This window comes from Nothoprocta perdicaria, unplaced genomic scaffold, assembly GCF_003342845.1.
Source record: "Nothoprocta perdicaria isolate Ctin4 unplaced genomic scaffold, notPer1 scaffold_14, whole genome shotgun sequence".
Classification (NCBI taxonomy): Eukaryota; Metazoa; Chordata; class Aves; order Tinamiformes; family Tinamidae; genus Nothoprocta; species Nothoprocta perdicaria.
The window spans coordinates 4801301-4873389 of record NW_020454538.1 but is presented as its reverse complement, the minus strand read 5'-3'; the positions used below and the strand labels follow the sequence as shown (position 1 = coordinate 4873389).

Here is a 72089-nt window from a genome sequence, read left to right as displayed (position 1 = left end):
AACCCAAGAAACTTTCTTGCTAAGCAAAGCACTAAATCTATAGCCACGGATGGAGCCTRAGCTGCTATCAAAGTTCTTCTTAGCCCCATGCAAAAGACTGAGGTGCTTTTCATTTTTGTCTGGGAACTTACCCCTCATTACCCTTGTGATGGGATGGCTGCAGACAGCATTAGGGACGCTGGGCTACACAGCAGCCCCCGAGGAATGCTCTCTGCAGCAGCACCTCGCTTCAGGAAGAGGCACACGAACCCTTCCAGCCAAACATCCTCCCAGGTGGATTTTTCTTCTTTTTTTTTTTTTTTTTTTGTGGTCCAATGTGGTATAGAACTTCCATCCCCATCTCACTGTTGCGACTTCATTGGGTTTGGTGGATCTCTTTTCTCAGGAATAAAGAGGATTGGTGATTAAAGGGGCATTCTGACCAGCTTTCCCCTAAAAGGAGCTTACCAAGTCCGTTTGTTTAACCTTTTCACAGCAGCTTGACCCTGTCATAAAGAACAAATCACTTCGAAACAATGTCAAAGTGTGGGACTGGTAGAGTGGCTCCRAGCCTCTTCCTTCATTTTTATTGCACATTCAGGCTTGGACTTGGCACTGGCGAGGAAGGAGGGACCCTTCGATCCCACCGATCACTGATGTTTCAGCACTATGAAGCAGCCTGCAGGTTTTTACCCTCATGCAACAAAGACCATGTCTGTGCAACTGCGTGTTTGATATAGACTCAAACCCACAGGAAAGCTGAGCTTGCTATAAATCCATGGACTTAAATGGAGTTATAGTGAGCCTGAATCTGCATTCTGTTAAAGAAACTATGGCTCTTACCTCCAATATTTAGCAAATATTGGATGCATTTATGTGGTTCTTCAGGTTTTCTGATGCTAACTTCTTTAGGCAACTTTTGGCTTTCTATGATTAATTTTATATCTCTCCTGAGTTGCTTAATAGTGAATTAAATGGGCAAAGGACAGAGGACATACAGGCTCCTTACTGAAGTTTAGAACTATATGATACCAGATTATTTAAATCTTGCTGCACTCTCTACATTATTGATGGGCAACTGAACCACTCAATTAGAAGCAACCAATAAATGCTCCTCAAGACCCTCAGATTTGAAACAATGGGTGTCTTTTCCCAGAATAGCTGGTATTGTAAAGGACCTCTGGAGTTCATCTGCTCCAACGCCTTGGTCAAGCAAGGTCAACTAGAGCAGCTTTCCAAGACCACATCCAGTCGGGTTTTGAACATCTCCAAAGGCACCACTGAGAAGTCTGGCCCCACTTTACACACTCCCATCAGATATTTATAAACATTTCACCGAATACAAATGATTAAAGCAAAAATGCAGAAAGAATTGGACACAAGCTTTTACATTCCAGTGTTTTCATGAGGTGATATGCTACATGATCAGGAAAATGAATCTCAATTGCYTACCACAAAAATATCCTCAGGCTGCAGTAGTACAATTAAGATTTTTTTCTTTAAATAGCATGCAAGATAATGCAGTACATGTGTTCTGCTTAGAAGCTTCAAACTAGTATTTGGATATTTATATAATTAAAAACAGTGTACGTTAACACAAAACTTAACAGTAATAGTAAACATGAACTTGGGTAAGAAAACAAATAAGGAAATATTTAAGACATTATCTGGAATCAACAGAACTTGGTTTTGTTACCAGGTATAAGCACTACATTTTTTTTTCTTTTGTAATAGCTAATTTGTTTCATTTCATTTTAAAAGTAATTTAAAATGTCATGTTTAGAATAGTCATATTTATWCTGCTTGTTTTTGTACTCAGTGATTTTCCTTATTATTAACTTTGTTTGTAAATACTGGAAAAAGATCAATTCACAAAGTAATGAACACCAGCAGGACACACTCTGCACTAAATGAAGAGACAGATTCTCTCATTGAAATTTCGTCTTCAAATTTAAGTGTATAAGTGTATAAATTACCCAGAGATTTTTTTTTCAAGCTATGCTGCCTATTCTGTAGCATTAGCTGAAGAATAGTAGGATGAGATGCTGGTGAAGGTAGCAGTCAAATGAAAATCCAAATGGAAAAGCAGTTATTGTGTAGCCAGTTTCTTTAAAATCTTCTCTGCAATGGGGACCTGATTACTTGATAACTTCTAAAGCGTGTCAAGAGCCAGTGAAATTAATGTTGTTGAAGTGTTGAGGGTAATGTGGTCCAGGCATTCACATCTTCACAAAGAAAATATTAGCTCTCATTCTCAATTCTTTTAAAATTATGCAGTTAGGTGATAAAAAAAAAGTAGTAACACTAACAGTTAGCAAGTAAAGTAAAAAATCCATATGTAAGTGCTTAGGAAGAATCAAGAAGTTGAGATCATTTTAAGGGCTTTTTTGTTGTGCTGTAAGTTTTCTCTATTTTCACCGCTACTCTGTTGCTGCAGTAGTTCCCAAGAACAACACGGATCAGGTGCTTGTGCTAAATCCCCATGGAAACTTGGGTTTCCTGCTGCCTCTTGGAGTCCTCACCCCCACTTAGCTGCCTGGGCTCCCTCATAGACAACGAAGAGGAGAACTGACAGAAGCCAGCAAGTTAAGTGGGCAGCCAGCTTAGTAAAAGCCTAATCCTTGACCCTCCTCAGTAATGAGTTACCTACTGGAGCGCTGGGGCAATGTGCCCATCTCTGTCAGGCTCCTCGGCCACGGGTCCTGCTGTGGAGCAAGGCAGCAGAGTTAGCCCTCACTCAGGGAGCGAGAAGGAGAAGTTAACACACCAAAACGCACTCAGGAATTATTTACTTGGAAGGGAGGAAAGCTGCATCAAATCACCCTGCTGGCTGAAAGAGAAGGGTTTTTCTGCAGTGCTCAACCACAAGGCCATCAGGCTTTCTGGCACGTACATCCTTCTTGCTGAAGCTGTTCCATTTTGTATAAATAATTAAATCATCTTTGGAGCAAAGACTTGACCCTGCATCTCTCGCATCCCAGATGAGCACCCTAACAACTGGGCAATAGAATCAATCTCTTGCTTTTCTCCCTCTCTGACCCAATTAATATTTAATAGTCTATACAAAGTGAAGCAGCTCCAATGGGAGGGAGTGAAAGCCAGACACCTCTTGAAGGCTCCGAAGCTCAATTCACCATCTATTTTTCTACAAGCATTCAAGTCCCCATGGTCAAAAGCCCTTGATAAGTGAGAAAGGAGGTTGTGCTGGTTGGTTGTTCGGCTTTGGCAGAGTCCAGAGATGAGGGAGGAAGTTTCTGCCTTCTCACTTTTTCTGTCTCTAGCAGAATAGACCTACAAAGGATGCAAACCTCATTTCAAGATGAGACTCACCTCTGGACAAGTGATGTGTGGAAGAAGAAGTTACTGGTGGTGTTTGTGCAGAGGAAGTAGGAGGCTGGGGACTCCAGTTGCAGGAGAGGACTGTAGCCATCTACACTTTTTCTCTTATTGCTCACATTGATGATGTGAATGGCAACCTTTATCTACCTGACAATTACAAATAGAGATCGAGGCAGTAGGAAACCCGGACAGAACCAAATCTCCATGAGACTCTGCAGCTGCCAGGCTGTGTGTTACTCCTGAAGACTGCCTTGCATGCACACTCTTCCATAGGTGTTCAATTTGGTGAGGAAACATGAAAGATAAAGATGGGTAAGTGGGAATCACTACATACCCAGTGATCAGGGTTTATGTTTTGTCTCTTGCATGACCCGTGCTTCCACACTCGACTCCTTACATTATCCACCAAATGATGCAAAACACAATCTAGTACATCACAGCAATAAAAAGCATAAAGAAGAGCTGAAGGGAATAAGAATGCAAAGAATAAGGTCATTCTGCCTAAGGCACATTTTGTTTTTTATTATTCCACAGGAAACTAGGCCATCCAGTAAGATTTTTAAAGCTAATGCAGATTTTTAAAAGAAAGCACAATGCCGGATTCTGTTTTAAAAAAATGTGCTGAGCCAGAAAAGATGCTAGTCAGGTGTTTCTGTAGCCTACCAAGGTCCAAGTGAAATGGCAATTGCCCTCTGGGAAGAATCACTCCTTGTCTCACAGGACTGTGAAGTGTCTCAAAAAACATTTTCTTGGCATATTTTTGCTTACAGCAGCCACAAAGAGGTAAAAGATAACTACTATTTGAAACTGCACCAGAAATTTAATAACGTAACTGTGCAGGAAAGACAGTGAGGAAGATATTTAACCTATTGAACACAGATGATTGACTACACATCCTTCGTCCTGTTGGTTGTCAGCATGTAGGTGCATTTTTCTCTTTATAAATCTGTACCTTCCGTGTAATCTCAAAACTAGGCAAAGCAGAACACTGCCTCTACAGAATGAAAAAAAAAAAGTAAAAACTTTCCATTCTCGTAATCTCAAAATGAAACATTTTGTTCAATCTCAAAATGAAACATTTGCCTGTTTTGGAAAAAAACAGGTATTTTTTTCACTTCAGAATATCACTGCATAGCCATGTACTTTATTTTTAAATATTTTTAGAAGATCTTTTAATTAAAAAAACCTCAAGAAGTTTTTTTGATCAGAAGTCAGCATTTCAGCCAAATCCAAATCCTTGGTGATAAGAAGGGTATTCACAGGCTTAACTCTGGACTTTAAATTTAAGGACCAAGATCGGAAATTAGTCTCTCCTGTGTAACAGTGAAGAGATCTAGGATCCTTCAGGTAGCAGATCATAGACACCTGCCCTCCTGACTTAACCCACGTAGGTTGTGAGAAAGTTGCTTTCAAGAGCTGTCTCCACTTCCTAGTCCTGGTCATACATCACAGGTACTAAGAAACATATCCACTCCCAGTCCCGCATTCCCATCTCAAATACTAGAAAATAGGTGAAATTTCACTCTCCATCCTGCCTTCTTCCTCCTGCCTTAGCAGGAAGGCATGGGCTACTTAATCTAATAAATACTTCATGTCACCTTTCTTGAGAGATTTAAAGGCAGCATTTGTGCAAACTCAACATATATCTGTTCGGTAGGTTTGGAAGAAAATCAAGTATCAGTATAAYAAATGCCTCCAAAAAGGTCCCAAAGACCTCATAACTTCTTTACTGAAGTGGTATTGCATTTTAACCAGAGCATCAGAATAAGCTAATGCTTATGTTTTGTAGGCTAGTCTTAAATACACACTGAAAAAACATTTAGCATCTATTATGAATGTCCAGGTAAGGGATGTACTTTCATAAAAAAAAAAGAGTTTTCAACTCCTTGTCCTTTCATTCCTGCATCCTTTGCAGGTTTAAATAATAACTTTTCAGAAGTGAAAACTTTTCTAAAGTTCTTGTTGAATAAAGGACTGGCCTTAGCTCTGGCATTAGATTTAACCACACATTATCTACATGCCCTTTTTTGTCTCCAAAGGCTGAACAAGTGCTTTAAACTGCCCCTCAGATTCTCACTGATACCATTTCAGCTCAGTTAACACTGCAGGAAGTTCAGTCATGTTCTTCCACCATTCAAAATTTCCATACCAATGTAAGTTTTGTGCTGCATTGTCAGAGAAAACACCACTTCCCAAATGTTAGATATTCCAGGAAGATTTCAGGGAAGAAAATTACCCTGAAGAATCAGCAGKCAGGTCGTGCCTGAGCTCAGAAAAGCTCAACTTCCCATGGAGGTGAACCTCAACATTCAGTGGTGTGAAGCAGGCACGTCAGAAGATGATCAGCACATTACACACATTCRCTTTTCAGCTACAATAGGCATCACGATGTGTGCAGAGCTGCCTCGACAGCATAGCAGGAAAGCCTAGGAAATACAAGAATGTCAAGTGCCAGGTAGACTGAGAAGTGCCATCCGTTATCCTGACTTCCAATACCCATGGAGTGACAGACCTATCCAGGACACAGAGAAAATAATAGTGTGTATGCATAAGTGAAAGGTACAAACAACCCAATCGTCTCTGCTAAATTTCTTCATTAAGAAAAAGATTTAAAAGAACTGACATGTGTTGATAACATAAAAATGTGTAAATGCATGGTGCTTTATGTGCATATATGTGCCTATGTGCACAAGCTGACCTAAAACAAGATGTCGTGCATCCTTTGCTTTCCTAACCTGGTTAAGAGCACTGGTATAGTTTTGCTTATAATACAGRTTTTGGTCCCTTCGTATGGGAAAATCTATTGAAATTTATGAATCATTTTCGTTGTTGTCAGTGACAAAAGTCTGGCTGACTCAGCACAGCAGGGTAGGGCATCATGCCTTTGCTTTAAGGACGATTCACATAGCTAACACATTCACTGCGAGCTAAGCCCCAGCTCTAACACGCCCGCAGCGTGCAAAAAATAACACTTCAAGTGAGCACAGTTCTAGAAAATGAAAGAACTAATTGCTGGGGTTAGAAGAATTCAGGCAGTCTCAAGACATTAGGATCACTGCCGAGCCGAGAATGTCATTGAGCCAATTGGAGCAAAGCTGCGAGGGCTTAACCACACTTAAGACCTAACCTTAGGTTACTTTGCAATCACACGACTGCAGCTTTCATATTCACTGGCATTCTCCCCTTGCCACGGCARTATTTTCCTCCATGGATGTAGTGGCGAGTGGAATGAGGAAAGCAGCTTCCACAGCACTTTTGGTCACCTCTGAAATAGGGACGGATAAGGCTTGTGGTTTAATTTGCTTTTTTAGGGGAGTAAAAACAACAAAAAGACAACCCRGTCTCTCGGGGGATTTCTGACTGATTGCAGAGTAATTTGGGCAGAGTGGAATAGAGCCTGCTCAGTGGTTCATGAACGGTACTTATCCATACTCCATTATTTTCCTGTTAGTTTGCTTTACAAATTAGAAAAGGGCACCAGTGTCAAATTCTTGATGCAAGCCTCTGTGTGAAATGATAAGCTAAATCCTAAATTGAGGTCAAAGCTGTTCATGTGGTTCCTGCTGCTAATAAAAACGCTTTTCTTTGTTCCTCTTTGCTAAGAATGCCTGCCCCATTTATAAACAAGATCTTATCACAAAAGAGACACCTCTGTGCAGATGTTCAGGAAAAATACCCTGGTTAAACTATAACTGATCCTTAAAAATATTACATTTTTTGGGGGGGAGGAGAAAATAAAGTAGCATAATTCCATTAAGAGTAATGCATTACCACTAGCATAWTGTTACTAGACTTCTAATTTTGTCTGAGTGTAGCATTTCAGGCAATTTTTTGGAGTGGTTCACAATGCAAACGAATAATTGGCAACATCATGGCAGCATGTTTCAGTCATCTGCCRCTTGCAAAGACTATCTTTATTTTCAGTTTGAGGAGGAGTTGAGGAGTTTTCCCTTTTGCCTTTTGGACACTCTCCTCTCAGTACAAATGGAAAGAAATTGCAGTGATTTTGAACCAGCTCTTTCTGCTGGCCAGACATGGAATATGAGCAGATGTTCTCATGCCGTGCAGAGGGATAAGTGGGACCTCAGRAAGCTGGGTCTATTCAGACATCAGATTTTCTGTGCTAAAATCTGGGTTGGAAAAGATTTTGGGGAGATCAGATGACCCTACCTGAGGAACAATAGTATCTGTYAGAGGGATAAGATGGATTGGTTTATATAATTTTATCTTAAAAGTCATTACTTTAGAATTATTTGATGTTAACATTTCTGCRTGTCTTTCAAAACCCTGGCACCTGACTCTGGCACCTCATGTGAACCTCTAATGTTGTTTTAACTACTTTCACAGTAAAGTAGTACTTTGTGTCAGAGAGACAGCTGATTCTTGTGGTGATATATTCTGATTTTAGTGATCACAAGGACTGTATCTTCCTCTGTTTAATTCCTTCTGCTATCAGTATAAGTCACTTGGATTCTGGTTCATTGTAATCAAATATATTTTTACATATTTTTCAGATTCATTTTCTCTCAAATTCCGTGAGAAATGAAGTCAATTTACTTGTAAATACAATAAATACTACCAATACATGTCTTAGATATACACAGAATGAACACAGGAGCCTGTGACCCTGTTTTTCTTCCTTTTTTCTTTCTATCTCTAATAAGCCTTTGGTAACTACAGTGAGATGAATTAAAACTGTCAGTTTTAAATGTTTGGAAACGGGTTTAAATTGGAACTGTCTTTGCTGAGAAGTACTGTGAGACAGGATCATGGCTGGCGGCAAGAGAGCTGTTCAAAGGACATTGCAAAATGTAGCACACTGGATACACGCTTAAATGTGTGTGCTTAAAACTATGGCTAATAAAGCAGGAGCACAACTGAAAACATGTAGTCAAAGCTTAGCTTCTTTTTGTTCTATTCCTGTAAAATAATTTTCCAAATAGAATTACAATGACAATAATCTCCTTGTAATGCAGAGCAGAGAATAAGTTACATATTTACAATGATTTATGAAAATGCATAAATGTGAAGCAGTGCTGTGTATGTGAYAGGCATTGTTCAACCTCTGAGAGCAACCAGCCCACCAGTGGTCAAATGGAGACTTGGTTGCAGATAGCTCAGAAGRGAAAGATGAGGCCAAAAGATAGAACCAGGGGACTGCACAGCTCTGCCCTTCTCCTTGTGGGTGACAAGATATCCAGAGACAAGGCACTCCACCGACATATCCGCCAGCACAAAGCCATTCAGAAGCAACATATTCTAAAAAGATCTTGGATTTTACTCAGGTCAGACTTGTAAAACATTTGCCCAGCAAAACAAACTTGTGGTGCAAATGGAGCTCAAAGGCTACATATTTCTGYGTGATCTGTCCAAGGACAGATAATGCTTGTTGCTGTCTCTGAGATGACAGGAGCTCATAGGTCTAGAGGTGACAGGCGCCTCAAAAGGGTCTATTTTACTAATTTTTCTTCAAGGATGTCCTAGATCAATTCAGTTCAGGGAATTTCTCACCTTGTCATTGCATGTGTTATTCTCTGAAATGGTCGTAAAATGGTAAAGTTGAGTAAATAGTCCACTTATTTTCTACTTTCCTTGTGCAATGTCTCCCATCTGAGCAGATACGGAGAAGTCATGAAGAGAAACAGTGGAAGRAAAAGCCCAACAGAGCAAGAACAGCCAGTCCTCTCCCAAACAGCTTGAGTTTCTTCACAAGTAAGACTTCCTCCTCCTCTAGAGACTGAAAATGCCTTGCGGCAGTATTGCCTACTGTGCTGCAGTTCTCCCTGGGGACACACAGCTTGTGGAAGATGAGGTTCAGCTGTGCTTTTAGCGAGGTCTCCTGGGCATGGCCATTCTGATGCTCTGCCCTGCCCGCTCACCTCGGCTGTGCTGATGCCTACACTAAATGTGGCCGACTTCAAAGACAGTTTTAATGATTTTTAATACCACTTAAGCGGACAGGTTGAGATGAGAGTGCTGAGCTGTCCTGACGAAGTGAAGAATTCTGTGTTTCCTGTTATTTTTCTTGCTTCCCAGAATGTCTTTTTTTTTTTGGTGAACAGATGGAACATTTTTGGTTTGTTGAACATTTTGTCATCACTACTCAGCACCAGCAAACCTGCCAAATGATTTTGAAAAATACACAGTTATTGCAGTCTCTATAGTCCTCAGTTTTACAAGAGCAACTTTCCTACTTGTATTTCCCTCGTGAATCCAAAGAACCAACTACTGGGAACTTATCCCAGCCCTAAGACCCAAAGACTTTTCACTATTTAGCTTCCCCAAGATATACTGGTTTTTGTGGAAAGAAAAAAAACATCAAAGAAAGATAGTAAGAAAACTCTTGGATGAAATGAGCATGGACTGACTTTTGTTCAGGAAGATCTACCCACTCTTTGCTGGAAACAATCAAGAAAGGATAACTTCTAAGGGCTCAGAGTGTAAAGAGGTTTAGATCAGCACAGGTCCAGTGAATCTATGTTGCTTCTCATCACTACCTTTAGTAGCACATTCCCCTGCTGAATCATCATTGTGATCAAAACCTGTGTTTTCCTAACATTTCGAGCTCGTCTGGCTTCATTTTCATTCACCAGGCATTGTTTTTTGTTATTCTTTTCATGTTCTTTTTCCCTTATCCTCTTTTCTACCCTTCCCAACTTTTTAAAATACTGTGTAACCTGGAAATAGTATTTCTGTATAGATTTCACCACCCTCCATAYAGATACCAAATCACATCACTATTTTTTTTCTCACTACTCTTTGGCCAAAAGAAGATAATATCTCACATACTTAGTTATGGTTTATGTTAGAATATTACCATGTACTTTGGAAGATAAAATTATGCTTTACTACCAGCCCTCAGTTGATCTCTTATACTGAAATGAAAGCTTAAATTTTTATCTCTGCTCTAATCTTCACAATGGTCATCTATGTTTTTTTYACCTCTAAGTTGGACTGCACTTGCCTAAATTTGAAATTACAAAACTTGCACAGAATTGCAGAGTTGAGGTTGGTTTGTTTTGTACATGTTGCCTATTGAATCTGCCTGTTCCTGAGATTATAGGACAAAAAAGARCAAGAACAAACTAGTAAAAAAATCATAAAATATCTGAACAGTTCCACTGGAGAAAGAATGGTCTAGTGAACCATGTGAAAATAGTATTTCTACTATTGTCATTGTGTGAGGTCAAGAACATTTTGTACTTCTACACCAGTTTACTAGCACAATTTACTCAAAATATGATCAACTCCATGTTTTCACTCCTTTTCCCAGACACTCTCTCATAAATCAATAAATATTGCTCCCATTTTATGGAAGGTTGCAAACATTTTTGAGCAAGGAATGTATCTTCAATGGAAAATATTTTTGTGGCTTTTTCTACACTGGAATAAAACCTTAATGCAAGAAATTGTTTAGGAAGCATAATAGATCTTAGAGGTCAGAAAAAGCTTAAAGTAAACAGAATGTTTACGGGAAATGACAAGGAGTGGGATTTTTATTTTTTGTTTTCTCCTCATATTCAGTTAGAAAATATTCTTATGGTTGTTAGAGTGTAAGTGGAAGAAAAACTTCAATGGGAACACTGAAGTTATTGTGACTGCATTCTTGCCCTATTTTCTCAGCGCTAGAAGGGGAAGCTGTCTAAAGAGGACAGGTTAAACGTATACTTTACCCTTTGCTATGACTGGGGTGCTGAATCATGTTCTACTTGGAAGAGTATCTTGGAAGAGAGATGATTAATATGAGGTTTCATCATCTTGGAGAACATCAGGAACGATTTATRCCCTTCTGGTAATTCTGGAAAGTCTGATTTTCTCCATGATATGCATCCAAGACAAATATTTATATCTACTGCTCCACAAATAAGAAAATTGATATAACAATTTAAATAATCTGCCTATATCTGAACTGTGAAATCTGACTAATGCAACCGTTTGCTTTATTATTGATATACATCTGAGATCCAGGAAGTGATAACAGGACATGAGATCCAAACTGGGAACAGCAGGAGGTTGCTAAACCTTGATTTATTTCATTCAGGGAGCAGCACCGAGGGACCACAGTGCTGCTCATGAGAAAAAGTCAGGTTTGTTGGAAGGGGCTACAGAGCAACACCACGAAAACATAGGCAAACGCCAAGAGTTTTAGAGGAAGGACATGCATAGAAAGAAAAAATCAGGCAAGAAAATGAAAGATAAAGGGGAAGCTACTTTCATGGAAGATACTATTTCTGACTGCAGGTCTAGCCAAGGTGAGCAKAAGACAATGTTTGATCCCCTGAAAACTGTTTTAAGTCCTGAAAAATCTACAGACAGTGAGCAAATTGAGGAAGTAAAATATTCTTTTCTCCTTTGTGGRTGAGCTTAATGTATTTGCCTTCTTTACTCTCCAAACAAAAGAGTTATTGAGTTCACAAACTCTGTCAAACCCAAATGTGTTTGCCTGAGCTGTATGTCTCTAAAGACAAAAAAGCTAAACTAGAAATTCTGAGAAGTCTGAGGCTTTAGGAATGAGTGGCAGAAAGAAAGTYCAGGCGAAAACAAGAAAGTAACTCAGCAGGGATACAGAGAAAAGTTACATGGGGAGTTTAAAATGCACTGACTTCAATGTGCATAACCTGGCACATCAGGGTGCCAAACGTACTAAGCTTGAGTGTATTATCCTTATGGACAGATAATCCACTGAAAATCTGCAGAGTCAGATTTTTCGATGCACTTAGCCTCCTTCAACGTCTTCTTTAAGTTTTTTTAGAAATCTTGATTGCACAGTGCTCCCACTGAGAATAAATAAAAAATGTCTGAGTACTTTTAGGTGTTTGTTCAAGTATTTGATTTGAAGCTGGAGTATTATACTATTTGCAATTCAAGATAAAAAGTACCAGATGATTTTATATGAAGTGATACATTCAATTGATTTTAAAGCCAAAYGGGCCATTATGGTAATCCTATCTATGTTCTGCACATCACAGACCAAAGGACTTTCAGTAACTGAGGATCCTYGTACCTGAACACATCTTAATAAACTCTTCTTTCCCAAAAAAAAACAAGAGTTAAATTTTGAGTGTGTATCTAAATGTGATTATCGCCCAATCAAAAGTTGAACAAGGTTTACTTAATGAAATATTTCATCAGTCAAAAACACCAATGCATCAAAATCAAAACATTCTTCAGGAAAATTTCCAGTGTCCAGATATATACAAAATTGATTTTTTTTTAATATATGCAATACAAATAATATTTTAGTATCTCAAGTAATATGGGTTTCACATTTAAAAACTGTAAAGAGAGACATTATTCTAAATTATTGAAACTTGAAATTATTGAAATTATTGAAATTATTGAAAGGTTTTTGTTCACTTTGGACTGTTTTGGGGAGTTTCTGTAAAAAAAAAAAAAAAGGATTTTGACATATTCTGATTTAGGTCAAAACCACTTTGCAAATCCTCGAGTATCCTCATGAGAGGGAATCCTATCACGTATTTTCCAATGAAGACAAGATAAGAGAGAGTTGTGGTTTTAAAATCATATTTCTGCTTCTAAGCTCTCTTTCAAAGAAGCATTTGTACAGTATCTGTCATAAAAAAGCCCTGGGTGTTTTGTATGTTTCTTTTTATTGCTATTATTGCAGCATTGATTGCAGATGCATTAACGGGATGTTCTCAGAGTCCAGATTTAATCGCACTTTTCCCGCTGCAAATACCCTGACAAGACATTAGAAATCAGTATGCTCATACTGATGACAAGACATACAAATCAGTATGCTCATAGATGGCACCGATGATAAGTGATACACTTTTTAGCTTCAAACAAAGAGAAATCGTGTGTGTTTGGTTATGAGGATCATATTCCTTGGGTAGATGAATGTCTTTCAACTCAGCAAGCGGAAACAACGATCCCAAGGATGGATTGGATTTTACTGCTCCTTTGCTTCTTCTGTAGGGCTGCGCAACAGAGACTTCCTGAGAGTGATAAGCTAATCGGCAGCAATGAACTGCACGGCCTGATGTCATTTCCAAACACGGCCCTGGAAAAATCAGTCAGATACTGCACATATCCCAGTGCAGAGAGGGGAAAACCACATTCTTTCTGAAACCACTCTTTGATTACCCTCACTAAAGTGAAGGTGAATTATGTATCTCCCTGATATAATTTCTGTATGTGATTTATCAGGCTGCCTGAATAAGAGGAAAGAATGGTTTTGTTTTTACATCTCTGAGTGTCATCTATTTTCCTTTTTAATTGTCTTCTTAATGTCTTCTATTTGCATTGCTTTATGTGATTTGATTTATATATCCAGATAGAAATTACAGGTAGAATTATAAATTATATAAGTGTACAGCAATGCATTTACAAAGGATATTATAACAAACTGTGTTTAACTCATGTTACTAAGCTTATTAATTAATTATTTTTTAAGTATAACAAACTGTGTTTAACTCATGTTACTAAGCTTATTAATTAATTATTTTTTAAGTATTGGGAAAGATACAACTGTATAAATATCACTGTGATAACATTAAGTAAGGAAGTGTGAGCTGGGGCTTCTTGATCAAAAGAGATAAATCACAGTAAGCGTCCTGTTAACAGCCCTTTTCCCTTTGGTCCTGTTTGAAAGATTGCTGTGGTCCTATTACAGATATTCACTCTCATTTGTGGCCAGGCAGGGGAAATYTGTGGCTGGGATCTTATACTGCTACTTAAGCCACGTTTTCTGTTTCCCATAGAACAAGCAAACACAGACACCARGGTTGGAGGAGGGGAGGAAAAGGAGAAATTTTAGCTTATCCTTCTATATTTTATGCATCAGCTGCTAAGGGAGACTTCGGTCCAGCCTATAACCCAGCCTCTTCCTCCAGACTTGTCAAACTTGTACTGGAGCTGGACACAGATATGAGTTGTTAGAGTTGCTCTGCACCTTCAGCACTGCTGAAGGATGCCAACCASCAACAGCCACCTGGAAAATTAAGATGTAATGTAGCAGGAAGAATAATTATGTGAGAAATGAAAAATAGAATAACAGGAAAAATCTAATCATCATGGCTGTTGTCGGGATATAGCCGAAGCTAGAGATGAAGGGCCATCTCCTTCCTCATTGCCCACTCTGGCATAGCTGCCTTCAGAAGTAGGATCAGATYGGAGACAAGTGGGAGTCAGAAAGCAGAGGGGGATCAGGAGCCATGATATGAGGGTCTGCATTTAATCCTCCCAACCTCATTTGGTAAATCACGGGCTTTAAATGAACCAACTAAGTGAATGAGGCCCAAAATTGTGCCTGAAAGCACACAGTGGTAGACTCTATGGAAAATTATTCATGCAGTTTCCTCTGCTCTATTTCTTTATAAAGCTTTTGAGCATGCAAAGCCACCCAAATAACTGAAGAGTGTTATTGTCTCTGACTTTCAGGAGTTACTCAAAGGACTCTAACAGTCCTAGAGGCAACCAGGAGAATAGCTTTCCAGTTGCTAACACATTATCTCTTGTCTTTTTCCTGGAGAGAGATGCTTAAAGCTCAYTCTCCTGCCCTTCTCCTGCTATATCTGTGTCCGTAGCACTGCATGGTTTTCAAAACAGAATCTTAAATTTAGCTTACAGCTGTCAAGGGATTTAATAACCTTTTAAAGGAATCAAAAAACRACAAAACATGGACAAACAACACAATGTTTTCACTAGGTATACAGTTTGTTTGATTACTAGGAGCTGATATCTGGTAGAGGGATGGCAGGCAGGGAAGATCCACAGAGCAGCTATTTTCTGTGCTGCTTCCCACTTTATTCCAGAGAAAATCACTTTTCTCCATCTGCAAGGTATCAAAAGGCCTCACTTTCCCTCACTGCCTGAGGTCACATGAAAACAGTCACCTGTGACAAGCCCAGAGCACAGAGGAGTTGTGTTGTTTTCTGTGGATCCTGGAAGCCAAGGTCCTGCATGTCTCATCATAACAGTAATGAAGATTCCCAACATCAATGCCAACAGCCTTCCTAGCTGCTACAGAGGCACCTTTTCGGGAATGAAATGAAGGGAGTTCTGCTCCCATGCCCATTACTGAATTCTCTGCAGAAACTTCCAACAAGGATGCCAATTAGTGTTAATTGGGATTTTTTTTAATATGTAAATACTTGTTCATCAGGAATGTGACTGGTGGCCTGAGACAAGTGACTCATTTTGCTGTCACTGTAAAAATCATTGTACAGTTTGGAGGATCTTTAAAAAAAAAATAGAGCAGACCTCATACCTGCTCCCATTGAAGCTCAAGCATTTTGCCATCACTGAAGGAGAGAGTTTTCCCTTTGGATCCTGGCCACTTGTCCTAAGGATAATGCTGGATCTGCTTGCAAGAAGAAGGTCYTACTGAACAAAATATAGTCAGGTCTAGGGCTGCTGATGTTAGCAGCACCTTGTGCTTTATTTACAAGCGCTCTTAAAGCTTTCTGTTTTGATGATCAATTTAAGAAGACCCAGTTTGAAGTCAGTGTTACTTTTCATGAGTGCTGAAATCAGTTTTCATCCAGTCCGTATGTATGAAGCCCTTCAATTTATTTTCAGTTCCTCCCCAAATGCTTTCCAAACACCTAAGTATCATTGATTCACAGTAAGCTCAAAAGAGAGGGGAAAAAAAAAAAAAAAAAAAAAAAAAAAAAAAAAAAAAAAAAAAAAAAACACCTCACCAGCTATTTGTGCTCCTCTGATGGAAAAGCACTTGGTTTCAGTACAGCAGGAACCTGACAGCTCCATTAAGAACCTGTCAGAAATCAACTGTGTTTAAAACAGAATCCAGCCTCTGGGCTCCTTCTCAAGTGCGAGGCAGGAAGGGAATGAGCACAGGCACCGCAGAATAAAGGTGAGGGACCCCAAATGCAATTTTAAACTGTTTACCCAGGGAGGCAGGTAACCAGCCTAAGGCATCATTCTTGAAGAACTCTCTCGGCAGGGAAACTGGTTTTGAAAAATGCTGCTCATTTGGTTTTTCTGTTCCTGACCTGTGGCCCTAATGCGTGGATCATAAGCAAAGCCAAGATCAGAGATGACAGATCAGTTTTGCTCTCAGATACAGTCAGGTAGATGAATAAATTCAACTCAGTGAGTTTTGGCATTTATGAACAACAGCTGGAAAATTCCTTTTAGCACTTCCTTGACATGTATCAATTGAAGAACATGAGGTTTTTCTTTAAGGGCAATCAGCTGCATTGGTCCCCATTCAAGCCTCCAGCTTTCCCTGGGGTGGCCTTGCCCAGCTAGTGCTTTTGTCAGTGAAAATGAGGCAAAGCTTTGAAAATATTTCTCTTCTTTTTATCATTTCCCCACTTCTCTACATACACAGAATTTCAAACCAATAGATTTTGAAGCCTCAGAAATTCTTGTATCACTTAACTTGATCTCTGTAAAGCACATACCATGGAATATTTATCTTGTCTCTGAATCTGGTCACCTGATTTTGAAGGAAATATAGCATTATGCACAGAAATCTAGGAAGTATGACTTAGTCTTGATTAATAAAAGCCCTGAATCATGGTCTTCCTCCCTCTTGCCAGTCCAAATCCATGGTCACAAAAATTCCTTCACATTGGCAATGACTGGAGTTGCTTACCATCTGGATATCAGTGATTTTTAAACAGAACTCATTGCTTTTTTTTTTCTTCTAGCAGAATTCAGCATTCAACAGCATGAGGAAGGGGCCCAGCACCCAGTGCTACTGTTTGTCCTTATTCCTGGCTCAGTATCTCTCATCAGCAGAAGGGCTGCTTAGTAGAAACCAAACTGTCCCGCTAAATTCCCACAGCCATCCAGGTGAAAGAAAGCATAGCGGCATTTCCTCCCAGTTTGCCTGGTCTAACCCTCTCCAGCTACWGAAGATTGCTTCTCATAGACCTCCGTGATGGCTATGGAGAAGCCCCAGTCACAGGGAGCGATGCCCAATGTGGGAAGGAAAATCAGATCCTTGTGTGGAAAGCAGAGCTGGTCTGGAAGGGGATGTGCATGGGAAGAATCATGACAGGGGTTAAAATCTTCAGAGAAAGAAGTCAATGCAAGGCTGGACCTCAAAGATCTGTGTGGTGATGGGTCTCTAGATGACGATCTAGCTACCAAGTCCATTGAGAAGGGATGACATTGAACACAAATTCAGAATTGGCTCTTTGCTTATTTCCATGGCCAGGACATAGTGCTGAAAACAGGGAGGGCCATTACGCAAAAAGGTGAAGAAATGGACTTTCTCCAGAAGCTTCCTAGAAGAAATGTCCAGTGGTCCCATTGCAATAAGAAAACATCTCCAGCCCTACTGAGCTCMTATCAAACATGCCATTCCCCTCTAAGCCTGGGCTAGACTTCGACCATCTATCAATCCCCAGTGCTAAACCCAGTGTGTATTGCTGTGAATTGCCATATGGAAAGATGTAAATGCTATCTCAAGGTTAATGTGATGAGCCTACTTATTATGAGTCATGAAACAACTCAAAATTTCCTAGCCTTTGACACAAATTATTTGAAAGAAAAAAAAATGTCAAAACCAAACACCCCCCCCAATAATTTACTACATTTGCATCATTACAGTGGTAACCTCATGACAAATACCAGTGATACATAATTTAAAGTGGAGGAAAAGAAATATTGAGTGCTCAGCTGCTGAGAAAGGCAGTGTCCATAAATGCAAATAGTCATTTTACTTGCTTTCATAATAGTAATAAAAAGATTAAAAATAAAAATCATACACGTAATATCAGGCCAAACACTGAAAAATACATTAATGTAACTTGCTGTATTGCTGTTGGTCCTGAATAATAAGGGTGGGGTTCATAGTAAAAAGCACACTGGAGCAGGCATGTTTTCTGTTCACAGAGGGTTGTCTGGTGCTACTTGTTGATCCGTGTAGCTAACAGTGTGTTGCTTTTCTAATTATGCAGAAAATTATCTTGCCAAACTGGTCCTTTTCCTGCAGATGGCTCATGTGCATTTTAGTGCCTGTACAGGTGTGTAGCACTCAAACATTGCTTCCTGGTAATGGCATTTCTGATCCAGGCTGGAGCAGTAGCCTGTTAATGTCCTCTTTCCATGGGGGAAGCTCTAGGCACAGGCAGGGCACACAGTTGCCCTGGGCAGAGGGGATAGGGAAGCAATGCTGGGCTGTGGGGTAGGTGCCAGGAGGCTCTGGGGCAACCCCCAACACTCACCCCAGCCCTGTTAAGATGACGGATGGGAAAYAAAAAAAAAAAAGGGAAATTAATGTGATGGTGCCTGAGGGAACCTCTTTGATGTCAATATAAAACAAGTGAGTTTATCCTCAACTCTGCATGTATCTCTACAAAACGCTAAGCTGAACCTGAACAGATGCATAAACATCTCATGAGCAAGGTGTGCCTATTTAAAAACAAACTAGAATTAGATATACTTAAATCCCAAGAAATCAGCTCACGACTCCCAGTCTTCTTTGCTTTACCTTCTTTTTAATCAATGAAAAAGGGTACATTATATTTCTGATGTCAGAGGCTTCCTCTCTGAGCTGCTATCCCATTGGCAGGGTGATGGGCTGGCAGGGATATGCAGCTCCTTAGGACCTGCACATTCAGAGTAACTGACACCCTCCTGATCTCCACTGGGCAGAGGGCCAGGGTGAGATGTTGCAGAGTGGTTACAGGACCAGGAGTGTCACATCTGTGATGCTCAAGAAATTCTACTCCCCACATGGCTCTTTACTGCTGACGTCTCACTCTTTTGCACCTGGAAAGGAGAGCACAGGAGAAAAATCATGAACTGGAGGAGTGTGTCCGAGTGAGACAGTGTGTCATTGAGGCTGCCAACAACCATAGACCTCATGGAGCTTGGGAAATGTCTCTTAGCGTCCTGCAGGTTCTGTAGATCTGTCCACAGTGGCTGGGAAAGGTCAACTGAAAGCACCCGACAGCATGCAGCACTTCAGGCTCCTTCTGAGGAAGACAGGGAAGGTGAGAGATGCCATTTCGAAGACAGACACTTACTTCATCTAACAAATTACTCAGAATATTCCCTCTTTCTTAGGAAATTTATCTTTAAAGTGAAAAAAAAAATCTGTAAATATGCCAAGAAATGTGTTCAGATCCTTCTCGCTGCATTTCAGCCTGCAAACTGCAGATCAATGAAGTCAGCCATAGGGTCTTTGAGTAACAGAGATGATGGAGAAGGTGGTTTGAGTGAGGCACAGARGGTGTGCTGCCACAGGCTGCTGGGCTAGCATATGATGGATCTTGTGGAGCTTCTGCRCTATTGCTTTTGAGGCAGCAGTTCACTTGAATGACCTTATAGATAACTCACRTGGGTCCCACAGCAGCATGTACTGGTAACAATTATATATTTGTGCTGAAATAGCATAAATGAGACAGAAACATTGAAAGACTAAAAAGATTTCAGATTCAATTGTAACTATTTAAATAGTAATTTGTGCTTGAATCCAATAGGACTATTCATATATGTAAAAGTTACTGTGAAATATTAGGATCTGCACGACTCTGAGGATTTGTCCTGAATTTTTCAGGGAATAGAGCAGAAAGCCTAGCAAAGCAAAACCTCTGAGGGGGGTTTCTATAAACACACCAAGGGATTAAGTATCAGAGACAAACTCAAGCTAAAGAAATCTTTGAGGAGGGGGAAGGGGGAGCCACTCTACACTACATCCCTGGCTCACTAGGTTTAAAAATAAATAATAATAATAATAATAATAATAATAGTAAAATGTTTAACTGAACATCAGTTCTTACCTAACTGGCAACAGACCATTCCCACATGACTCCTATCACCTATATCCCATTCCACCAAATGTAGCTGGAAGGATGCCATGCAGCACGGTTCCTCTTCCTGCTCATCCCAAGTCCTCCTTGCAACACCTTTCCTGTTCTTATCAGCTGGAAATCACAACGAGGATCAAGATCTAACTATTATTATACTCACCTGTCTTCTAATTTGCCATTAAGAAGTCATTCAGAGAGGGTTCCACAACTTTCTCCTTATAAAGTAAATACTAATAACATCGGTTATTTCAGTGTACCTTGCAAGTTCTTAAAAATCCATGYTCCCCTCCAATCTCAAAAAAAAAGTAGTATAAAATTTTTATTCTGCAAATGTGTCCAGTCTTAATTATCTCAAATGATCCCATCCAAACACAACATAATTGGAATAACTCYATTATCATCCAACAGCTCAGTCTTCTCCCCAGTGGATAAAGGACATGACATCTTATAGGATATGAAGATTTCTTCAGAATTCAGTTTATTTCTCAATCCAGATCAACACAGTAATCTGCTCCCTTYGATAGCACATCAGCAACATCTGCATCTATTTAGCAGTTAATCATATTCTTAAGCAGGAAAGCTGAAATGTAAAATACCAGCTTAAGTAGGGACGATTTTTTGTTCTATTTTTTCTTATAATTATATTATTTAATTTTATAAACTCCTTATAGAGGGTTTTGATCACCCCTAAACCTGCCAGAAGGCCAGCACAACAGGGCGTAAGGAAAGCAGAATGTGCATTGATTTCCCATAGTGCGGGTGTCAGGCCTGGCCTTCTGAAATCACCTGTTTGTAGGGAGACCTTCCTGCTCTGTTTGCTGCTGGCTGTGAAAGTTTCCTCTTCCCTGGGCACTAACCGGGCAACTTGAAGCTACTCCTTCCTCYGAAGCTCCCAGGTTGTGAACCAGCTTTGCAGTATCACAATAGTCAAGTCCCACAAAAGACTGAGATATCAGAAGCAGAACATCTTAGGGTCAAAAAAGTTTCTTACCAACTTCTTACCAGCTCTGTTCTTGAGCCAATCGATAGAATCAAATGCTTAAAAGTAGGCGTGGGGATAACCCCATTAGTCAGAAATAAATGCAAATATCTTAATAGTATGCCTAGATGATTTCAGAGTTTTGATTGTTTTTGCAATTAAACTACATATTTTCCTGGTCCTTAAACATAATTCCCAACAAATGTAAGAGTTTCAGTGGGAGAGTGCAGCTTGTTTTTAATTTGTAGACATACTGCATTGTGCAGAAATGAAAAGGGCACTGATGACTGCGTTTTCATTCTGCCCATGTATTTTACACCCTCGAACAGCAAGATAAAAATCAARCTCTCAGATCTAATCTTTCCCCCTCTATCAATCCAGCTGCTAATTCCTCAAAGTTGCTCAACTCATTGTCGAAGTGACCGCAGCTGCAAGCCAGTAGCCCTAAACATATATATATTAAAAAAAAAAAAAAAAATCCCCTCGAACAGATTAAAAAAAATAGCCTTAATCTCACCCATTTGTCCTCTCTCTCCCCAGATTATCGCCCCCGACAATTCATGGGCCACTTCTCCCCCTGCGCCGCCTAAATTAGGCGGTTGCGTGAGAAGGGACCGGCGTAGAAATGCACGTCCTCTGCAAAACGGACTGCCCGAGGTTTAAGAGATTACAAGGATGAGTCATTAGAGAAGACTTACTGCCGGCCGACTGTTTCGATAAATACACGTTTCCTCCAGAGCAAAACCGGCAGCGGGACCCAGCTCCTCGGCGCCGCCGCGCTYCAAACCGCCAGCCCCGAAACGCGGTCCCGCAACGGAGCCCTAATGAGATCAATGTGGAGGATTGCGGCAAATGGCCTATAAAGCGATCTTTAAATGGGATTTCCTGCAACAAAAGCTAGCTCCCAATAACCGTTTCCAATAAGACGGGGTGAAAGAGGTTGGGATTGAAGAGTAATGCCCAAGACGGAGACAGGGGCAGAAGGCTTTGTAATCTCCCTACAGGCGACTACTGAGTCAATTTGTTAGTCTTTTCATCACGAAAATAAAGAAAATGTTAAAATAAATCTATACAGCTATAGCCAAGCCCAAATTGCTATGAGACTCCAACTTGGTAATACGGAAATATACTGATAGATTTGCGGTTATTACATTAAGGTAGGATCTAGGAATAGAGTCACAGGCGACAGCAAGCATCAGCCATATTCGTGTCTCTTTCCTTTTCAATTCCCGATGAAGTTCCCGAGGTGGGGCGTGAGAGAGAGAAAGATGAGGAAGAGGAGAAATTGTAACTTTTAATAATCAAAAAAAAAGGTTGAAATAGATTTTTGTTGTTGTTCAAAACCTTGAAACTAAGGGGGGGCACGCAGAGCAGGTGGATATTAGGACATTAAAATTCTGTTTAAACTGTTAGAGACAAAGAGTTTCTTACCTAGCCCCCGTGCTTCTYGTGGCAGGTCTCCTTCCTCTCCTTCCAGCCCCTCGCTCACAAACCCGAAAGTTTCTGYTGTCCCAAACGAGAAATGGGCTGCAGGGAGTGCATGGACCCCTGGGCACCTCTTGATCTTCTGTGGCTTTCCCCCCGCCCTGCAACATCGAGCCCCAAAACACGCTTCCCAAAGGGCCACTTATAGCACTGCTGGGRGACAGCGGTCAGCAGTGTCCTAGAGCAGGGTCCTTCGGAGGGGAYAGAGGTCCAGGGTCACCCCGAGCCGCCTCTGCCGCACAGTCTCACCCTGGAGAGGCAAAGGACTTTGCGCGCTTTTTTCAGAACTGGCCTCCACAGCCGCACACTGTAATACCCCCAGCCCAACTCTTTGCCGTTACCTCCGCCTTGAAAGGAAAATTGAACTATTTCAAGTGCTTTTCCCCCTTCCTTTCGCTTAAGAGGGAGGGGGGTCGCTCCTTAGGCACAGCTGGCCGTGATTTTCCGACACTGCCTTACCGTAAGCGCGCAGTTAAGAATAAAATAAATAAAAACCGGAGAACTCGGAGAAGGGACTTTTCGCATTTCACAGCTGTCCGCGCTACTCTCTGGTCTTTAAACTGGAATTTGCAACACTTGGGAATTTCTTTCCACGTGGAGGCTATTAACGGGGCATTTATTACTGCTAACGAGCAATTTCCGTGTTAAAATGCATGTAGCTTTATCAGCTTCAAATCKCCAGCCCTTCCCTTTCACAGCAGGAAAGACAGTGTTTAGACAAAACAGTTAGCAGCGCTCCTTGCTCCTCATCTTTCCTCGACGTCCTATTGCTGTTGGGGGGTAGTAATGTGCAAAACCCTGTTCAGCTTCAGCGAATACCCTAGACATTTGGGTACCGTTATCTTATTAAGTGAAAAAAAAAAACAAACAAAAAAAAAAAAACAAAAAAGCCCACCAATCCTTGACTGCCCTGACCAGTAGAAAAGGCAAGAGAAGTTTTTTCATTTGCCACTTATCTTGACTGTCACCCGGGTGGCTATCACAGCTGGGCGTTACGTGGAAAGCGAGCAAAGAAAATGACAACGGGGGGGACAAGTGGCGCTTGTCCCCCTTCTGCCTGTGGCGCCTTGCCAGGGGCTGGGGGATTTCGGTCCCCTTATCCCTATATTCCGCCTTGGCCCCATTCCCCAGCGGCGCTCCGCAGGTGCCCAGGAACCCTCCTGGCATCCCCGCTCCCTCCCGCACCGCAGCCCCAGTTTTTTTTTGGAGGGGCGTTGCTGCCAGCTACAGAACCTGGGCTCTCCTCGCCGCAGAAAGAAGAAACGGCCCCTTTGCCCCTTCCCTGCCCCCAGGCCGCCCCACTTGAGGATTAACAGAGTAGATGGGGCAGAAAAGGCAGCAGAGCGGGGGGAGCGAGTTCGCTCATTAAGGCGGCTTCAAAGGTGACTCTTCTCGGCCATCCCGCTGATCCTGAGCCCTTTGGTCTCTTGGGGGCCCGCTCCCCGCCCTCCCGGCTTGTCCAGGTATCCGCGGCTGGCTCCAGGCGCGGCCGGGGGCGAGGGCAGCCAGGCCGCAAGGATGAGGAGCTGCTCCTTTTTCTCGGCCTGAGAGGGTCCCGCTGTTTATCCCTCTTCCCCACATTTCACTTCTAAGATGGAGAGGCTCTTGCACTATGCAGGTGAGGAAACGGCTAAGGAGCAGAGGTAGGATAGAAAAAAAAAAAAAAAAAAAAAACCCCACCCTGGGGCTCGAGCGCATCCTCATCCGAGCCCAGCTCATCGCACCCGTCAGCGCCGCAAGCAGCAGAGGGGGCAGCTTGTTCCCCCGCTCCCCGAAATGAGAAGCCGCCGGGAGAGCCGCCTGCCTCTGCCGCGCCGCCACCAGCGCGGGGACCCGCGCAGACAAGCGCCTGACAACTAATCAATACTGCCCATTAACAGCTGCTTCCAGGAAACGGTGTGAACCCGCTCATTTCCCCTCTCCCAGCCCAACAGCAGAGCAAATGCAAGTACAAGGTTAAAAGCTGAGATGACAATATTCGTATACACAAACAAAAGCAAACAAATACAGGGGAAGAAAAGAAAGAAAKCAGATATGCGCTCCATTCGTTTCAAGGGAAGATGTCGAAAACCGTAATTTTGCTTCTCTTTCCCGGAAAAAAAGACAAACAAAAAAACAGCCCTAGGCTGTTTGCTAAGCGCCTAGGGACGAGCATTGCGGTATTTCAGGGCTTCTACTTATTTCTTAACGGTTCCCCACGCGCAGATCTGAGCCCGCAGCCTCCCCGCGCCGCGTTACGAGCCGGGCAGCCGCGGGCCGGGGCGTTGTGAGAAGCGAGAGCTACTTTATCATTATCTTTCCGGAGAAATAACAACAAACCCGTTACTGATATTCCAAATTTCGCAAGAAACGATTCCACCAGCTGTTTATTCTCACACCAGAGCCTTTTTCCTAAGAAAAAAAAAGACTACCTATTTTTGTATTTTAAAAATAAATCCGCCAACATTTCTTTCTTGTTCTTATTTTTTTTTAACGACTTAAACGATTAGACAGCAATACAGACTCTCTTTTTTCCCTCTCTTTTTTTTTTTCCCCCTTCTTTCTCCGCCTTGTGCCGTTAAGAAAACCCCTGGGGTGGGCGGAAAAAAAAAAAAAAAAAAATCTGCGGAGAAACACGCCGGGAACCTAACGGGAGACCGGGCCCTGCTGAGCCGGGCAGGGCTGCTCCCTGCGGAGACAAGCGCGGAGTTTGGGCACCGCCTTGAGCCGCGTGCGCAGCCGAGGGAACCGCCGGCCGGAGCGCTTCTAAATGCGCGGGTGACTCAGTCTCCAAGCAAGGTTGGAGACTTGCTTCTCGTCTACGTGTTACGGGGTTAATGAGCTGCTACCTCCGACACAGGCGCAAGGAAGGGCACAAACGCGGAGGTGCGCGGCGTTTGTGCCGTGTCCCGGCCCGCACCCTCCGGCTGCTGCTCCCGCGGAGGCGGCAGGGCAGGGGCCAGAGGCGCTGCGGCTGTTGTGTCTCGTCTGGGTATTGCGTTGTATGCGGTGTTGTGTGCTGCGTTGTGTTGTGTGTCCCCAATGATGGGCGGAGAGGGTCCCTGGCTTAAACTCTGAATCGGTAAAATGCCCCTACCTTTTATTCTAGCTCTTTCTCTCTTTCTCTCTTTCTCTCTTTCTCTCTTTCTCTCTTTCTCTCTTTCTCTCTTTCTCTCTTTCTCTCTTTCTCTCTTTCTCTGCTCCTTTCTTATTCTTTTTTTCCCCCCTTTTTTTTTTTTTTGGTTCATATTCCTTTCTTTTCCTACTTTTCCCCCCTTGTTCGTTCATTCTTTCTTTCCTCTCTCCTCTCTCTTCTTTACTCTTTTCTTTCTCCTTTTACCTTTTTTTCTCTCCTTACTTTTTTTTTGTTTACCATTTTCTTTCTTTATCCCACTCTTGCTCTTTTCTATTTTTTCTTTTCCTCTCTCTCCTCTCTCTTTCCCATTTTTTTTTACCATCATCCTCTCCCTCTCTTCCAACCTTTCATTCTTTCCCTCTTTCTTCCATTCTTCCATTCCTTCCAGTCGATAGCTCTGACTGAAGGAGATCCCGTGTGATTAACTTACAGGTAGACGAAGGATAGCGCTATAATCAAGCCAAAGTGACAGAAAAGGTGAAAAAGACCCGTTTTATTCTAATGCCGGAGGGCGGCCCCGCTCCTCTCTGCYTCTCCCGGTCCCTCAAACTCCATGCCCGCTGCTCCGGGGACCCGGGCCTTCATGGGGCGACGTGGGCGACAAGAGCCACGTCAAGAGCGGGGGACAACAAGAGCGACAAGAGCGGGGGACACGCGGCCGCCGCTCCTGCTGCTCGCGACTCCGCACACGGCATCGCTCCCATAAATGCCTGCATAAATGCCGCCAAAACCCCGCAAACATTTCTGTTAGCTCAGGGAGTAAAACACAAGCAAACAACAACAACAACAACAACAACAACAACAACAAAAGCAGAGGTTTGTTCCAAGTTAAAATCGCTTCTCGCTGAGCTGGGAGTGAAAGGCCTTTTCTTGCCACATAAGTCCTCTTAAAGGGAGGCACGAGGCGACGGAGGAAAAAAAAAAAACCATAAAACACGATCATAGATTCTGGCAAGTCTTGAGTTTCTCTTTGGGGGAATCAAAGGAAAACACCAAATATCCCAACCAGCAAAACCAGCTGCAATTCCGAAGAGCGAAAACCCGAGGCATGAATAATTTTCGGGGTTTTGACGTGGTGCTAAAGTCATCTAAACTGACGTGCACCTGAATTTTAAAGTTGGTCCGCACGCAGCCATCTGCTAAAGCAGTCGGCAACTTTTAAAATAGACCATRGTCACTTTATTTCTCCCAAATACGATGTAAAGAACAAGTAAACCTTATAACTGTAACGAAATAAAGTTCTTGAAAGGTACGAGCAGGATTAGCCAGAGATATTTGGCTAATATTAGCCAAATAATAATATTTGGAGACTTAATACTAGCCCGAATCGGAATGCAGAAGAGCTGTGCTGTGCGGTAAAATACAGCCGAGCCTTAGGTCACAAACAAACAAATAACCAAAAATAACCTCCAACAAAAAAAAGACCCCCCAAAAAAAAAAAAAAAAGGAAAATATAAAGTCAAGTAAACTAAGCACTTTCTTCCCTTAAAGAAGATCAGATCTTTCCTTAACTTAAAGATCAGATGTTTTAAGTGAGGAGAGAAGAAATTGCACTTGGAATCATTGCGTCTATGGGAAAAGAGCATTGAGAGCTCACACCAGCTGAGAAATTTGAATAGTGTAATAAGTGTGTTTTAAATTGCTATACGAATTGAAGGAAGTAAATAAGCAATATTTTATTTATTGTATTGTGGTCAGAGAGAAATACACAAGCAGATATAAAGTGCACTTCATTCTTTAAATGGCAAAAAAAGAAATTAGTCAGACGTGGATTTGCTTGTATATTGATTTATTTCTGGTGGATCATTCCGCCGGGGAGAAAAAAAAAAAGTGAAGGAGGTGGTTTTTTTTTTCCCTCAATTCAATTTATATAGAAAAAAAAAAAAAAAAGAAAGAAAAAGAAAAAAAGGAGTGTATTTTCTAAGATGAAAGTAAAAGTGTCTGTAGTGAAAGACACAGATTCTGCTCCCGGGCCCTCACCCCTCCCCAGATACAGGGCTTTTATGGATAGGAAAACATGCACAATTTTGAGGATGCACCCGCAATCCACTCTGGTAACTACTTCCTCCCTGTCTTAGTCCACTTAATTTGTAAATAAGTTTCAGGGCCCCTTTTCACAGAACCCAGTTGAGCAGGTAATTTGTTGTTAGTGCTTGTTTAAATGTTGTGAACCATGTGCTCAAAAATAGGAAAACTATACACAAAGGAAGCAAACATGGGAACACAACTGGAAATTATTGAGTTATAAAAATGTCAAAGAAGAGCAATTTGCAAAGAGGCATCAGTAATTGTCTCCTACATTAACGGAAGTGATTTGCCAAACCCAACACTTTTGTTCTGCCCAGGCTGGATGGGCATCTCGCCATTGACCTCAATGGGGCTGCATCAGGCCCCCTGCATCACTCCTGGCTTGGGGCAGACTTGCGGACCTGTGGTCCTGGAGCACGGTTTTGGGGATAATCCCCTGGATGTGTCTGGAGGAGAGAAGATGCATGTGGTTGAGTGGGAGCAGAAAGTAAATCTGAGGGGATTCTCTGTCACAGAGGAGGATTTGAGCAAAGCAACCACAGCCGTGCTTAATAGGACCACTGAGTGGAAAGCACAGATTGAAGAGATGATCTTCAGCAGAGTGACATGTGAAGTCCCGCTTGCACTGTCATGAGGTGATCTGCTATGGTAAGGCCAGGACCCAAGTTTCCTCCCTCCTGCAAGACTGATGCTTTCCCCCAACCCAGACAGGCTCCAGCAAGTCCAACAAGGCAGCTTGATTCCTCTCTGAAAAGAGGCTCTTCGCTGCAAGAGTATGGGGAACTTGGCTTCTCCCTCAAACTCGGCCAGTTAGAACCAAAGTGCCCCCTGGTAGCATTGGCTTTGTGGGGTTGTGTTGGGCTTAACCCATTCTGCTTTATTTAGGATACCCCAAGCCTTAGAACTGATGGGCCAAGAGATATGACCCCATTTTCAGAGCAGTTCTCTCCAGGCTGTGCCACATTCAATCTGCTAACTCTATCTGCATCTTTCTCTTTTTCATTTTTCTTTTTTTCTTTCTTGCCCAAGACTTCTCCTTAATATATGCACATGTGCTAATAGAACAACAGAAGTAAAAAAAAAAAATTGCTGGAGGCTGGTGTGGTCATATGACTGCAGGTGCCAAAGCTGTAACATATTGTGCTTATTTGTTGAACCGGTCCAGGTTGAGAAGTAGTTTCTAATCTTTCATGCTAAAGCCTGCAAAGCTCTGCCCAGAGCCTTGGTTACATTTTGCCCAGGTTGGGAGGTGGTAAAACACAGCTGGGGTTAGGACGAGCAGGCAGATTTTATTTCAGGTTTGCTTACTACCCATGGAAGCATAAAAAGGAAACTCACTGCACAACAGTACACAGGGCAAAATTCACCCTATTATTTTCAAGGCTAGCAGAGCTGCATCTCAGACTGTGTTGTTTGTGTAACGTGTTACTGGTGAGGGCCACAGTAATACTGCTGTTGATTGCAGTGAGGCCACGATTTCACTGAAATCTTTCCCTATGATTTTATTCTTGAAGATATTCCAGAAAATCATAATCAATCCATAGCAAGTAACAAGACACACAGAGGCATACATATTTATATATATATATGCATGTGTGTAAATAATATGTGTGTGTATATATATGTTTGTATATATTTCTTTCCCTAAGAGAATGGGCACCTCCATTCTTAATTAAAATTGGTATTAGTATTTGGTACATATCTTTTTAGAATCATGATATTATCAAAGTGCATTGATTTCAGATATCAATCCCTTTCTTTCTTCTATCTCCTCTCTCCCAAGTTACAATATTCTAACTTCAAAGCAAAAATGAATATTTTGTATTTATCCTGTAGGATTTTTTTTAAGCTGATTTATTGTATCCCATGAATGGTATTAGGCAACGAGATAATATGGATTTTCCTCCTGAAATATATAATATAGGATTACAGGATTGCCCAGGGCCTGATCCTGTCCTACAGCATTTTTCACACTGGTCAGACTGGTACGGAGATGCTAACGTGCTCAGAGGCTGGCAAGGCCTTGGGGAGCAGATTCCAGCTCAGGACATCTCTGAGGGACCACTCATTTTGCAGGTCCCCCCTCAGCAATCATCACGCCTCCCCCAGAAACAAACAAACAAAAATCTTCAAAACCTATGCTTAGGAAAAAAAATGTAACTTGTTTATTTTTGATTTGTGCTGTCCTTTGGCCTGTGTAATTGTGGAGATCTGGAGATTTATTCACGTAAGCTACATTTTGTCTTTTGCATCTTTCCTCAGTTTCAGTGTGATAGAAGAATGAGTTTAGGGTTCAGATTATATGGAGAAAATTCAGAACTGGCTTGATAATATTTAAACTGGCCTTTTGATACTTAATAGGTAAACTCTGTCTTACTCAAGGTCACAACTATCTTAGACCACATTTAGGTTTTGTGGAGGTGTTTTAACAATAAGAAACCTCAGRGAAAATTAGTACAGAAGACTAATTTTGCCCTGTATTTATCACTTTCAGGCAGCCCTGTGGCCTGCTGCTTAAAGTTTTGAGCTAAATTTTACTTGGCACAAAGGAAAAGATTTTTTTTTGTCAGGGAAAACAGAACATGTTGGATCTATGACTTCCCTTTTACATGAGGGTCTGGATATATTTATTTGTAAAAGGTTTGGCATGAGATGATTATGAGGTACCAGAAACAACCCGGGATGCTCTATTTGATCTGTCTCCTGATATGATGAAACTTATTAAAAGAAAAACACATGTGAAAAATACGTAACATAAAATTTGTAAAGGTACTGTAGTTTTCCTACTAAACACATGCATTTTTTTTTTTTCAAAATCTAATTTACCATTTTCTTCTGTAGACATTCTGTATCACAAGGATACTTCTAAAATATTTCATGGATGGTTTTAATTCTGACTAGACATTTTTTTATCATCAAAAAAACCTGTCACCTCACACCTCTCCTCCTTTCCACACCATTCACAGATACATTGAACATCTGGAGGCCTGTGGGACTTCATTAGTCGTCTAGCATTACTTTTTTTTTGCATATCTTTTGAGCAGTTATTAATGCACATGAGGATCCTCCCTCTTACTCCATTAAACCATATCTACTTTAAATGGTTTTGATAACTGACCTAATCAAAAGCTTTTTAGAAATCTAAGAACATTATATCAAGTATGTGACCTTTATCCACTAGCTCATTTTCTGCTTTGAAGAACTTTGCGATGCCTAGGAGACATACTTGTGACTGCAAAGTGATTACGTACCTCTCTGTATGCAAGAGTTATATATTCTATTTTCACCAATCTGCCCAAAACAAAAATCAGATTTATTGATATTTGATTCCCTGAAAGTGCACCAAAACCTTTGAAAACCTTGGTGTCGCATTAGCTACTTTCCCTTCCTCTAGTCATGAAGCTGGTTTCAATAAATGATTTAGGAGTTTTAAATCTCAATTTACTTAGGGCTCTTGGGAGAACTGTGGCTGTCCTAGAGATTCATCACCACTTGCTTTATGGAGTTGTTCTGTAATTTCTGCTGACGCTGAGAAGAAGTTATAGACTAGGCTTAGGTATCCATCTGCGAGGAAAGAAATCTGATCTGAATTTCCTCAAGCAGCAGGAGGAAAGGGATCTAGTTCTCCTTCCGTTTTGAGGGCCATATTTCCAATTAACTACCAGTCTGTGYGCTCCATTTCATGCTCTGCTGCGTCTGCCTCGACTGAGCCCTTTGTGGGTGGATAAGCAGAGAAGAATTATTTTGCTGTCCATGCTTGGGGTTAGGTATAAGCCAAGAAGCCCGGTCCTGTGAAGACTGATGTAAGTCTGGTTGAGCACACATAAAGAAGGTCATCTCTTTAGGGAGTTTTGATATTGAAAATGAGGTGTTTGTAGAGTTCAGGAGATATGCATTCAAAYTCAACCTAAGTCTTATGTACTTCTACCTCTTAACATACATTCTGACAGTCAACAGAGAATATTGGTTTTATTAAATGAAAATATTTTCTTTTTTACAGTGGCTTTTTAGAGAAAAAAACATTATTATAGGGATGTGCTTTGGTAAAACACATGGAAGTGAAGCAATGGAATTATCGCCATTGATATGCCATTCATGTATCATTTAAACATGTCTTTTATCTGGACCTTTACCATTATAGTGAAGCATATCAGTCAGTAATTTCTACAAAAGTTGATGCCAGATTCCTCTTGAAACCTAATCATTAGATTTGCAGAGCTTGGCCGGTTGTGTGTAAATGAAAGTAGAACATCCTGTCTCTCGGATGCTTTGAATGATTGAATAGAAGCATTTAGATGCTATGGGTTATTCTAGGAAAAAATATTGTCATTGATAGGCTGGGAACGCAAGATATCTGAGATTCTTACAGTAAAATAATAAAAGACAAAGAAATGTATAACAGGTACACTTTTAAACATGTTGCAATACTAGAGTTGCTAAGCAGGATCACTACAGCATTATACATGCCAAAATCAAATCCCCAAAAAATCAAAAATGTATAAGGAGGTATCATAGACAAAACAACAGTGGTTTTTATTTTTATTTATTTATTTATTTTTTTTGTTAAATACTTATTTAAAAAGATTTCCTATGGAATAATGCTCAAGGTTATATTCAGAAATGTTCCTGCTGAGAACACAAGCCGTTTAAGCAAATAGAAATCACAGCATCACGTGTGATTTTATTTGTGAGGGGCACTATAGACAGTAYACAAACCAGCCAGACGGTAGATCCCACCGGGACACGCATGGAGTGACATTCATGCCTGGTGCACAATTCCCAATTGTTTCTCTATTTTTGTCAGACCGATGCAGAAAGACAACTTCTACATTTTACAAGTGCACAAATGATTGCAGATCCCTGAAAGTAAGTGACAATGTCAAACGTATTATCTCACTCTTCTCCTAATGTACATGTATGAGTGTCTCTTTATATGTATCCTTACAAGAGCTTAATCCAAAAGGCAGCTCGTAAGAGTAGCTTTCATGTTCTCTTACTTAGAATGGGCATTTTCATGTATTTTGTCTTTTTTTAGTGCTATTAATCATAATCTGCAATATTATAATAATGCAAGATTGTATTAGCATTGTATTACAGAATGAGAATATGTCTGTGTTCCCAGATTTTCACATTAAAAGGTGGCAGAAAAGGTTTTCAAAAGCAGCAATCATCATTTATTTTCATTTAGACTCTGCCTTACTTTCTTCAGGAATTATTTAAGCTAGTATTTCCCTCAGAAAACAAACCAATAAACAGTTTTAAAATCAGGTTTTTAATTTTATTTTTTTTCCTCAATTTTTATCTCTGCTCTCCAAGCCTGAATGTCTGACTTTTTCTCATATAGCAATAAAATGAGAAAAATTACTTTAATTTCATCCAACCCATACACCCACGTGAGGACAGTTTTCTGGAGAGAAGCAATATGACTTRACACAGACAAAAGGGACACAAGGTGGCAAGTTGGGCATCCTGACAGAATAAATGTAAGGTTTATGTCTAAAAGCAAGGCTTCCGTTACCATCACAATGAATCCTTCTGGGAGGAAATATGAGCCCTGTAACTACCGATATTCACATTTCTGCAGTTTTTATATATATATATAAATACAAGATATATATATATATATACATAAATAAAATTTGTATATATATATATATCTTCAACTGCAGATATTTCGTGGGGGAGTTGATAAAAATGAGATCAATCCAAAGCAAAGCCAAGTGATGCCTGGAGAGCTGGGGAGAACGGAATGGGCAATTGTGGCACTTTTGCCAGGGAAGATGCAGCAAGAGCAGATTGCTGCCACGACTGTGCTTCCAAATATTAGCCTCCCAGAGTAGCAGCATGATGAAATGMAGTGTAGTGGCACTGTGCCTTGGAGAGGGTGAGGAGGAAAATCCCCTCTGCATTGCTGCTACGTTCCCTGATGCTGCTTGAAATGTGAAMACAGGTTGCTTTGCAGATAACTGTGAATACTTGGGAGAATGGCCTGTTCCTGGCTCCTTAGACCAGTAGTGCCTTCATTTCTTGCATTACAAATTCATAGAAAATTGTGTAAAAGGAGTTATTTGTCCACTTGTCTGTCCTAAAGTGTAGGCAGGGTTTGCCCACTATTTATCTGTAAGAAAGCTGCAGGGSAGAAGTTCACTAAACACCTATGCAAAAAATCAGTCAAAATGCAATTTGCCATCACTGACAAATTCAGCTTGTCCTGAATAATGATCTAGGGAACAAAAATAGGCAGACTATTCATAGCAGTCACTCCTGCATTGCATAGACAACTTAATTCTAATTAGATATATTGCAACATGCAAATCTGTTATAGTTACACTGTAAAATACAAAATCATTATAGAATATTTATGCACTACAAAAATGCCAAACCATTTTTTTACAAGAACCATTGAAATATGATTTTTAATTGTGCACATCACCTGTGTGGTGAGACATCAGTGAAGACCTGCTAACATTAAGGACAACCCTGTGTGCTCTCATCGTTACCAATTAGGGAAGAAAATATTAATTTAACCTGAAGAATATCTAAAGGACAAGATACTAAACCCCTAAAAACCCACACTGTCCATTTGTGCCTCCGAAAGTCTTCCCCTGAGCACTGTTAACTTTGGGCATCCATTCATTTTTCTTTTTTCTTTTTTTTTTTTTTTTTTAAATCTTGACCTGACTGCATTCCAGGGACTCTTAACAACGGATTAAGGGCATATTTAGCAGTGACCAATTCATTACAGCTGAACTCCTGAGTCATCTGCAGTCTCCTGACTAGGGTGAATGTCTCTCTTTGCAACTTTTATTTATTCTGTGTTTTTTATTGCCACTGTAGGTTTGATTTGCTTTTCAAAAAAGAGTATCTTTTAGGGAAACACCTTCTTATTTTCCTCTAAAGATTTCAGAAAAAAGGACAAATCTCTAAAAGAAAAGATATTTGTCTGGTGCTTTACATTTAATTTCATATATTTTTTTTTAATGAAAAAATAAACCAATAACTAGGCAATTAACTATGAATATATTTATTATTAGGCTTTTATGTATTTTCACATCTTTTTAATGGTTGCTATTTAATCTTTCAGATATAATTTCTGATATTCATAAAATAACAGAAATATTTCTATGCACAGATGTCTTGCGGTCCCTGTATGTGAATCTACTGCTGTTGGAAGGGATGCCCATGGAAAGGCCTTTTCAGGGGCTGCTGTGGTGTCCTGGAGCTCCGCTCTTGCGCCGAACAGTTCCCCTTTCCCAAGAGCAGCAATGACATCTAGTGGCTGATTCAGATCATTAAAAAGTTATCAGAAATAAATTATATTACTCAATTCCACCAAATATTTGTCAGGACTTCTTCATGAAGGAAGGAATGATTTCACATCAGTGACGGAGCTACAAGAAGTCTCCCCAAACTCCACAAAATTTCACAGCATGTGTTTCATTACCRGGTCCTTAATGTCAAAAAATCTCTTAACTTATGCAGATGAATGAATACATGGAATATGTGAAACTGAATGCTCCCATTGAAGACCGAACAGTTCATTCGCATGATGATCAAAAATTCTCTACAGAAGAACAACTCAGTTCCAACAAAAACACAAGAAAAATGACATGAGGGCTTGGACTACCCAGCTAAAAATCAAACCTTTTTCATTGAGAAGCTTTCTAAATTTTCTAAGAAATTCCTAGGAGCTCCAAGAGGGGCAGTGAAAGGAAAAATGGGAAGGGAGATGAATCACCTCATCGCAGGGATGATGTCTGCTTCACTTAGAAACACCCTACTGATATTGCCAGTCACCTCTTTTGCCCCTGTCAGCCCTGGGCAGTGACTCAAATGTGAAGTTGTGATCAGTAAAGATAGAGGGGGGATATCATGTCCAGCAACTTGGAATAAAGCTCTCCTTTCTCTTCTACTGTGATTAAAAGTCAAAGAGGAACTCAACACACTTAGTTTTGCTATTCTGTCCAAAGAGTCACTGAGTTCCATCTTAATTTCCTTACCTCTACTCGTGGAAGGTCTTGTTATTTTTACAGAAGTAGTCCATGAGAGGTGCAGCCATGGACTAGGACATGTTAGTTGCTCTGTCAGTGACGAGAGGCTGACCCAAGCCCAGAGCCCAGGTAAGAGTTTGACCTGCAAGTGATCCTCTTGCTTTTTGCACTGCTTCCATGGCTGTTCTAGAACCATCAGCAGAAATGCCAGAGCTTGGACATAATTCTCTTCATTTGGCATCAAAGGAGCATCAAACAACTTGAAACAATGTACGYCACATAATTTCCAAATATCAGAGGGAAAACTGTGATAATACTATTCCATTTTTTGTTCTGGAATTTGTATTTGTCAGTCATGTTGACTTTACATACTCAGTTGGGATCAAAGGAATGTTTAAAACAATTGGATTTTTCCATGAAGTAGACAACTTTAGTTTCAGATGGACTCTACTGTAAATTATAGTGAGTATGTCAGTATTTCAGATCACTTGGTTATTTTCTGTGTGAGAAGCAGCTCTAATGATTAGCTGTGTTAAAATCAGTAGCCAGGATAAATGCTTCAAGAGCAAGCACATAAAAACATTTCCTTCTAAAGTACTTGAAAATGCAACTTATATCCAAGAAAAAAAAAATAAAAGGAAGCACTATTTTGATATATAGAGACAAGAAGTTCCAAGACTCTTTCAGTGATGGGATTCAAAAACTASCATTTGATTTTGATCCCCGGGAGATTAATAGCGTCTTCTAATGAGACCAGTGAAGCAATGATAGCTACTCTAATTGGTAACTAATAGAGAGAACTCTCAGGCTTTAACAGTTCATGTACCATTCCCTAATAACTGTTGTAGAGTAAAACAGTGGAACATTAAACTCATCAGTCATTGGTCCACATRCAACAGCTTGCAAACTGATAAACTGGAATTGTTCTTCCATCAAGAGTAAGCCAACTGATGGTTTCCCATCAGTTAAATGCTCACAGCAAGTGCCTCTTGTGACACGACCTTAGGTAAGGGGTAAACAGGGAATTTTTAACAAGAAGATACTGTTGCTTTCAAACAACCAATATAAACCATACCAGCGTCTGTCTACAGCAATAAGTACCCAGCAGTAGCAGCTGTTTCTAGGGTTCTTTGGCCATGAATAAGTTGTGCCTCAGGTCTTCTGCAGATTGTCATTTATTTAGATTTATACTCTTGGCTTTCTTCTGTACCCCCAAGGGATTCAAAATGCACTTGCTGGCAGCAACTTTGCCCAGTTTTCTAATCAAGTGCAAGAAGAATATTTTTTAATTAATTGACAAACGTATGAGTAGAAATTGAACTATTTTTAGAGATAAAAGAGGAGGAAAAGTGATGAGACGGGATGAGCYGTAGGCAAAAAAGGGAATTAGAGCTGAAGTCATGTACTTCAACTTGCTCAGACTGTACTTTATTGCTSTATTTAAAGATAGGTCTTGCAGAGTGGGTTAGATAGGAGACAGCACTCAGGTGAGTGGCGCTGTAATCTGTGTATTAAAACAAAGATGTGTTATGCTGGGATTTGACTTTTGGATTATGACCATTTATTTAGTGGCATGAATTTGATGTTGCAGGATGACTCYAGGTTTGTCTAAGGGGACTTATATCAATATTTTGACACTGTTGATGAGGCAGAGCGTTGTTAGCTCAGGTTCATCCAGCTGTAGGTACACTGTGTTCTCACGCATACTTCTCCAGGCAGCTCTACCCACATTGCATACAGGCTGTTTAGACTCCTTGTCCTCCTTACTCCTACTCTCTGCTTTGCTGAGATCACACTGAAATCTATCCCTGTCCTCCAGCTTTCTGAAGAATTATAAAATTTATGTGGTCTATAAAATATAGCAAACATTTTGAACAGAGCAGAAGATAGGAGATAGCTCTTACATTTTGACAGTAAACTGCTGAGATCTACTACTCAGATATTTTTATTGACAAGTTTTATATCTATCCACAGGAGTTTTATCAAAACCATTTCCTTAGCTTTGGCGAAAGTATGTAATATCTTCCCCAAAGTTCTCTATGGACAAAAGAGATCACATATCSTACTCCTTTTGCATACCCAATACCTGTTGTCCGTTAGATTAAGTCAATAAATTAATAACAAGTTGTTTTGAAACAACCTGCTTATACACAATACATAAAGACTCAGATCTTTATCTGAGGGAAGTAAGGAAAACCGAGGAAGTTGTATCCAAGCTTTTAGTGCAATAGCCAATTCTCTTGTAATCACATGAAAATAAATGATGATACACAAAGCATACTACATAGTGACACACCGTATGTCCTCACACTTCTTATCCCATATGACAAGGAGATAGGTATTTATTACTACTCTTATTGCTGATGTGAATTAATCTCCAGTGATTAGCTGGTGCATTTGCTGGTTGCTTGCACTGTGCTTACAATTTACTATGTTTGTCCTTTTAAAAAAGTACATTTTCAAGAAGGACCCAGACTGATTCAGTTTAGTTAATTTATTGATGAGTACTATAAGAATACTGATCAATCAGGTTGACAGTTGCACATTAACAATCCAAAATGTAGAGGGAGTCTTCTGCAGAAGCTGAAGCAATACGATGAGGCAAGTTAGGCTTTAATGCTCCAGTTGTTCCATAAATGAATCAGCAGAAAGTGGTATATGCTAACAGAATTTAAAAAAAATCATTAAGTGTATGTTCTAACTGTAACCTGTAAATTACTACAATATCTTTTCCTAACACTTTTTGCTATAYAGTGCAACAATAAACCAGAAATCACTGCCTTGTTTTGAATAGGATATTAAAAAATAAGTAGCGCTTTATACTACTCAGATCATAGCAATGAGAAAATATTTTCTTGGCAAATTTTCTTGTCCTTCCCCTGGCATGCTTTTGAAACTTGGATACACAATATATTAAGACTGGCTTACTCAGACAACAAACGAAAAGCCATTTGAAGTAAAATTGAAGTTATTTTTTGGCTAAATATACAAACACTAAATCTCTAGGACATGTTGCCCATGCCCATACAGTCAACATTTTAGTGTACAAAGTCGTTTTTGATGATAAGACTTACAGAGCAGCCAAGATATGCTCTGTCTGACCAACATTTTCATTGMTCAGTGCAATGGGCAAACTTTTGGTACAATCTCTGTCAGTAGCTCCAGTGATGCTCAGGAAGCACAAGGTCTTCACAGTGCCTTTTTCTTCTTTTCTGCCTTGTGTTGCCATTGCATATGTTTAAACTCAAGTTTACAATAGAACACTTTCATTGCACTTTAACACACATACATGACACACTTCCCTCTGGTCTTCTTTTAAGAATGATATCACACTTCTTAGAATGAAACAAGAATACTCAAGATGAGATATTTTGTGACTACATCTTAAAATGATACAGAGCAGAGTCTTCAGTCTGCCTTCAGAGGCCCCTGAKTAAGGCCTTGGGTCTGAAACAGACCCTGTTTTAGATATTATACAGATAAGGCCCTGTTTTCATATCCAAACTGGGGAGATATTAATGTACATGGCATAGATGTCACTAAAAGATGTCACTGATGGTGGTTGTCCAGCAATTGTACTTCATTTTACCCCTTGGAAAACTAGAACAGGGCCAGTTGCACCCATACCTAGGCCTTCTCTAAAAATCAGGTACCTTCTGTTGAAAGATTTGCTTTCTACAGTTGGGCAAAGAGCCCTCAGTCTTTGGCACTGTCTCATCAAAGACACTCCAGAAGTCCTTTTATCTGTTAGTAGAGTCATTTTTGGAGTGTGGAGACTAGAGACCTGAAGGATTTGTGTGCTTTGCACAATTAATTCAATGGAAATCCTTTGGGTTATTGCTACTTTAAGCAGAATCGGTTGATGTTGGACTCAGGCAAATGAATTATGCATCAGATAAGCCACAATTTTCCTGCTATTTCTTCTATCGGAAAATATGTCTGGACAGAATGTTTGGCTTAAAATTATTTTTAGATGCCTCAGGCCTCCTTAATTTGATTTTTGTCTTGTGTTTGGAAATCAAATTGTAGAATGTTCCAAAAAACCAAAACAGTTCTAGTCTTTTTCTCTCTGCAGAATTACAAACTTGTSAACAGGAAAGGTTTAAATGAAACTTATCTGAATACTTCAAGGAAAAAAGAGCAGTTTGGTAAGTAGGTGACTTTTTATTTTACTWCTTTTTTTAAGAATGAAACTAATTCCTTTTGAGTAATGAAAAGTTATTTGACATGTCCAGAGGAGCATTTCTGTTTAGATACTGATCAGCTGTCATATTTAATACAACTGATCAATAGAGGGCAGCAAATTCCTTGTAAAATGCAGGAGTGCACTCGATTTAAACAATTCAGTTTAAAAATGTATAATGACAATTAAGTTTTCTGGTTAGATTTAAAAAACAACAAGGAAAATAGATTATTTAAAAAATAGTTGCTGCTAATTTATCAAGTTCTTAAGTGTTTTAGTACTTCAGCAGTCCATAGGTGTTGAAGGATAAATGTTCCAATTTGACATGCTAACATGATAAATTTCTGCTTAATGAAACATAAGCGTGACTAAGAGTCCTTTTTACTTTAAACACAGATCCCAGAAACTGGGACAGAATTAAATAATGGGAGGATTATCATCCCATAAATAATAGGACAAATTTTCTGAGAGTTTGCATTCAGTTTTGAGAAGAGTTTTTTTTGAATCATATGAGAAAATTATTCCTGTTCAGTACTCTGTCAGATATATTATATATACAAGGCAAGATATATTTTCCAGCTCAGCTTCAAGCAATTGCTTAAATGGCAACTCCTCTCTGTTTATGGCTAGTTCTGTAATTTTTTATTCCACAGTTTTTATGGTGGCTCAAAGGGAACTTCTTGTAAGTCTTCCAAAACAACAGAATTAATAAACTCTGATTTTATATGGGTTTGTATCTTAGGATTGGAGTTTCAGGATCTAACATAGTGCAATTAATGAACTTCCTGCTTTTGGAAAAGCCCAAATATACATTCTTTGATGTATAATAAAGAAGGAGTTTATGCAGCATTATTTCACTCTAGATTTTTTTACTGTTTTTTTTTTCCTCCCTCTATACAACTGTCCARTAAAATAAAATCTGGAGAAAACTATCACTGTAGAGTCTTTCAAAGCTAAGTCAAAACATACTGAACTTGGCCACCATATTTAAATATCCTTTCAACCTTTTCTGTAGGAGACTGAGAGATGTCTATATTCCTGAAAGATGGTAGTACAGTATCACCTAATTTTCACTCCAAAATTAAGATTACACTCCAGAYTCCAACATCATCCTCCTCAGAGAATTTTGCTATGTGTTTTTAAACAAAAAAAAGAGAGCCCTGTGGAGATGTTGTTAGGCTGTTTCCCTCCCAAGCTCTTCTTCCCAAGCTCCTCAGTCCTTGCTCCCAATCCTATTTCTGAGTTGTTAAATGAGACCTCCATGCTCCTCAGCATGCTAGGAGAATCTTCTAAACATCTATTCAGCCTAGTCAACTTGCATAAAAATTTGCAAATTTTAGACAAATTGGGCAGAAAACCATAAAGAAAATCTTTGCAAAATGCCACTAGAAAAAAAACCTGGAGACAAAAGATTTATACAGTAAAGTGAAAGCAAATTAAATGAAATTTTAACAGGTTTAAAAAAAAAAAGATAGGAACTAATTAAGGCATTGTGAAGGTAGGAAGAAAGCCATCATTTGAGGAGTATATTAAGTTATTTCATTTGAGTAAGTGTGCATAAGAACAGGTTCTCAATATTTTTATTGAGATCTATGAAGGACAGGATTCTCCAAAAATCATACAGCTCCAAATCCTGCAAAGGTATTAGCGATTAGTTACACTCCTTTTCATGAAGTGGAGCTCAAATCACAGCTCTTTTGGAAGATGATACATTCAAGTATTACTACCATCATGCATTGAAGAGTATTCCTCTAGCTGAAGTTCCTCTAGCTGAATATTTACAAACTAACCACAAGAAACTTCCTGGTAAAGGGCTAAAAAACAAGAGTGTTAAATCACAGCAAGTGATGCAGAATCCCAATTGAATCAGCCATACCAAGCTAAAGCAACCAAATGAAGCAGGGCCTTGCAAAAGTCAGCCTTTTAAAACGAAGGTAAACGTGGATGCCATACTCCCTCTTGATGTGGAAAAACAGAGGGGTTAATAGTTGTTTAAGGAAGCTGGTATTTGACTTTATTARGGCAAGAATGCCATATAAAGGAATTATTGTATTTCATTGGGGTATTTGATCTGAGATTTCTGGTTTATGTGGACTTAAATTATGTAAGAGTGATAAAATCCTTTTCAATGGGATTTGGTACCTTGACTGAAGAAGCTGGAGATGGAAATTCTGTCATGGATGTGTTGAGGAGTTTGTTTTTGTGCTGATGTGGAAGATCTGAGGTTTTGCTAGGTAAAGGCTGTCTTTCCATCGTTGATGACTGTGGTTTGTGCTTCTCTTGTATGGTCCAATGCCATCAAGAGTGATGATACCACATCAAACTGGAGACTTATGTGAGTGCTATGAATGTCTATTTTTAAGTAGTTTCAAAGAGAAGTTTTATCATCCCTCTTAGTTCTGCTGCAACGTAACTGTGTATAGATTGCATGACTTTGAATATTTAGATACATATCTAGTTGTTGCCTTTCATTGCCCAAATATTCACAGATAAAGACCTTTAAATCAGAGTAACAGGTTGTGCTTCAATCTTTCTTTCTCTCTGTGGCCAAATGTAAAATGAACAATTAGTCACATTGAACTGATGTTCAGTTGAGACCTTACATTCAGTGCCAAAGTACTTTGTCCTAATTTAGACTTTGACCATATATGCACTTTAGCCTGTGTCTAGAATCACTCACAGTATGTAAAGTTATTGACTTTGAAGTTGTTGACCCATATGAGTATAGTTCAGCAGTTCTCAGAAGGTCAGAGGCTTGGACCTAGTATTTTTTTGACTAATCAAGAAAAGGCTAAGAAAACAATGGAGTGCTCTGTGCTGCTGACATTTTTTTTTTCATTGCGGATAAAGAAAACAATAAAAAGAGTTTTCACTAGAGATGTTAGGGTTAGAATGAGGCTATTTCCTCTCCTCAAATTGACTTGAGAGGTTAAAGTTCTTGTATTTCATAACAGATTTTTTAAATTCTTCTGTGGATTCCTTGATGCATGCTTGGTGGTTTGGTGCCAAATTGGGGTCTGATTCAATCCCACTCAGAGGCAGTGGAATGAGCTTCCTATCCTGTGTTTTATTGTTGATGTTGTTGGGTTTTTTTTGATGTCTCCTGGAAATACACTGTGGTTTGTCCCAGAACATCTGCACAAGCAATAAATAAATAAATAAATAGATAGATAAATACATAAATGAATATAATTTCACCTATGAACATAGGGGTGCAAGTGCCCACTTAGATATGATAGATTGCTTTGTTTGTACTGAAGACAATTCTAGCATGAGACTTCAGTGCTGTCTATTGTGACATGTCACTCGTCTTGGGTGAAAAACTCTTAATATCTTCTTCAAAAAGTCTATTTTTTAGAAAGTAAATCCCAGCATGTTGAAAGCTATCTAAAGTATTCAGCTCTGTGTGACTAATACTCTCAAATGCTAACAAAAGCTATAGCCAACATGATCCCATGACAGAAGTCTCAGTTTTCTTCATGAATCACAGAATCATAGAATCCTTTAGGTTGGAAGGGACCTTTAGGGATCACCTAGCCCAACCAGCCCTCCACACGCAGGGTCACCTAGAGCATGTTACACAGGATTGTGTCCAAGTGGGTTGTGAAGCTCTCCAGAGAAGGAGACTCCACAACCTCTCTTGGCAACCTGTTCCAGGGCTCTGTTACCCTCACTGTCAAGAAAATTTTCCTTAAGTTCCTGTAGAACATTTGATGCTTCAGTTTGTGGCCATTTCCTTTCGTCCTATCAGTGATCACCACTGAAAAGAGTCTGGGCCTATCCTCCTCACTTCCTCCCTTAAAGTATTGGTAGATACTGATCAGGTCCCCCCTCAGCCTTCTCTCCTTCAGGCTGAACAGGCCCAGCTCTCTCAGCCTTTGCTCATAGGGCAGATGTTCCAGGCCCCTGACCATACTCAGAGCCCTGTGTTGGACTCTCCAGAAGCTTCACATCCCTCTTCTACTGGGGAGCGCAGAACTGAACACCATCTCTGGATGTTGCCTCACCAGGGCCAAGTAGAGGGGAACAATCACCTCATTTGACCTGCAGGAGACGCTCTTCTTAATGCACCCCATGATCCTGTTGGCCTTCTTGGCTGCGAGGACRCACTGCTGTCTCATGGTCAACTTGTCTCCCACCATGACGTCCAGGTCCTTCTCTGCAGAGCTGCTCTCCAGAAGGTCAGTCCCCAGCCTSTCCTGGTGCCTGGGGTTATTCCTCCCCAGGTACAGGATCGTGCACTTGCCCTTGTTTAACTTAGTGAGGTTTCTCTCCAGCTAGTTGTTCAGACTGTCCAGGTCCCTCTGGATGACAGTGCAGCCCTCTAGGSTATGAGCTACTCCTCCCAATTTCATGACATCAGCAAACTTGCTGAGGGGGCACTCTGTCTCTTTGTCCAGGTCATTGATGAATAAATTGAACAGAACCGGGCTGAGGACTGACCTTGGGGGGACATCACTAACTACAGGCCTCACATGAGACCACACCAACTTAATAAAACAAATTCCTTTTCAGGTGAGACTCTCATCACATGATAAAAGAGTCATATTTTTGTACCATCAGGAAAAAAAGCCAAGTCCGGAAATGATTTGAGTCAAGACTGGAGGGAGAAAGGAAGGGAGAATCTATTGAGCTCGAAGTGAAATGTCCGTGGTGGTGACTCATGGGAAGAATGTCACTCTTATTTTACAGATTTTGCCAAGGACTGGAGAGTTCAAAAGTTGTGACATTCTTCTCTGTGCTTTGTGTGTTTTTTTTCCTTTTCTCTCCTTGAAATAGTGCAGGATTTGGGACTGAGTCATCCCTTCTTCTCACATGAAAAGGAGGGTGCTTGGGGGGATTATTTCCCTAGTTTGCAGGTCTCTCTGAGATTCTGCAATGAAGGGAAACTGGTTGAGTCCTGTGAGCAGAGGGCATCGCTGAAATGGAAAGAGTTCTGTTGCTGGGAATTTTTTTTCCCTTCTTCTGTTTGCAGTGAAACTGAGTGTCAGTTTTGGCTGGTCAGGAGCTGCCTGGGGTGTCATGGAAAAGCAGAGGTGTTGTGGTATCACACATCTGCAGTGCAAACAGAAGTGGAAGGCAAGAACAAATAGGGAGCTCATGGATAATTCACAGGACCACACWGGTCTGAGCCTGTCCAGTGGCAACCCACCTTGCTTTGTTCTTTTTTTCTGACGAGTGTAAATCTAGTTATTGAACCACAGAGTGGAACATCGCCATACATAACACTGGGATACGCATCATGCATGGGGTATGCGGAAGTCGTGCAAGAAATATATGATTCTATGTATTCCTCTGTGAGAGGAATAGAAGAATGATGTGATCTCTTCCACCATCGTCAAGATGTTTCCCAGGTGGATCATCAAGGCRTTGGGTAAATCCTTCAGGTCTGAAGGAAACCAGATAAATAATTGCCGAGTTAGCTGTGTGCATCAGTACAGTACAGTGCAGAATGTGCTAATGGGAGCACACTACTTCTTTCAAAATTGAATATGAATTTAATATTGTATACTGTTTTTTTTTAACATTTTTTTTTTTAACACAGCCAAAGTCATATGGATGGAAAGGAGTTATTTGGAAGAATCTAGAACAACTTTTGACTAATATAAAATAAATATAGGCAGACTTGATTGTTATTGAGCTATAAACAGAGAGTTTTGTAATAGGTGTTGGATGTGAGTTTGGCAGAAATTAATTAATTAAATAAATAAATAAAATCACAAAATAAAAGGTACTTGACTGGCTTAAAAAACATGCTCTGTATTTTTTCAGGATTCATTGCTGCTTATTTTCCATAAAAGTAATTTTTTACTCCACTGGGTCTATTGTAGAGAAACATCACCTCTTTCTTGTGCATGCTCCCTATGACATTCTTACTGCACAGAGCCTGGGTTTCATTCCTGCAATTCTGTTTGTAGCCAGGTTAGTGTTGGAAGCAAAGGAAGCTCTTGTGCTGACTCACAGCTGGATCTAAAGAACAAGATACAACACTTCACCAACCAAGCTGGCATCTCCAGAAATCTGATTTCCATTATTAAGTTGTTCTGAAAGATGCTGCAATTCTCAGTGAGCAATGGTCTCTTTTTAAATGTTTACTTTTTAAAAACCTTATGGCTGTATTTATCAGACTGATGATAAAACAGGGCTCAGAAAGCCATGTTTCAATGGGTTAGGGCCTGCAGATTGCTAAGAGCCATCCTTCAACCCTTCTTTCATTGAAACAGGGGAGAGCTGAGGACAATAATGCCTGTTCTGCTGAACTGGGTCAAAGCTGACAAACCCCGAAACACAGAGTTTTTTAGCATCATTTACATACAGCATGCTCGCTATACACTTGTGTAGATGTAAGGCAGCCCAGGGACATATCAGAGGCTATTTTGTTGTGCTCTGAGGACTGGTAGTGGAGCAGCAGTGTATTTGGTGGTGCACAGGCAGCAAGTCTCCTGCAGCTAGCAGAGCACGAGCCCAGTGTTGCAATGACTACAGGCAAGTTAAAAAGTCTTTTATGCCAAGTTCCCTCTCTGAATTTTCCTTCTATAAGCATGTGATGATGAGACCATCTCTTAGGATTTTGTAAGACTCTGTAGTCCTGCATCCAGAGAATTTTCTGAAGGATAGGAATGGAAAAGGCAGGAGATTAACAGGATGAACTATATAAGTAAGCATACCTTGGGAAAAGGGACTTGTATTTGGCATAAGCTTGCATTTGGAACATTAAAATTGTTTTCCTGGAATTCAGCTAGCAACTGTAATAAAGCAGCCTAAGCTATCTGTGAGTGTTATAATCAAAACAGATAGTGTATAATTAGGTTCCTGTTGTAGCAGCTGAGGATGGAGGTGTTCCAGTCAGGCAGCTCCTCTTGGGTGTTGTCCAGGTGTTGGCACTCTAAGCAAAATCAGGTCAGTATCTCATTAGTGCATTGAGATCTAGCTGGTTATTTTGAGTTCATGGAGGGAGTGAAGATCTGGTAACTGACTGGTAGATAAGGCTGTGTAAGTTGAAATGTAATATTCTTCCATATGTAATGCAAGTTGCTCTATGTAAGTTCTTAGATGCCTCTTACTGCTACATGGGGAGTTCCCTATTTATTTCTTCATTCCTCTTGTGGGTTAGTGTTGCAGTGTAATCGCTGTTCTTCAGAACAGAATGTGGATTGATTTGTCAAAGTTCAAGCATGCATGTTGTGAGGAAAATGTGTCAAGTCTCTAGTCCAACAGACCAGCTTCCTTCTACTTCTGTTTAGCTTCCAGCCAGTGTCTGGTCTGGTCTCACCTAACTAACCTGTTGCCAGAGACCATCACAAGAAGCAAAGGCAAATGTGGTTAATGTTTTTTTTTTTTTTTTTTTTTTTTTTTTTTTTTTTTTTTTTCCTCCCTTATCTTTTTTTTCTTTTAACCTGCTCTTTCTTTTTCCTAATTTGGCTGATGAACCTTTTCACTGCTAGAATAGTACAACTTCAGGAGAACATCCCTAATGAAAGACCCTTCTTCTAAGGGTCTGAACTTTGGCCTATTAAATCATAACTCGGCATAGAGGGGAAGGGGTGGTGTTTTGGGCAGGTGATGGGAGAATGAGATATGTGGTGTGTATAAACTAGTTTGTTCAGATACATTATGATAGAGCTGTTCTGGAAACCATGTTTCAGTGCTCCCATTTCCTTGTTATTTCACAGCTCTTTTAACCCAATAATTCCAAGATCAGCTCCAATCTCCACCTCAGAGGTTGCCCTAYGTTTATCAGAAGGGGAACAGGAAACTGAACAATACTATTGCAGGTGGATTCCAGTTTCTATAATTTTTTATGTGGTGTATTTGTATTTTATATATATCCATATATATGCCATTTAATGCATGAGCATACTTGATAATGGCTTCACTTCTGCTGTGAAAGCAATTGTAGTTTAATTCAACGGTGGAATGGCTTTGGATAGCTTGTTTGTCTAACTGTCTTCCTTCCCTCCAGGGAAGTCTTTCCTGGTGAGTGTCCTTATTTATTTGCTATATGTGCCTGAAAACCTCAGTTGACACTGAAACTYGGTATCAGCTTTTCCTTATGTTTGAACCATACCTTTTCTCATGAAGCTTAGTGTGAAGAGATGAAATATYAAAAGGGGGCGGGAAGAAAGCAGAGAAAAAGTTTGTAATATGAGCTGTCTAAAACTAAAATAACACAGTGACTTCTGAGACCTATATTCCCTGCTCTTGATTTTCTGTAAGTTTGATTCTTTTAAAGTATAGGAATATGCACGTAGACATTCTCAACAGTACTTGAATGTAAAGAAATATAGATGAATATTTCTGGTTATTCCTCTTCAATGACTGTGTAAAATTGCTGTATTATAACTACTCACGGAGGAGGCAATACACTGCTTTTTTCTTTTTTTTTTTAACTTTTTTTTTTTTTTTTCTTTTGAAGAGAGAGGGCATTTTATGGAAACTAAAATAAAACCGAAGGGCATGTGAAACAACACACAGGGGAAAGAGAAGGGAAAGGAAGATTCTTTTGGACAAAAATCTATATAACAAAATGAATGAAATTCTCGGTAGCRTTACCTGAAACTTTCCAGGGACACAAAAAACGTGTTTCTTTGCCATGGTAACCCAGGTGCATGGTAGCCCTCCAAGCCAATTAAAGTGTGCAGACAGAGGCTGGGGAGCCAAGMCCTGCAAGCAAATGAGTAAAATGCACCAAATGAATCCAGTTAATGGGAGAGAAGACGAGCAGGGAGAGAAGTGCCGTGAAGCAGAGTGAGGAAATAATAAAAAAAAATACATTAAAAATGGAACTCAAGTAGACAATGCAAAAAAAAAATGTTGTTTGGAAGTGCCTGCTTATTAGCAGTTACAGTTGCACATGCAACGACAAGATTTTGATAAATATGCTGGCAATCTTTAATATTATCATGCCTTTAAGTTTCACAGATCATATGACACCTACTGTGTATGGTTAAGGATCCCAATTGATGTCACCAGTGATAGTTGGTGGCTTTTTGCAGGGGTTCGGGGAGAGCTGCAGTTGCATCTGTTTCTGCCCCTCACCAAGCTGCATTGTTGACATCAGCAGTAAGTTAAATATCACCTGTTTTTCCCCAACCTCAGTACCGTTTTTTCCTGCAGTAACCTGGGATGACACTTATTTAAAGGAGTCTTTCTTGGGCATTTCCTACTCTCTCATTCTTTTCGGCACTATCTTGTTGGGCCTGTCCTGGGTGCTGTGCAGTGGCTCGAATGTAGGATATAGGAAGGTACTATGCTCACAGGCAGCGAGGSCTTGGGCTCCTGTTTCTTTTTCCTGTTTGCAATTAATCTTTACTGAGGTGCTTTTTTAAAATTTTTTATTTGCTACTTTGTAGTTCTTATAGACTTATTTCAAAAGAGGGCTTGAAAGACACTTTGGCATGATTTGTTTTTGTGTAGTTTTCTTTTATGCTTTATTATAGCTGGATAGATAAAAGAAACATCCTTTTTAAAAAAAAAAAAAAAGACTTTGTTCTTTCAGGATAATCACTTTTTACACTTATCAGTTACTTTTTTTATACAAAAGTTTTTTTGTTGTTGTTTTTCTTCCCATCCTTTCTTCATATCACTGTGCTCTGACTGAATCGCCATCAAAGGCTTCAGGATTTTCACCTTCTCTCTTGCTGTTCTTTCATTTTATTCTCCCTTTTTGACACACATGTCTAGGAAGCTGGGAAAGTGTTTGAAGTTGATGTTTCTGGAGGCCGTGATCTTTTCCAGTTCGCAGAGGGGAGAGCAGGGAGATAAGGAAGAAATAGTTGCCTCCTTCCTTCCTTGTATTTGAGTGTATGCCTCTAGAGATGCTTAATCATACTTTGCAGCTGAGAGTGAGTTGCTTCCATGTTGTCTGGCTATTGTAATACAAATGATGCCTGGTCCCAAATCTGGKCCTCTAATCCCACAGTATGTTATGGAAGATGATCTTATTCTCCTCACAGTCTCCTATCAGATTTATGCAGCAGGGAATATGCTCCTTACTTAGACCTCTGCTTTTGCCATGTTGCGTACAGGTGGCTCTCCGTAAATAGAAAGCCTCAGAAACACAATGACTCTGCTTCTGTGTCACTGGGGTGGTAGAGATGCTGTCAGGCAGTGTCAAAGTAGCATCAATATTTCATAGTATTTAGGTTAGCTTATTTAGCATTGCTAAATTTTCAGTTGATTCTGGCTTTGAAAGAACGTAGCATGAAGCTAATGGACAAAGCAGTGGCTGAAATAAAGTTCTCTTTTATTAAACTTYAGCTGCATAGAAGCAAATGCTTAAGCACATCCTTCTGGCAAAGGGGCTACGAGCTTTCACTTGAATGTTCCAACTCTTGTATGAAGTTGAGCCAGCATGTATAAGCCCACAAGGAGCCAATGAAACATCTGAATAAAAATGGAATGGGATTTACGGGCTTACTGCAATAAAAGTAAACATACTAAGAACTGTTRCATTTCTCCTGATAATTCCTATATTTATTAAAATAGCATTTTGATTTGATGCAGTCTTTGCATTCTGCATTATGGTGCAATGGAAGAAAGAGAAGAAATCTGAATGTCACAGCAAGCTGGACAATGTGAAGAATAAAGGTGTACAAGAGCTTATATTTATTTTCTTGACGTATAAACCAAGAAAAATAAGGAGGAAGAAAAATACATATGTCCCCAAATTCCCAGGCTAATGAATATGCCAAAATGACTCATTTTCTGTCATGTTTTTAAAAAGACATTGTGCCTAGCTGTTCTTCTGATTTTGTAACTAGAATATAGTGGATCAGAGCRAATCTGTAAGATTGCATTAGCTGGAATATTCACGGGAACTGGGGAGGTATAGCTCACAGCACGCCTTTTTCCTGGTAAATGCATGTGTAATGCTTTACAAAGTTCCTTAAACTGTTGGGAATGCTTAGAAACTGAGTGTATTCTTTCCAATCAGTTARTTATTTTTCCTTAATTGAATTCAAACCTGAATCACAAATAGGTTGGACTTGGCCTGAGAAGTGGTGAGTTGGAGAGATATTATTTTACAATCAATTTCCCTTTAATTTCTACATTGTGCTGTAGTGCTATAGCCTACCCTGGCAAATACATTGATTCTCGGTGTAAGGAGGCTGACTGCAGGGAGAGGCAAAAAAATAGAATGTGCCGGTCGGATCTGTCTTCTAAAATTGCTTTGTCCCATGAGCTATTTCAAACTGTTTCTTAAGAGACTCTGAAACTAAATCACTTGGGAGACTTGATCCCTCACTATACAGAACAAGAATAACTCTACCTGTGTTGCTGCTGACTGACTGAACACAGAATTGTGATTAGGGGCGTTTATAGAAGTATTATCTGTCTACTTTGTATTATGCTTTTTTCTTGTGTTCACTGGAAGAGCTTCCAAATGTTTGAGTGCATGTGTCTGTTAACCTTGTTGACAGCAGGCAAAAGGAGCTGCCGGAGGATGAATTTGGTTCATTTATATGTATCTGCCTCTTAKTTAATGGCATACTGCTATGTCCTTCCCTAGTCTTCTCTAATGCTGCATAAGAGCTAACTTCTGTGTGTGTCTTACACTTTCTAGGTTTCTGGTCATGCAGTATGTGGACTCTACTCCACTGGTGATTCTAAATGTGGAAGGATGCTGTCCAGTTTAGCACTGGCAAAAACTTGGTTGAACAAAGTGATTGTGAACAAGGTTACTCTCTATGCATTCCAGCATGATGCTTTTCTTATACAATGTCATGGTATTAATTTGTGCATGTCACAAACCTAGTTCTCAGACCTTCTTCAAGAATTGCTTTTGGCAGTTGTTTCCTGTCTTCAGATATTGTATAGATCCTCCTGTCTTGTCATTTGTGGTAAGATTTCATGTTAGGTCAAGATGCTCATTGTGGGAAAGAATTCCTCCCTACTGTTTCCTGAGCTGTAAAGTCAACGTACTTAGGAATGCATGAAATTGTCCTTAATTAGCAGAATTGCTAACTTCAGGTTTGSAGGTGGGATTTAGGTATTCTACTAAATTCTGCTTTAAGAGTTGGAACTTGACTTTCAGGTCTAGAATAAGTTTGCCTGGCTTTGAATAGATTTGGTTAATTAAAGAGAATATTTATTCATTAATGTTTTCATGTGTCTGAATGCTGGTTAGGGGCATTATGATTCACCAAAGTATTAATTATTGATAACCCTATAGGYAGGTGTTTAGTATGCATTGAAATATTATTCATGGAACATTTTAATTAAAAAAGTTACTGTTAGGGGGATTGGTAGGTACTTATTAATCAACTAGTAATGTATATTGATTAGATGCAAGTCAAAACTAAACAAACTAGTAATTACTAAGTAACTGCATCTAAGGATGTATTAGGACCCCGTTCAGATTATCATACACAGAAAATCTGTATTTTAACAACATGTTTAAGAACAAATAGTGAAACTTGATCTAGATCAATTGACTTTAAAATGGAATTATGGAGCTCTCCATTAACTGAGGCAGTTTCTAACTATCATATGCACCTTGCAGCCTCCATCTAGTATATGAGTTCTGTTAGTTAAGCTAGTTATGAACTTACCTGTAAGTCTGCTTCAGGCAGCAATTTTGATGTAGACTTGAGCACAATACTATGCTTTAGACTGCTCTGTCTTCGTGGTAGAAGAGTTTAAGGAAGATTACAAGAAATCAGGTGTTTACAAAAAACAGTTCATTTTCCTTCTCAACYGCTTTAGTGAATTTCAAGTCCAAGTCTGCTCTTGTTATGTTAGTTGTCGATGGACCTACCTGTGATTAAATCCATCTCTTCCTCAGAGAGTTTATGCTTCTGGTCCTTGTTGAAGTTGTACTTTGAAGAGATACAAACCAAGCACCAGGCTAAGCTTCAGGGTCTGAAGAACCTGAATACATGTGAGAATTTCAAGGATGTGTTGGGGCTGCTGAGCAAAACAGCTTTGTTTTCAAGCTTTTGTCTCCCTGTTCATTACTAACAAGTACTTGCCTGAGGAACAAGCTATAATCCAACAGCCACACTTGGCCTATATTGTATATCTCAGCTGTGCTCCGGTAAGAGTGAAGATACATGYAAGGGACTCTCTAACTAGCATTTTACATAGCAAGTTCAAGAGGAATAAGCACTGCTATCCTTAATGACTTGAAATAATTGTAGCATCTAGGGTCATTCAAGAGAGGGAGTTATTCACCGTCGATTTCAATTTGCGTGCTCAGAGACTTTTAGGCACACTTTCTATGAAGTACTCAAAAGCACTTTTTACTGGTCTAACTGCACTCCTATTGAAATGGCTCCAGAAACACTTGTTCTGGATTAGATATTGTACTGATAAATGATTACCTGCTGGAAAGCTGCATGACTTATTGTACATCAAAGAAAAGAAATCTGCAAAGAGGYGTATAACTTCTGCGTATTAGACAAGACCTTATTACAGACAGTTAGTACTTTCTTGAATGTGTTTCATTAACTATACTTGGTTTTGTTCCAAACAATATACTTTCTAAAATTAAAAGTAATTTAGGCTTCAGACCTAGGGAAAGTGCATTAGGGAAAAATATATGATTTATGAATTATTACTGTATATTATCTACCTCTAACAAATAATATCTGAATATAATCAACCATTAATCAGATTTCATTATGAATTCATTCATTATTTCATTCAGAAATTACAAATAATTCATTCAGAAATTATCAAATAATTCAGAAATAATCAAATAATTTCTGAACTTTTTTTTTCTTCTCCCTCCAGAAGAAGTTCTTCATCTTTCTTGTGAGTTCACATAAATGCATGTTTGGCTGCTTAGTCTTCACATCCCATAGCTCTTTCAAAGAGCTTCCAGCTGAGATGCTCCTGTTAAATTCCTATGATATCTTGGGTATCAATTTCTACAGATGTCATTAATTTAAAAAAAGCTCAGTAAAGATGAGTCTTTAGGAAAAGCTGCTCAGCTCCAATTCTAGAGAGGCAGCAGTGTGATACCTGAGGCAGTTTTAAATATGCTGCTTAAGGCTGGTTGAGAATCAYGGCAGAGGCAGTACTGGGACAGCAAGTGAGCAGGAGCTCCTTGCACTCCCTTCAGTATGTGGGGATTTAGGGTAAGGGCTCACAGGTATCCTGGTCATGATATTTCAGCTGATAGTTACTGGATTGACGCAGGAGATCACTGGATTTATTGAACGCACTCTACAAAATAGCAATGAGGTGATTATAAGTTGATTTTGTTTTTGATGGAGTCACATTTTAATTGGCAACTTGCATATCAGTTGACAAAATGTATCTTGTACCTTTTCCACTCCCAATTACTCCAGAAACCTATAAYTTCTGAATTCTGCTCATTAAAGTCTAATATCTGGTCAAAGACACTTTGCTTTATAATTAYTTGGGTTTCCTTGAGTATAATTATGTACTGGAAAAAAATAGTAGTTATTCTTCCTCAATGCAAATGTACCTCAGTTTGCAAAATTACTCCAGTTCATAAAGCATGGTTTCTACCTTTTTTTCATGCATGTTGAAGTAAGGAATTAACTTGGTATACCTATGTTATTTCACCTCATATGTTAGGATATGACCCTCAATGACCTCAAACTGTAAGTAATGAATAGTCAAGTTATTTCTGTAGAGCCTCTTGTCCAGCTTTCTTTTGCATGGCTTTTTATTTGCATCTGTATGCTAGTCCTCTTCTACAAGAGTTATACAGCTAGGTCTAGTAGAAATTATTTATCTRTTTCTAGGATTTGACTGGAATATTTTCCTTTCATTTATAATTTTAACACTAACATGAAAACACAACCCTATTCATCACTGGGATTAACAAAACATTTTTTCAACTGGAAGAAGAGTTTGATGCAACATTACATGAACCAAACCAGTTTAGTTAGGTAACTCAAATGTAAATAGTTTAGGATGAAGACTGGAGTTTAGCATAGACTTCTTGAAAGGTATCCACCGCTACAATGCGGAGAGAGATGCCATCATCTCTTCTGATTAACTGGTTCAAGCTGTTTAAGTGAAAAGATGAAAGGAAAAAAGTGGTGCTAGTGTACGAGTTCTGTAAGACTACAAAAGTGTTTCTAGATCTTTTGTGTGTGTTTTGTACTGCTTTCTCTCAAGCCTGGGCCCAGCAGACTGAAAAGGAGACATCCTCAGTTTGCAGGATGTTTTCCATTAGTTTTGGTACATCATGGTATTTAAGAAGATAGATACCAGCAGGAACATCAGATTACAAAGGGAACTCTGAAAAGGTCAGCAGGTGTGACATGCAATTTGTCCTGTTCAATTAGACTTAATATTGATAACCTGTCTGTCTGACCAGTAAGGTAATCACTTTAAGTATAAATGATGTGTGATGTTCTTGTAGCAACAGGATTTTAAAAACAAACAATTGTAACACTGAGTAGTTCTAATGACAAAGATAATGAACCTTTAAACTAGAGTATGGGATACTGCTCTGTCTTTGATCACTAGCTCTTATAGTCTGCTCAGTTTAAAAACCTAACAGGCAAAAGAAGTCTCCAGCTGTGGCATCTGTAAACAAATTATGAAGTATTGTTTTGCTTTATTAACTACATAAACAGATATCTAGGATTAATCAGAAATAAATGAGGCATGCTCATTGCATATTTCTTAATCTAAAACCTGTTGCCATTATTCAGAGTCGTGTTGCAAAAGGCAAAATATTGACCTGTATAATCCTCCAGGATGCTTGCTACGTATATTTCTTGTATGCCTGATGGATTCAGTGGAATAATAAGAGCAGCTGTCTGTGCTGATTTGCTAGGAGAAATGAAGGGAGGATAAGACTTCAATTTAAAATAGGTTTAAGTAGCAAATGATTTAGTGGAATTAGAATTTCAGTTCTAATCCATTTCAATTAGCTGTTGTGGTGTACCAGTATCTGCAGGTTTTGTTTRTTGCAACTTTGCATCCTAAAAACTTTAAAGTTAAATTAAAAATGATAAGAGTGAGAGAAAATATCTCGTGTGATCAGAGTAACTTGYGTGATTTATTTTGTCAGATGAACTTTCTACATCTTCATGAAGTGGAATACTCTTGTTTAAATAATTCTGCAGCTCCAAAGAATATTGTGGGAATTCAAGTCAATTGCCAGAAAAATTATGGAAGCATATTTCTTGCCAGTTTCAATGCTAATAGGTTGCATAAGAGATTAATATGTTGAACAAACAGTACTTAATCGGATTTGAGCCTTCTTTAAAGAAATATTTACATCCATGCTGTCACCAAAAATTACTTTTAATTATCTTTTAACACTCATTTTGTAGTCCTTGCTTAAGTATTTGAGTTTTCACTTCTTTAACAATTATCAGATAATATAAATTACAGTAAATGTAAATTTAGTTCCATAAAGATGTTTAAAATGTATATTTTAAGCATTTTGAAACTTCTGTGGTAAGTACATTTCTCCTTTACATAACAAAATCTTGGGTAACTTGCCTCACCATAACTTGGAGCAAGCAAGAGGAGTAAATATCCTTCCAGCCTTAGCCAGGCAACTAGTTTCTGGGAAAGCCTCTGTCAAGAGAATAAAATTATCTCCTCTCCTCTGAAAGGAGATGSTCTAGCATTGTGTGCCTATGTCTAGGTTGGGTTTCTGTAGCTGATTATTCCTCTTTTTTACTTGGACTTTTACTTCAGCCTTTTATCAGGCTGAAAATATGCTGCGCCACTCTTTGGAAATTTACTATAGGAAATAATATCATCAATGTTGTATCGGGAGCTGCTAAAGAGGCTGCTGACTGCTTGTGTTTATGTGGCCCTCTGTATAGCATACCTCCTATGTTTCTTTTTCATTGGAAAGAACATAAGGCTCTTTGGGAGATGTTAGTTCTGTTCTTGCTGCTAAGCTGTGTTCATGTTCTGAAATTGTGTTCATATTATGGAAGTCATCAATTGCCTAAAAAGAAGTACTTTTAAACTTTTTAAAAATGTTGTYCTTGTATCTAAGAACAAAAATAAAATGGGTAAAGAGTTTTCAAATACTTCCAAGATTTGTCTGTGAAGTAGTATTTCATTAACTCTGTTGATCTGACTGCTTTGTAAACACGTCAAAGTTTGAATAAGTCAGGAGAGAACTATAAAATGTTTCAAGGATTGGAAAAAGTGGCTCTTTGGGGAGCACTGAAGCACCATCTGTGGTTTTAATCAGCCTTAAGAGGTGATCTGGGTGCCTTTGTGAGAAGAATTTATCTGGCCCTAAAGGGCTTTTATTCTAGTAAAGCAAAATTTTGACAAGCTGTGTCTGCAAAGCTAAACCAAGAAGACGAGTCTAATGAGAGAGACACATGCACACAAAAAATCCCTAACCCCCTTACCAAAAACCTGAGGTGATCCAAAGGTTGAATTGTGAGGCATCTAAAAGCCTTTGGGGAGAGAGAAATGAGAAATGGAGTTTCTTATGTTTGGCGTTTATTCTTTTAGCATTTTTTCCTTGAGGATGCTGCTGTTGGAAGGACCTTTATCAATAAACAAAACACAAAGGTAACAAATACGTTTAGGTATCTTAATAGCCTTTGATTGCTTCTGCCCTGTTGTCYAAAAACCAAGTGGACTCTGCCAATTCGACCTGATGGCAGAACCTGATAAGGAGAYGGGTGGTGGGTATGGACCACAAAATTTTGCAAGAATTTCATCTTTATTTCAGCTCTTCCTCCAGATTTCCATTCTGAGGACTCTTAAGTGCATACTCTTTCACACTAGTGTGTGAAATAAAAGGCAAGTTTTAGGGAAAAGGGGAGTTTGTGGAATTACTGACTTTTCAGCTTGACTTCAATTATGARAAAAATAATTCTGGGAAGGAAAAAAATCAAACCATCTGTAAACTCCTGGAAAATCATCAAAGAGACTGAACAGCAGCCAACATGGTTCATTTAACTCACTTTCATTCTGTGACAGGGTAACTTGCTAGTGGATAAAGAAGTCATACTTTGAGATCAGTAGAGTTTTTGCTCCTGCCTCACATGATGCTTTAGTGAGTATGTGTGTAAATGAAATTGYAGGGTGAAATGCCAAATAAGTTGGATAATCAAGACCAGAAAATTAATCTGATATCTAACCCAAAAAAGATATGTGGTTTTGCGGTCTCTAGATGATGGAATAGGGARTTAGGCTATATCTACACTTTAAATAGCAAGCTGGTAGCAAGGAAACTGGATTTAACACTCAGACAGTCCTTCAATCTTGATAAATTCAGCATATAATCAAGATATAAAAGCAGCTTTCACTCTGGGGGTGTTAATGGTGTTAAACTTTAAGGAGTTACAGTTCAGGTGGGGCAGTCAATGGGACAAATATATGATTCAAAATACTGTCTGCCTGGGAAAGATCCATGGRAAAAGGCATGGCGGATTTTGAGGTGAAATGAATCAAAATGTCATGAATTTTTTTTTCTTGTTTATTTTGGCAGGATAACATCATATCTAGATAGATAAACTTCAGTATTGCCTGCAAAATATAGAGTACTGTAACATCAGTTCAGCATTGCAGGGGTGGATTGTAAGATTGTATATAATGGAGGGGTTATAAGGACTTCTGCAYACCATACAGGTATTTAGACCAAACTTTTTGCACCTATTCTTGCCCAGGAGTCTTTAGTGCTTATGATAATTCYGGAGTTTCTTTTTGGTAAATCCCAAGCATATGGGTCAAGTACTATCAGGAATTCAAAACTGGTCCTCTGCAGTGAGGGAACCTCAAAACTTTTATTAGAATTCTCTGCTTGCAGCTCAATGTTCAGCCCTAAATGTGAAGGAAGCTGTCAGTGAAGTCACTTGGTAAATATAGTGCAGATGTCTCCAAAAGGATCTTTCCATAACAGTCCCTGCTAGCAAATAGTGTGTTTGCAGGCTGATGTGGCTATGCATATTAATAATTCTGATGTGCTTGTTTCTCAGAATAGGCTGGTTAGGCTTTTCCATTGACMTATGCCATGAATATTACAGTCATCATAGTGTGTTATTTTTTTGGTCTGCCTCTAATTTCAAATTGGGAGAAAAGTACAAGTCAACAAGAGAAGATGCCTGCCTGCTAGCCAAGCAGTGGTGCACTTCTGTCTCTTTAGGAGGAACTTTTTTTAATCTTGCATGCTACTCTGTGACCTCTTGGAGTCAGAGTGTGCTTATGCTATGTTTTTTTTTTTTTTTGGGGGGGGGGGGGGGGGGGAGCTGAATGTCTCTTAAATCTGCCAACACTTTTACTGAACTTTCCTCTTAGAGGAAAGCCAGCTGTTTTTCTGGGTCTCTGGGGTATCTGTGTGCTCTTTCAAACTCCCATAATAGTTTTGGCTAGAAAATAGGGAAAGTAGCTTTGCTGTTTCCCAAACGACAAGTATAACAAGTTTGAATTATTACAAGATTGCTCAGATGTGCCCATGGTCCCAGCTCAGTCCCACCTTTCTCTTATTTGAAGCTTCATCATACTCCTGCACAGCCCATGTAGCTGCTCAACCTTGGCCTTAACTCTGTTAATTCCCTAGTACTGATTTATTTTTATTTTTTTCCCTCCCCTCTCCCTTTTCTCCCTCCCTTCCTCCCTTTGAAGATATGGCACAGACAGTGATTTATTACAATAGTAAAAGTTAACTACAGYGGCCTGTAGTCAACACCCACAACAGTGCCACCCATGTTATCCTGCCCTTCAAGCTTTTGACTTGCTCTTCATCCCCTTCTCCAAGCATAGCTTGCTACAATCCTATTACTTTCTCATRTAAAGAACTCCACCTCCTCACCTTCCTGGCCTGTGATTGTAACATACACATAGGCTTTAATCTTGTTACTATAAGTTTCACAATAATGAAAAGTCAGTATTGAAAATGTCTAAAAAATACTTAGTATAATCTCAAGTGGCCTTTAATTTAAAGGTTGGCAAATGACAGAATAAGTAGTTTATTTGCAATACAAGTCAACACTGTTGTTTATTGACTCTACTAAGAAACAAGTCATCTATCAAACTAACGGACCCTAGCAGAAGATRAGATGTAAGCCCTGGTGACTTCAGCATGATAGTTCAGATCTTAATTTTGAGACAATGAACACAGAAACAGTATCTCTTGGGGAGAGAGAAGGACATCAACCAYGAGGGACACAGACTACCCTGTCTTGTAGAACTCCATCAAGTCAAGGTAGCATTCTCATAGGGCTGCTGCTGACTTGCACATAGATATTCGCCATCAGTCAGCATCAGTTCTTTCCACATTCCTAATCTTTGATGTTTCTGTTTACGTATGCATAGATAGCTTTTGTGAGTCCTAAGAAATCAGATATAATATCAGAGTCAATCACAGTATATTTCAAATTCAAGTATTTGCCATGTTCCTGTAACATTTTCAGTGCAATCATAGGGTATTTCAGGAATGCACTAGTATCTATTTCTGATTTGGTTTTCTGTTTTCTGAAATGGAGCCATTTATCATGTAAGCTAATTCATTTTGAAGTCTTAGAGCCAGTCATAGCTTCGTGACTTCCTTTGAAATCAAATTCCATTAGAAAAGTGTTGTTTCAGACCTCCAGATCTGTAGGTTCCCTTCTTTGCCTATGCAACCACAAAATGGTCATAGCTACTATTASAGTTGTTTTTCTTCTCTTGTCTCCAAATGTTTTTTACTGATGGCTTTTGAACGAAGTTAAATATTTTTGAGCTAAAAATAGCTCTGATTAATCCAGATTTCATGCTAATGCATTTATGTATTGATAAATCAAAATGGTTGCAACTGTTACTTCAGAGTTGTCAGTAACCATTTTCCTTAAAGTTTCCCTCAGTTTCCCTTTAAAGAAAATAGATTGTAACTGAGCGAACTTAATTTGGATTTTTTGAGCTTAAATAGTTATGGAGCTGTGCTTTGATTTGAAAAGGCTTTTGAACAATGGCCTACTTGTATTGGCAGTCATTATGGAGAATCTCTTGTCACTGGAGTCAGTGAACAAAAACGCGTGTTAATTTTTTTTTTTTGAGCATGTCTTCCTTTGGCTGTTTGAACCTTCAGTATTTTGTTAAAACTGCACTGTGATTAACCATAGCATGTAATTGGGACAGTGGCACTTTTGTCAGTGATGTGCTTTCACACATGGAGATGGTTCTTCTGTGCTTGAATATTTGTCATCTGAATTGARTCCTACTTAATTTTAATGAGCTATGAGATTAAGATTTCTATGGCCAAGGACCATCACAGTCTTCAGCTACTTCAGCTACTATTTGACTTTAGTTAGATCTGTCTGTTCAGTCTCCAACCTTAATAAGGTTGAAGAGTGTTTAGATATTTTCTGTATATAATCTGTTCCAATACTGTTGCCATAATGCAGATAGCAATGTCCTATTGTTACCTAGTTCRAGGTAAAGGCTTCTGTTTACTGTAAGAAGAGAGAATTTCCAATCCTCTATCTCCAAGCTGTTTGTTTTGGAAAACTATGTGTGCACAGTTGAAGCTGTAGGTATAGCAGCATTATTTTCTGGGTTGGTTTTAATTAATGAGTTAATTCTAGGACAACAAAGGGGAGGGGGAAAAGACATCAATATATGCTCTCACATCTTGGAATGTGATTTAACAGATATGGAGATATCTTCCAAAATGTGTGTTTATGCTGAGATGTTTTGGATTTTAGGACAAGTGGGTGTTTTTTTTAATAGTTAAAATAAACAAATGAATGCAGTATTTCAGTGAGTCTCTTGGCCTGCCAGACAAGATTCATTAAAAGCACYGAATTTGAACCATTAGCAGATGCTGAAATTAGCCTCTATAATAGACCATCTGCAAGTCAGAAATAATTAAGAGGTTGAAGAAATAACTACTATTTGAAATAGGCAAGATTTTTGCTTAGTAATGCCAATAATCCCCAAAAACAAAACTAGACGTGACAGATAATATGTTCACATTCCCAAGTAAGGCAGGAAATTCCACTGGTTGAGAGGGTCAGGAGGGAAATATTCCTTATTCCTTGCCAGAATTGTCCCAGCAGTTTATTCTCTTTCAATTTTCTCACTTGGTTAATGACACTTTTTAAAATTCTTTCCTGAATAGAAAAATGTTGAAGATATACTTAAARATATACTAATAAAGTTTTATAGTATTTCTCAGACTTATCTCTGAGGGTTTTTGTTCTGTGGGAACGGAAAACTTTAATTTCAGAATTCTAAACTGGAATGAAATTTTGAAATTCAGCGATAGAAACAAAATGTCACAGAGAGATTGTTCCAGATAACCTCTGTGTTTTGATTGAATTCTAGTGGCCAGCTGGCAAAAACATAGGGATGGAAACTTGATCTTATTTGGACTGAATGGGTCTAAATCCATTTTTCCTATGTGACATAGCTGCGATTCTTTATCAGATGATTAATAGCAGAAGATGCCTTCTATTTGCATTTTTTTTAAAGAAGAAAATAATGATGACTTTTTTTTCATGAAGGGTTTGATTATCGCTGTGACAAGTCTGACATATAGAACCTTTCTCATACTCTAGATCCTCTTCTGCATAGATTCTGTGTCCAGTGTCCAATGGAGGAATTTAGATGCCAAGGGAAATAAGAGTCAAAATTTGACCTAAATTTTTAATTTTTTGGTGTCTACATGATACTGCTTGGCCATTAATGAGTCTCAAAGAAGTTTAAATTTTGTTAAAATTTTGAAAATTTCCCATCTAGTAGCATTTTAAGTTCTTGGGAAAGAAAAAAATGATTGCTAGATAGAAGACAACAGCTTAGCTCCTAAAACTGGGTAAAGCCTTGTGGGTTTCTTGTTTTTTGTTTGTTTGTTTTCTGCACCTTTGCAAAATGAAAAGTTGAGCCCGTTGAACTGATGCTGAAATGCAGCACTACTTCTGCTTTGCAAACTCTGTTTCTCATAACTTCATTCAAATGTAAAATGAGCATTTGTTTGGAAATATAATGATTTGCTTAAGCTCAAACTAAACCTTTTTTTCTTTTTTTTTCTGTGAGCAAAACAATTCATTCCCAAACTTGTTTTTGGCAGCTGTAAAAATAGTTGTATTTTCTTTTCTCCATGCCAAGACTGACGTGTRAAAAGAGAACTTGCCAATAATGTTCCTTCCACAAAAAGAAGCTCATACTTCCCATGTTGTTTAGCACTTTATTTTTCAAATCCTCTGGGAAGCCTTGGCATTTCCCTATTCTCCTTATTAAAAATACTTCTAAACAGCTATGTAACTTAAAAAATGTTAAAAAGTAAAAAAGTTTTCCTTAGATTCAAGGCCTGGAGTACTGTAAAAAGTACAAGATTTCACTTAAACTCAACAGGTTTTTCCAATAAAGCTTCTGTGAGACTTCAGAAACATAAACATATAAACAACAAAGAAATTATAAGATTGTTGTCATGTAAAATAATGCGTTTTAAGAAAATGAGTGCATTTTTTTTTCTGTTAAATTCTCAAAGTATTTTGTCCCTTTCTAATATTTATTTTGGCAAATGATTCCCAAATTTGGTTTGTTCTGAATCGAAGTACCTCTGGTGAGATCACAGAAACTGACTCAGTTAAGTAGAATAATTGTTACATTCTTTTCTCTGTCTAAAACCCTAATTCCTGTTTTTTACATGGGTGTTCACTTTATTTTAGGAAAGATTTATCATATAAGATGATGAAAGCTATAATTTTCTTACCAAGCTGTCAAACAACTTTTCTATTATCCTGTCATTTACACATGAATAAGATGTCTGTTAGAGCTAATAATAAATTGGCCTGCATTTTAATGAGACCAGTGATCTGCTGCTAACTCAAGGAAGACTGCGGGATGCTATAGGAAATACAAACTGTAAAGGCAGTGAATGTCAATGTAGCTCATTTTCCATTGCATGGGAAACCTATTACAATCTTAGCATGCTTATTAATGTGTATAATACAGGTGCAATTTGTCACCTGAACTAGTGTTTATTTCACTAATATAATTTAAGTGTGATAACCTGTGAGTGTTTAAGTGTGATAACCTATGTTTCTGAGTATCCAAATTCCTGTGGATAACTGGGTGATCAAGCTACTAAAATGGTATAGGATTTGCTGTAGWCTTTGCGTTGCTATTTGCCTTTTAAAATTATTTTTATTTATCTTGCTCTGAGTATTTCTAAAAGACACATTTTTTTTTTCTTATTTAAATATTTGGTGAAGATGGGTATAAAGCATGCACAGCGTGGACATGTGAATACATAAATATTTCCATATCAGATTCTCTTTTGAGTTTGCGAATGAGGCTAGCCAAAGGGAGGGAGGGAGAAGAGAGAGTGTGCAGTCGTCTGGTGAAAAGATTAAACATCCTTTGATCACAAGCAGCAGGACTGATCTTGCCTTACTGCGTCCTGCAGCTCTGACTTTAAAGTGTTAGGACTGAAAAATAATTGCATGGCTTCCTACCCACTTACTCTAGTAGTGACTTATGTCATCTGAAGTGAAGAAGAGTGGATTTTTTGGAAGACTTAAAGCAGTGCACCCTTGACAAAGGTGTAGCCTGCAATGCRGTAGTGGTTCTTGGGTTCATGTAGCCTCCACAGCAGAGCTGCTGCATCCAGGTTCCATTGGGATGCAGTCAAAATTAGGTCTCTAAGTGCTACTCTGGCCCAACTCTTCATGGATTTCAGGTGCTGGTGRTTATTATATAGTTAAGACCACCTCAACTTGGCTGAGCTGCAAAGGGGAGCAGGTTGCACAAAATATGATTATCAGATTGCTGTGATCTTGCATAGAATGTCCTTAGGATCAGGTTTCTCTTGTTTCTGGAGAATGAGAGTCTGCAGCACCTAAGAAGGCAGGTTGGCTTCTTAAATGGGATTTGGTTAGCTTCTTTCTTCTCTCAGTCCTCCTTTTGATCCTTGTACAAGCAGCAAAGTTATTGGTAAATTTAGCTTTAAACACTTGTAAAATAGTGTTTTGGACCCTAGGTTTATGATAAGCTTGGTATTTGGTGTTCTAATTTTCCTACAAACCTCTGCAAATCAGCACACSTAAATAATTAAGAAAGATGTGTTGCATGTAGATGTGTTGCATGTAAAACTACTGTGTATTGTATGCTTATTTTATTTGTATAAACAGTATTTCTTCCTAGTTTTGTTTCCTATAATGAAACACAGATTTAAGCACTCTAGGTTTTATTAATAAGTTTAATTAGTTCTCATTTGTAGTACAGCAGAATGGAATAAGCATTATAATGGTAATAGTATATCCCAATTATGGATACCATTTTTTAAAAGAAATCTTATGCTGCTCAACATCTAATTGTTCCTTCTGTTTAATTTATACTGTAAATAAAGCTAGCAGCTAACATACCAAAACATAATCATAAATCCCTTCTTTCTTATGTTGCTGGTTTTTCTTTCCAATTAGGTCTTAAACTAGAAATTCTCCTCATATTTTGGCAGAAAGTTCAGACCCAAGAAACTGCGATTCATGTTTATAATGGTGCCAGGAGGGGAAATAAAAAGTCACAGGATGCTTTGCATTCTCCCTGCTTTCTATCCTCAGGCACTTTCTGGTACCACAGTTGTGCCTGCATAAGAATAGGAGTAAGAATAAATYTGATTGACTGAATGCCTAATGCGAGAGAACCCCTGTCTGTATTATCTAGTCCATTTACACAGGCAGTCTAGGCTGAAGTGGTCTTTTCTGCCTTTGAAATTGCAAAAATGTTTCTCACAGCTCTACTTTAAATACAGAATAAATAAAACTGTATTATATTGAAGGGTGAAGATTAAGAGATTGCCTTTCTAAAACCTGAGAAATTAGAGAGCACGTAGTTAACACCTTGGTTTTTTCTGCCGAGGATTGAGTCCTTTCGGCTCCACACGAAAGGTTTTAGTGCAGAGCATACCTGTCTGAGGGAAGCTCTCCTGAACCTTACCCACAGACTCRGTGTGAGACTTTAAGCAAATGAATTTATGTTCAGAGCCACGGATTTATTATTCATCACAATGAGTGAAGCATTTTGCCAGCCTCTCTGCCCCATGGCCTTTTTTTAACCAAATTAATGCAGAGTTTGAGAAGTACAAAACATGATCATTCTGCAAGTACTTTATACAGCTCACAGGATTGGAAGTAGAGGTGGGTGTTCACCCATCCTGCAGTCTTAGGATTTTAAAAGGGTATTTGAAATTACTTTACATGTAAGTTGTTAATGTCAGGAAGGGAATAGAATAGTTCCCAACCTRTATCAGTAAATAAGTGGTTGTTTATGCAGTAATGGTATTATATTTGGAAGGAAAGAATCAGGAAACTGTATTATTAGAATGATGACAGCAGTGTCCTGCAGGCGGATAATGGCGAATCCCTGTGCTCGGTGTGTTGTGCTTCCTATTATCTTACATCATATTATATTATCCCATTTCCTAATTTCCCTTTTTCCATCCTCATTCTCTAYCCAATAAACATCCCATGCCTGTTTGCCTCTTCGCCTTTGATCCTGGTTTTACTGACTTTAAACTTTTCCTGAAAGAACCGGGTGAAGCACAGTCTTGGTATTGGGATGCAGTGCATGYCATGGCTGCGTGTGCATGCATGCACTTGTGTTTTCCTGGCTTTGGTAACATACAGAAATAAGAGTGCTATAGGGAGCTTCTCTTAAATTGTGCCTGACTGGCTTTGTTGTAGTTCAATGGGAAAAATGTGAACAAAGTGTGCTTTTTAATTTAGAAAGCCTTGTTTTTTGCACAATTGCAGCTTTGTTTCTCTAAGAAGTCTAACAGCCTGATACAGCAAAATGGCTAGGCTATAACTGCGATCATAAAACTGAGCAATACTCTCACTTGCTCCCAAGTAATAACTCTGAAATTCTGTTTCAACACATAGAAGAATATTTGTTCTAAGGACTGCAGTGTTTGTTCTGAGGGAGGTCCATAACATAAACACGTAAAGCTAAATTGTTTCTAGCCTAGAAAGAAATTCCTGAAGTCTAATCACACTGTGCACTGTGGAAATGACACAGTGGCAAGAGTTTCACCACTAGCTGATCTCACCTGACTGCCAGCACTTATTCCTCCTGCCTCCCATGTTTCAAGCTATGAGGTGTTAATGGCCTTCTTACCACTGTCCTCAGAATATGTCACAACTTCTCATGTATTGATCAGCTCTCTACTGAACAGTATCCCTTTTTATTCATCTGGGCTGCATCAGTTCATGGAGTGTCCAGCAACGTTCAGGTCCAGAACAGGGCACGTTTCACTAGTGCATGGCTGGGAATGAGGAGGGAAAAGGTAGACAAGGATGAATACAAGGTAGAAGAAGACTAGACACCTACAGAAATGGTATGTGAGTATGCATCTTAGAGATGATGAAGATAGATGCCCACACACCATTTCTGTAGATGATGTGTTCACCTTGCCCTAGGGCTCAGTATCTGGTAAGAGGTACCAGCAAATCCAAGTATTGGCTTGTGCATTTCCCTGTTTGCTGGAGTCAATGACTGAGGAGTTGCAGTGGCTCAAAGAAAATGAGCAAACCCAGTGCTCTGAACCCTTCGTCCAGACCAGTGAGGTCTGTCCTCATTGACTTTTTTAAGAGCCTGGAGCAATAAAGGTCTTAAAAGTTAGCCTTTACAGTGTATTCCCTGAAGCCACATTTGTTGGTTCCTACCTTCTGCTGCTGCTTCCAGTCAGGGAGTTGTGTCCTGTGCCATTTGAGATGAACCCTGGGAATGGGGCATTTCATACGCAGCAATCCTGTGTGTCCCTCTCAGGAGAGCGGACAGAGTTCAGTGTCCAAACACTAAAAATGGCAGTGCAGTTGTCCCTGTAGACAGTCCCTTGGCTCTTCTTAGGCAAGGGAGCAATGATAATTTTATCATTTTTCCACTATAGTCCTTAAGTTATAAAAGTTATTCTTGGCTCTGATTCCCTTTCAGCTTTCAAAATAGTAAAAACTGTATTGAAGCCTGAAATTGTTTTGGCTAAGAAAACATGATCTAGTCTTTTCGTCCAGCTGCTGCCTTGATGCCAACGAGTGTGCTGATGTGCACTGGATAATCCATCGCTCGCATTCATTAGGCTGAGTCCTGCTTTTGCTTTTCTTTTGTGAATTTCCACAAAGGAGCAGGTGACACAAGTTAAAATTCACAGTGGCAAAAGGGATGAATACCAATAAAAGCATGAATTCTACTCAATGTTTTTGATGCAGAGCTTTTTAAAATCCCCTTATTTTAACACCATTTGCGTAGATGTAGAAAAGTGATCTAATCTGAAAATTAGCCAAAGCAGAAGTGTGGTTGCAATTCTAATTATTAAAAAGGGTCTGCTGTCACCAAGTCCATAGCAAGGTTGGCTTCAGAAAGCTTATGTGGATTTTTCTGCATCCTTGTTTTCTTCTACAGCTGAAGGCCAAGATAGTGGATACCTTTAAAATATATATATATCATATATTTTAATGAAGAGAGAAAAAAGTATCTCTGTTTTCTGTTAAATGGTACAAACATGTACTTGGAATCATGAATGTCTTTCCATGGCCTTTCTTCATTCCCSCTATGCCAGCTTTGTGCTGGAGGTGCCACCCTGTGTGACAGGTGGAATTCTCAAACCTTTGAGGTTCCCAGTTTCCAACTTATACTTTGAAGCTTTTTTAAAATTTATATTTTTTGAATAATACAATGCATTCAGAATTGTCAAATATTATCCAGAATACAGACAGAAAGTATTTCTACCACAATGTTTTGCTTTTTCTTCTACAAAGAAATGTTTTAATGTTGTTCATCTGATTTTTTTCTCTTCTTCCACATGAAGCATGAAGAAAAGACATCTAATTTATAAAGTCCAGACATGTAGCAGCATAGCTTCTAATAATTTAAGACAAATGGAGAGCAAAACCCTCAAACAGGTAGCTTACCTGTTTTGGTTTGTTCTGCCTTTGTTTGTTTCTTTATTTTTTTGTGTGYGACTCTAATTGAACAAGGGTTTATAATGAAGATTAAAAAAAAAAAAGATCAAATATGTCTGATCTCAAAGGTAAGCAAAATTAGTTTTTTAAGAAACTAATAGCACTGCCTAGGGACCCGAAAGGAAAGAGAAATGGATGGATATAAGAAATAAATGGACATAAATATTTACTATTGTCTTCATTTGCAGTTAGGGAGAAGTTTTTACTGCCTTGAAGAGTGTGTCCTTTTRCGGATCTAGCTTTTCTAGACTAGCACCTGAGCAGTCTGTATCAGGCCAAGGACACCAGTGTGATGGTGCACTGGAACAGAATTCTCTTCTTGGGGTCATGGTAGAAGGAGTGAAAAGTTTGAATAACTCTCTGTAAGGCAAAAGAAAGGCTCAACTCCAGTCCTCTATTTCTTTTCTCTTTTCTCATCCTTATTCTCTTAGACATTGGGTTCAGATAAAACTTCAAATGACACCAGTTTTTTAGCCCAGTAGTTCATTCCTTCRAACTTTCCCATTAAGCGCCTTGGTAATCTTGCATTGAGTCTGCACTTACCTCATTTTCAAAGCAGAATGAGCTATCTTCCTTGCAGCCATTCCAAAGGCTTCTGAAACTTATCTATAGTTGCCAGTGAGGGAAAGAGAAAAAAAAAAAAAAAAAAAAAAAAAAAAAAAAAAAAAAAAAAAAAAAAAAAGACACCCCAAAAACTCAAGACTTTATTTGTGTGATCTATATGGTAATATCTTTGTACAGCCCATCCATACATAAGCCATGGCTTTTAATGCTACCATAAAAATGGGCTAGCTGCTGTCTTTGCTGGCTGAGAATAGTATGAGAATACATAATTGTTTTTTTCTTTCCTAAATGTATTTTCTGCTGTTGGTACATGTGCACCAGTGTTGCATATGACTTTGGATAAGTGAGAATATAAAACTCTAGCAAACACATGCTAACCACAAAATGAGGTGTAAAACCTCTCCTYTATGACGACACAGAGGAGACAAAAATTGTACTTTTTACCTTTTCTTTGGGTAAGGGGAAGTTTTTGTAAATTAGATGCCTCTCTTTCACGAAGGAGTCTTACATTTGTTTATATGGTAACAAAGCTAGCTAGTCGTTCTAGGATTTTCTCTCATGCCTCACAGTCTGTAAGGTCCAGAGGTTTGCTAGCTCCAGTTTTATCTGTTTGTTATTCTGGATTAAGTTCCCTCAGCACCCTGGAAGTTCATGCTAACTGATTTATTTCATTCCTTAAGAAAGTCTACTAACTGATGTAAGCAGGAACTTGGAGCAGCAGTTCTTGGCTTGTTTTTGGCCAGACTACTGCTGCTTCAGGCCTGAAGAAAAGCTCTTGTGATTGAAAGTCTTGGTTTGTTTGTTTATTTTGTTCACCTCTGGCTAGATCGGTTGGTCTCACTATGTATAAATATATATATAGCTATCTCCTTTGAGTCTTATCTCTTTATAGCCCTAAATTCGTACAGYTAAATCAAAGGCTTATTGGCTCCTGGTGTTCTTAAGTAGAAGAGTTATCAGAAGCTTAGTGAAGTGAGTGGGAAAGAGATGTCCAGGGGATGCAGCAGGCAGGTACCTTGTGCTTCAGGAAAAAAAAAAAGGAGAAGCAACATCTTCTCTGTCTGGTGCAAGAGAAGTATTTGAAGGACTTTTGAGACACTTTAATGAAATTAAACTACCTCACATTACAAGGAAATACCTATTTGTTGCAGTTTGCTTTGTTAAACTACCAGCTTTTTTTTTTTTTTTTTTCCTCTCAGACTGCCAGATTGAAACTTCAAATGTAAAAATGTCCCATTACTCATTTTCCTCTTTCTTTAGAGCGCACTAGAAAATAAGCATTTGATTTGAAGCCGTCTTTGAAAGCTTACTAAGAAATAAAATTGACCTGGTCCCTAGTGTGCTGTGCCATCTACAAGCAGAACAAAGACCCTCACTTTCCCTATGTGTGTGAACACACAGGAGGTAACAGTTTCATTTTTCTCTTTKTTTGTGCAATAAATCAGTCTGGCTGTGCCTGGTCGTGAGCATTCAATAGTCACTGCCCAAAACTGCCAGCCTTAGTAGCCCCTCTGTGATACAGTCCCTTAAGGACCGTTCTGCAAACCCTATGGAAAATGCAGAGGAAGGAGGAGACATTGTCTTAGCTGTTGTCTTTACCAGTCTAAGAGCTGAACTGCCCTTTCCAGGTGTCCTGGGTTGCTCCTGGGGTGTGCAGAGTGTCCTGGAGGTGCTTCATTAATGACCCTCTTCTGCTTGGCAAGAAAAAGGTGCCTCTGAGAAAGCCTAAATCAAAAAGAGTGCTGAAAGCAGCACCACAGGCTCCAGTTCCACTACAGAGCTGATATTTTCCAAAATGAGAGAATGTTTTTGCTGTCACAAAACACTTGTAGAAAAGATGGGTAGAGGGATGCAGAGGGACAAAGAGAAGATGTTTTTGCATTTCCACTTTTGACGCTTCTGATTTGTTTTCATGTGTAATTATTTTATCACACTTGTGCATCTTGAATTACTGCTCCGAGCTGTTCGGCTCTGAAATATAAAAGCAAATGTGAATCACTGAAAACAAGCARAGAATATTGCTGGGCAGATTGCCCACAGGCTGTGTGTGTCCTACAGGGGTGCTAGGATAGCACTTAGACTTGTGATCCCTGCAAAAAAGAAACTTGGCTAAGAAGGGAGTAGCTTGGACATCAAGCAGAAAATAGTAAAGCTGTGTAATACGTAACAGTGAACAGGGTGGACCCAAATTCTGCCCTAAAATCTGAATAAAACTACATTAGCTTAAACAGCTAGCCATAAAAATCTGAGTCTGCCCAAAGTGCAGCAGGTATCTTGACACCTCATCCCGTCAGTATGGTGAGGCCACCCAGCTTTGTAACTTCATAATGTCACCAGTTTGGTCCGTGAGTACAAAGAAGCTGAAAGAAAGGAAATAAAGCTGAAAAGCAACCTTTAAAAACTATTCAAAATCTTTTYGTATTATCTCGTGTTATATGTCTATAGGAAGAAAAAGGGAGCCCTGCCACTACCATCTGTTACACTGCTGCCACACAACCTTCTGTCAGTGTATCTTTTGTCCCACCTTTTGTCTCTTGTAAATATRTATTACAAGCAGTTAGGGATAGGACCTATCTATAAGTCCATGCGTATACATCCCTGTTACAGGAAGGCTGTTCTGYTGCATCAGGGTCTCGACTGCTGCCAGTTACTGCAGAGCTGCTGCCTCAGATATCAGAGGAGAGGCTGTTATGGGCTGGAAATGTTTGGAATGCAGTTTTCTTTCACGTTACTTGGATTTCATGGACGAATGCTTCAATTGCAATGACAGTTTTCTTTAAATATTTTTAAAGACAAATATTTTTGTCTTTAAATTGTCT

At 39.2% G+C, this 72089-nt stretch overlaps 2 long non-coding RNA genes across 2 annotated transcripts; one reads left to right on the top strand and one right to left on the bottom strand.

Moving 5' to 3' along the window:
- Positions 1 to 18844: 18844 nt before the first annotated feature.
- Positions 18845 to 21882, bottom strand: LOC112943095. Its single transcript, XR_003248525.1, has 3 exons — positions 21750 to 21882; positions 19121 to 19235; positions 18845 to 19029 (listed from the first exon to the last, which is right to left on the bottom strand). It is a non-coding gene; the product is annotated as an uncharacterized LOC112943095 (long non-coding RNA).
- A 24910-nt stretch (positions 21883 to 46792) lies between these two features.
- Positions 46793 to 51936, top strand: LOC112943000. Its single transcript, XR_003248506.1, has 4 exons — positions 46793 to 46846; positions 47527 to 47628; positions 48850 to 48916; positions 50360 to 51936. It is a non-coding gene; the product is annotated as an uncharacterized LOC112943000 (long non-coding RNA).
- Positions 51937 to 72089: the final 20153 nt, after the last annotated feature.